Here is a 71592-nt window from a genome sequence, read left to right on the forward strand (position 1 = left end):
TTTTTCCGCAGCGAGTTGTTGTGATCTGGAATGCGCTGCCTGAAAGGGCGGTGGGAGCAGATTCAATAGTAACTTTCAAAAGGGAATTGGAGAAATACTTGAAGGGGAAAAATTCACAGGGCTGTGGGGAAAGAGTGGGGGGGGGGGGGAGGGGTGGTGGGGGGAGGCGGTAGGAATAATTGGAGAGCTTGTTCAAAGAACCGGCACAGGCACAATGGGCCGAATGGCCTCCTTCTGTGATGCATCGTTCTATCATTCTATGATTCTATGATGGAGAGTTGAGCATATCTAATTTAGCACTTTTAACCTGCACTGGGATTACGGAATCTGAGCTCCGTTCTCACAGTGAGAAATTGGGAGTTATGTTGTGATTGCTTTAAATGTGGGGAATACAGGGCTTTGTGTACGTCTATCTACTCGCGGCTCTCTCCATTCGATGCAGGTCCCTGTGTATCAGACGGGGCCTCTATAATCCCCTCTTCCTTCACCCAATACAGAGACAGCATAAAATCTCACCCAGAAGCCATTTTAAAGTTGTTATGCCATCAGAGGCAGCTATAAGTTCCTTTCTAAAATATGTATGTTTAACGATTCGGATAATCCTAAACAGAATGGATCCCCTCGCCCCATCACACTGGCTCAGAACTGGAAACCGCACTCCATGATTGGGCTGACATTGACAGTCAAGGCCTGTTCGATTTAACCTGCACATTAATGCTGTGTAATTAATGCAGTTCCAATTCTGTAGATGGTGCGCGATGAATAATTGATGTCACGTAATATATTTACAGAGGGTTTGTGCCTAAGCTTTGCATTTTTCATCGCACATCCTCTTAACTCGTGGCTGTCAACACAGACACAATCAAGCCAGTAACCAGCAGATTGTGAAGTAGTGCGACCCTCACCACATCAGCTGTAAAATAATGGCTGACCAGGGTGCAGAATGCGGTCAATCAATTTACATAAAGGTAGAGAAACATTACTGTCAGCTGTGCCTGAACAGATTGGAAATAAAACACAGAGGGGGCTAAGAGGGCAAATCAACGAGTGCCTGGGCGCGGCGCCACTAACGCCTCCCGCGATATTCAGCGGGAGGTTAGCAGCGGCGCTAACCGTTAGCGCCAAGCGGCACTGCGCCACCGGCGATGAAGTCATCACCGTGCACAGCGCCCCACTCGTGCCCTGGCTATAATATTGGGTGGCGCCCCCCCCCCCCCGACTTACCGCCGGACGCTATGTCCGCCGGGGTCAGGGGGGCCTACCTGCAGCCGGGGCGGCGCTAGTTAAAGGGGAGGTGGCAGGCGGCCATTTTTCTTGCTAGCCGCCTGCCAGCACCTGTCCCTGTTGCTGTCCCCGGCCCCTGTGAAGCACCCCCCCCCCCCACCCCCGGGTGGCGGCTGCACTCTGTGGTTTGTAGTTTGGTAATTCCAACCCATCCTCGAGTCTGGCTCTGTTCCCCAATCCACAACAGATCCCGAATCCGCACCTTCTTCCAAGAGTAACCCAGGTACAATGGCGCTCAAAGCGCGAGCATTTCAGCCCATCCCACTTCTGCAATCAACAAACATCCCTGAATTTGCCACCTCCCACTCATTAGCCTGGAAACCAGCGAACCATTACATTAATAACAGGAACAGCTTCTTTCCCAGGGCTATCATCCTACTGAACTCCACAAACAAACTCTAAAGCCTGCACATCTGCCAATGCACTTTATTATGGTTATGTTTATGCTAATGTATTACAAGCCAAATGTATGTTGAATGTTTAAATGTCTTAATCTAAATGTACACTCTCGGGAGCCGCAAGCCTACATTTCGTTGTACTGCACTTGTGCACTAACAGTGCCACAACAACAGGGTCTGAGGGCCTGTGCCCAGGGTCTGAGGCTCCGTGTGCCCAGAGTCTGAGGCTCCCAGTGCCCAGGGTCTGAGGCTTCGTGTGCCCAGGGTCTGAGGGTCCGTGTGCCCAGGGTCTGAGGCTCCGAGTGCCCAGGGTCTGAGGCTCCGAGTGCCCAGGGTCTGAGGGCCGTGTGCCCAGGGTCTGAGGGCCGAGTGCCCAGGGTCTGAGGCTCCGTGTGCCCAGAGTCTGAGGCTCCGAGTGCCCAGGGTCTGAGGCTCCGAGTGCCCAGGGTCTGAGGCTCCGTGTGCCCAGGTCTGAGGGCCGAGTGCCCAGGGTCTGAGGGCCGTGTGCCCAGGGTCTGAGGCTCCGTGTGCCCAGGGTCTGAGGCTCCGTGTGCCCAGGGTCTGAGGCTCCGTGTGCCCAGGGTCTGAGGCTCCGAGTGCCCAGGTCTGAGGGCCGAGTGCCCAGGGTCTGAGGATCTGTGCCCAGGGTCTGAGGGTCCGTGTGCCCAGGGTCTGAGGCTCCGTGTGCCCAGGTCTGAGGCTCCGTGTGCCCAGGTCTGAGGCTCCGGGGTCTGAGGGCCCGTGTGCCCGGGGTCTGAGGGCCGTGTGCCTGGGGTCTGAGGGCCGAGTGCCCAGGGTCTGAGGGCCGTGTGCCCAGGGTCTGAGGGCCGTGTGCCCGGGGTCTGAGGGCCGAGTGCCCGGGGTCTGAGGGCCGAGTGCCCAGGGTCTGAGGCTCCGAGTGCCCAGGGTCTGAGGGTCCGTGTGCCCAGGGTCTGAGGGCCGTGTGCCCGGGGTCTGAGGGCCGTGTGCCTGGGGTCTGAGGCTGTTTTGTACAACAATCACCCTTCTACATTGTTCTGTTTTATTGTGTTTAGCTGATTACACCAATACCGGGTGCGTCGAGGTTGAGTCGGACACGGAAGCTGTCAAAAATGGAGAGATGAGAATGCGATGTATCTCGTGCAAGAAACGCATCGAAACCGAGGCCCAGACAATCGCCGAGTGGTTCTTCAAACCTCGCAAGAGCGAGACCTTCTACAAGGTACAATTCGTCTAGTCTTCTGTGCTGTTCCCAATGTTCCTGGTTGAATAATATGCTCTGCCAACCTCTGTAACTTTGCTCCCGGGCAGGAGAGGAGCCAGCTGCAACCTGCTCTCATCCTTGACTATTCGGGGCTTGATGGTCAGATAATCCATGTGACTTTCACTCCTATATTCGCACCATAGGAATCATCCTGAACATGGCTGCAAGGCAGGAGTCACAGGGAGCCATGTACAGAGTTATTCGCACTTAGCCCATGTGTTCATTCAGGTGTTTGTCCTTCAGTCCAGAAGGAATTATGGGCAGAGATTTACTCTAAATGACCGTCGATTTGCAGGCAGTAGATGGATAATGACGGTGTGTGTTGGGGTGTGTTGGGGTGTGATGGGGAGGGCTGGGGAGGGCTGGTGTGAGATGGGATGAGATGGGATGAGATGGGGTGTGTGATGGGGTGTGTGATGGGGTGAGATGGGGTGTGATGGGATGTGATGGGGTGTGATGGGGTGAGATGGGGTGTGATGGGGAGTGATGGGGAGTGATGGGTGTGATGGGGTGTGATGGGGTGAGATGGGATGTGATGGGCTGTGATGGGGTGAGATGGGGTGTGATGGGATGTGATGGGGAGTGATGGGGTGTGATGGGGTGTGATGGGGTATGATGGAGTGAGATGGGGTGAGATGGGGATGTGAGGCGATGGGGTGAGATGGGATGTGATGGGGTGAGATGGGGTGTGATGGGATGTGATAGGGTGTGATGGGATGAGATGGGGTGTGATGGGGTGTGATGCGGGTGTGATGGGATGTGATGGGGTGAGATGGGGTGTGATGGGATGTGTGATGGGATGTGTGATCGGGTGTGTGATGGAGTGTGATGGGGTGAGATGGGATGTGATGGGGTGTGATGGGGTGAGATAGGGTGTGTTGGGGTGAGATGGCGGTGTGATGGGATGTGATGGGGTGAGATGGCGGTGTGATGGGGTGAGATGGGATGTGATGGGGTGAGATGGGGTGTGATGGGATGTGATGGGGTGAGATGGGGTGTGATGGGGTGTGAGGGGATGTGATGGGGTGAGATGGGGGTGTGATGGGGGTGGGATGGGGTGAGATGGGGTGTGATGGGGTGAGATGGGATGTGATGGGGTGTGATGGGGTGTGACGGGATGTGAAGGGGTGTGATGGGGTGAGATGGAGTGAGATGGGGTGTGATGGGATGAGATGGGGTGTGATGGGGTGAGATGTGATGTGATGGGCTGAGATGGGGTGAGATGGGATGTGATGAGATGGGATGGGGGTGTGATGGAATGAGATGGGGTGAGATGGGGGTGTGATGCGGGTGTGATTGGATGAGATGGGGTGTGATGGGATGTGAAGGGATGTGATGGGATGAGATGGGATGTGAAGGGATGTGAAGGGATGTGATGGGGTGTGATGGGATGTGATGGGGTGAGATGGGATGTGATGGGGTGAGATGGGATGTGATGGGGTGAGATGGGATGTGTTGGGGTGAGATGGGATGTGATGGGGTGTGATGGGGTGAGATGGGATGTGATGGGGTGAGATAGGGTGTGATGGGGTGACATGGGGTGAGATGGGGTGTGATTGGGTGTGATGGGATATGATGGGGTGTGATGGGGTGGGTTGGGTGAGGTGGGGTGAGATGGGGTGAGATGGGGTGTGTGATGGGATGTGATGGGGTGTGATGGGGTGTGATGGTGTGAGATGGGGTGTGATGGGCTGAGATAGGGTGTGTGATGGCGTGTGATGGGGTGAGATGGGGTGTGATGGGCTGAGATGGGGGCTGGTGGGGTGAGATGGGATGTGGTGGGGTGAGATGGTGTGTGATGGGGTGAGATGGGGTGTGATGGGCCGTGATGGGGTGAGATGGGGGCTGATGGGGTGTGATGGGGTCTGATGGGGTCTGATGGGGTCTGATGGGATGCGATGGGGTTTGATGGGCTGTGATGGGGTGTGATGGGTTGTGATGGGTTGTGATGGGGTGTGATGGGGTTGTGATGGGGTGAGGTGGGGTGTGATTTTGTGTGTTGGGATGTGATGGGGTGAGATGGGATGTGATGGGGTGTGATGGGATGTGATGGGGTGTGATGGGATGTGGTGGGGTGTGATGGGGTGTGATGGGGTGAGATGGGGTGTGATGGAGTGTGATGGGGTGAGATGTTGGAGTGTCAGTACTGAGGGAGCGCCGCACTGTCGGAGGGGCAATACTGAGGGAGCGCCGCACTGTCAGAGGGCCAGTACTGAGGGAGCGCCGCATTGTCGGAGGGGAAGTACTGAAGGAACGCCACACTGTCGGAGGGGCAGTACTGAGGGAGCTCTGCACTGTCGGAGGGTCAGTACTGAGGGAGTGCCGCACTGTCGGATGGGAAGTATTGAGGGAGCGCCGCACTGTCGGAGGGGCAGTAATGAGGGAGTGCTGCACATTCGGAGGGGCAGTACTGAGGGAGGCCGCACTGTCGGAGAGGCAGTACTAAGGGAGCGCCGCACTGTCGGAGGGGCAGTACTGAGGCAGCGCCGCACTGTCGGAGGGGATATACTGAGGGAGCGCAGTACTGAGGGAGCGCCGCACTGTTGGAGGGTCAGTACTGAGGGAGCGCCGCACTGTCGGAGGGGCAGTACTGATGGAGCGCTGTACTGTCGGAGGGGCAGTACTGAGTGAGTGCCGCACTGTTAAGGGTGGCAGTACTGAGGGAGCGCCGCACTGTCGGAGGGGCAGTACTGAGGGAGGCCGCACTGTCGGAGGGGCGGTACTGAGGGAGGCCGTACTGAGGGAGGCCGCACTGTCGGAGGGTCAGTACTGAGGGAGCGCTGCACTGTCGGAGGGGCGGTACTGAGGGAGGCCGCACTGTCGGAGGGACAGTACTGAGGGAGGCCACACTGTCGCAGGGTCAGTACTGAGGGAGCGCCGTACTGTCGGAGGGGCAGTACTGAGGGAGGCCGCACTGTTGGAGGGGCGGTACTGAGGGAGCGCCGCACTGTCGGAGGGGCCGTACTGAGGGAGCGCCGCACTGTCGGGGGGGCGGTACTGAGGGGGTGCTCTATTGAGACACGTGTTGTTTCCCGTTCTATCATTCCAATCATTCAGGTGAACGGTAATATTTTATGGCACTATTTGAAAAAGAGCAAGGTGTACAGGGGAACATTCCTCCCTCAACTAACACCATCGAAAATTGTTTAGTTGGTCTTTAATTTTATTACTATTTCTAGGATCTTGTGGTGTGCAGGCTCACCTCTCTCCAAAGCAATTCATTGCAGTTGTAGAAGGGTTAACCTTTCTGAGAAATGAGTTAAGAAGTATTTTCACCCAAAAATCACCCAATTTTTCCAACCAATGTAGACTCGGCTGAACTGTAATAACCTTTGACCTCACTCTTTTCAGATATATGAGTATGGTTACCCAGATGTGAACATCGCATTCGGTGCTTTTGTGAATCGGATTCAATGGTTTGGGAGCAACCACACCAGCGACATCCAGGAAGCAACAATAATTCTCCGCAATATCAGCTTTGATGATGCCGGAACCTATAAATGCTACTTCAACAGAACCTTTCTGTTCCAGAATGGAGAATTCATATACTTCACACAAGTAAACAAGACCATAGAACTGAATGTAGCGGCCACAGGTATAATGCTCAGACATGTCAAGATGGACATGCTGCCTAACAGATTGGGGATTGGGTGATGGCGCATAAAGATTCGAAAAGCATGATTCCAATCGCTAAACCTGATAAACTACAAACACACCAATCCCAAAGCCTACGGGCGGAGGAAGAGAGAGGACAGGACGGTGGGGGGAAGAGACGGGACCACCAGAAATACCAGGAACTATCACGGAGGAGATGGGGTCAGACTACAGGACACCCAGAGAGGAGAGACACTGTTAGGGGATGTAGCTGGACTGCAGAACATCAGCATCACCAATCACAGATGAGGGAGTAGAAGGGACAGGACTTGGAAACCGAGAAAACCTGGGCACTGTCCAATAGGTAAACAGGACTGTAGGCCCCGCCAGAATCAGGGACAGTCAGGGGAAGGATGTCACATCCAAAAATACATGTTGGAGGAGAGGAACAAGCTGTGGGACCCCAAGGAATAATGGACACTAGGGAAGGAGAGCTCTCCGGGACACTCAAACTTACCCCTGACCTGTAACCCTACCCCTGCCTGAGCTCTAAACCTACCTCTGACCTCTAACCCTACCCAACCTCTAACCCTACCCCTGAGCTCCAAACCTACCCCTGCCTGACCTCTAAACCTACCTCTGACCTCTAACCCTACCCCTGACCTCTAAACCTACCTCTGCCTGACCTCTAAACCTACCTCTGACCTCTAACCCCCTACCCCTGACCTCTAACCCTACCCCTGACCTCTAACCCTACCCCTGACCTCTAACCCTACCCCTGACCTCTAACCCTACCCCTGACCTCTAACCTTACCCCTGCAGTAGGTTCCTACTCTTCTGTTGCTGATTTCCAAGTTCAGGTTAAAGTGGAATTAATCAATAAAAGAGACTCCTTCGCCAGTCACCTCCCCTGTTTCTGTGACCTTTAACTCCATCCTCAGCCCCAAACCCCCCAACACTCGATTTCCCTCTCAAAAGTCAAAGGGCATTTTATTCATAATTTCATTAAAAATGTTTCCGCCAGTTTTATCAGCGCGATCTGGGTAAAATCGGCCGAACCAGTGAAAAAGGTCGCGTAAATCAAGTTTCTGCGACCTTTAACGTCGGTTTAACAATCATTTCGCCCGAAGCCAGCCCTGCCCACAAAACTGGCCACGATCCCACACCAAAATAGCGAGGATGGCACGTTTCCACCGATCGCTCCCAATGGTGACCATTCAAGGAGACTCTTCAAATTACGCTCATCTGTTTAGGCGCACAACGTTTCTACATATTAAAAAAATAATTTACTAAGAAACTGACGACAAGGCCTTGGACAACGTGGACCACTTTCCATACCTCGGGAGCCTACTGTCAACAAGGGCAGACGTCGACAACGAAGTCCAACACCGCCTTCAGTGTGCCAGTGCAGCCTTCGGTCGCCTGAGGAAGAGAGTGTTTGAAGACCAGGACCTCAAACCCGGCACTAAGCTCATGGTCTACAGGGCAGCAGTGATACCTGCCCTGCTGTATGCCTCAGAGACATGGACCATGTACAGCAGGCACCTCAAAGCACTGGAGAGGTACCACCAACGCTGCCTCCGCAAGATCCTGCAAATCCATTGGCAGGATAGGCGCACCAACGTCAGTGTTCTTGCTCAGGCCAACAACCCCAGCATCGAAGCTCTGACCACACTCAATTAGCTCCGATGGACGGGTCACATTGTCCGCATGCCCGATACGAGACTCCCAAAACAAGCGCTCTACTCGGTGCTCCGGCACGTCAAGAGAGCCCCAGGTGGGCAGTGGAAATGCTTCAAAGACACCCTCAGAGCCTCCTTGAAAAAGTGTAACATCCCCACCGACACCTGGGAATCCCTGGCCCAAGACCGTACAAAGTGGAGGAGAAGCATCCGGGAAGGCGCCGAACACCTCGAGTCTCTTCGCCGGGAGCAAGCGGAAGCCAAGTGCAGGCAGCGCAAGGAGCGCACGTCAACCCAAGCATCCCACCCACCCGCCCCTTCAACCTCCGTCTGCCCCACCTGTGACAGAGACTGTAGGTCCCGCATTGGACTCATCAGTCACCTGAGAACTCATTTTTAGTGTGGAAGTAAGTCATCCTCGGTTCCGAGGGACTGCCTAAGAAGGAGAAGACCACTTCTAATCCTAAACCCAGTCCCAATCCTAAACCCACTCTTAATCCTAAACTCACTACTAATCGTAAACCCACTACTGATCCTAAACCCAGTCCTGATCCTAAACCCAATCCTAATCCTAAACCCACATAAGAACATAAGAAATAGGAGCAGGAGTCGGCCATCCAGCCCTTCGAGCTTGCTCCGCCATTCAATGAGATCATGGCTGATCTTCTGCCTCAACTCCATTCACCGGCCCTATCGCCATATCCCTTGATGCCTTTACTAGTCAGAAATCTATCGACTTCTGTTTTGAATATACCCAATGACTGAGCCTCCACAGCCCTCTGGGGTAGAGAATTCCAAAGATTCACCACCCTCTGTGTGAAGAAATTTCTTCTCATCTCAGTCCTGAATGGCCTACCCTTTATCTTGAGGCTGTGGCCCCTGGTTCTAGACTCCCCAGCTAAGGGAAACATTCTCCCAGCATTCACCCTATCAAGCCCTTTAATAATTGTGTATGCTTCAATGAGATCCCCTCATTCTTTTGAATTCAAGAGAATACAGGCCTAGTTTACTCAGTCTCTTCTCATACGACAGTCCCGCCATCCCAGGAATCAATCTCGTGAACCTTCATTGCACTCCCTCTATGGCAAGTATATCAAAACTGAGATGAGGAGAAACTTCTTTACCCAGAGGGTAGTAAATCTAGGGAATTTGCTACCCCAGAGAGCTGTGGAAGCTGCAACATTAAATAGATTTAAAATGGAGATAGACAGTTTTCTAGCAGATAAGGGAATTAGGGGTTACGGGGAGAGGGCAGGGAAATGGACTAACACTGATGTGGACTGATGTGAGGCTAACAGGTCTGTAGTTCCCCGTTTTCTCTCTCCCTCCTTTCTTAAATAGCGGGGTTACATTTGCTATCCTCCAATCTGCAGGAACTGTTCTAGAATCTATAGAATTTTGGAAGATGACAGCCAATGCGTCCACTATCCCAATGGCCACCTCTTTCAAAACCCTAGGATGTAGGTCATCCAGTCCTTGGGATTTATCAACTTTTAGTCCCATTAATTTTGCTAGTAGTTTTTTTTACTAATAATTTCTTTAAGTTCCTCATTCTCACCACACCCTTGGTTTTCTCGTATTTCTGGGAGGTTTTTTGTGTCTTCCTCCGTGAAGAGAGAAACAAAGTATTTATTTAATTTCCTTACCATTTCCTCATTCCCCATTATAAATTCTCCTGCCTCTGACTGTAAAGGACCTACATTTACCTTCGCCAGTCTTTTCCTTTTCACATACCTATAGAAGCTTTTACAATCTGTTTTTATATTTTTCGTTAGTTTGTGCTCATATTCCATTTTCCCTTTGTCAATTTCTTGGTCCCCCTTTGCTGATTTGCTGACCGCTTTTTCTGGCAACTTTATAAGCTTCCTCCTTTGACTTAATACTAGCTTTAATTTCTTTTGTTAGCCATGGTTGGATCACTTTTCATTTTGGGTTTTTATGCCCTAGAAGAATATATGTTTGTTGCAAATTATGCATTATTTCCTTGAATGTTAGCCATTGTGTGTCCACCTTCATACCTTTTAGTGTAGTCTCCCAATCTACCATGGCCAACTTGTCCCTCATACCCTTGTAGTTTTCTGTGTTTAGATTGAAGACCTTAGTTTCAGATTGGTGTACATCACTCTCAAACTCAATGTGAAATTCAATCATATTATGGTCACTTGTCCCTAAAGGCCCCTTTACCACAAGATTATTGATTAGCCCTTTCTCATTACACAGTACCAGATCCAGAATAGCCTGTTCCCTGTTTGGTTCCTCCACATACTGATCCAGGAAACCATCTCGCATGCATTCCATTAGTGGTAATTTGATTTGCCCAGTCAATATGTAGATTTAAGTCCCCCATGATTACCGTATTGCCCTTGTTCCATGTACTTCTAATTTCTTGATTGAGACTGTGCCCTACATTACCATTACTGTTTGGTGGCCTATACACAACTCCCACCAATATTTTCCTCCCTTTGCTGTTTCTTAGCTCCACCCAAACTTCTAATCCTAAACCCAGTCCTAATCCTAAACTGTTGTGTATGTAATATGTGTGCTACTTTGAACCTATGGACAGGACTGCACTACTTGTTGGGCGTAGTGATACGCAGTACCACTCCTGGCCATAGGGGTATAAATAGTACTGTGGGTACTGATCTCCCCTCAGTTCCCGCCTGTGGGCATGAAGTAAAGACCTATGTATAGTCCCTACCTCCAACCAGTAAAGACCTGTTTGAGTTATACGTTTAAGTCTTTGTGTTAATTGTTCAATACAATACACATACTTAACACTGGCGACGAGTCAGGTTCTTACCCTGCGGCAGTTGAAGAGAGGTTTCAAACATCACCACCCCACTAGAAGCGACAGGCTTTAGGACTCTGAAGCCTCCATCAGCGACTGAGCACTGGAGTGCAGCAAACATCCTGACAGCTTCCAGCGACTGACAGAAGTCTTTCTGCAGTTTCCTTGTTCAACCTAGGTGGTGGGGTAAGCCGTGCAGTGTTGGCTGCAAAGACAGGGCTGGGGAAGTTGGAGAAGATAAGGGCGATCGCAATCCCTGATAAGAGCCGCGGTGAAACGCGCGAGCGGGTAAGCCAGAGCCCGGGAGGGAGCGAGCAAGAGCCGCGCGAGCGGGTGAGCCAGAGGCCGGGAGCCGCTTCAAGTGCGAGGCGCAGCGCGGGCCAACGATCGGAACCAAAGATAAGGGCTGCACTCGGGGGCTGAAGGGAGACGGCGTCGGGGGACGGGTGAAGACCGCCAAGCGCGGGAAAACCGCCATTTTGTGGGCGGTGGACGACGGCAAGAGCGGGAAGCCGCCATCTTTGATAACAAGTAAACAAAATAAAATCTGAGAAATTGCAAATCTACAATGCCTAAACACGGGAATATTAGCACCTTTGATAGTGACCTCGAAGATTGGGCCATATATGTTGAAAGAGTAAAAAATTATTGTAAGGCCAATAAAATTCATGACCAAGATAAAGCTTTAACATTATTAAATTTAATGGGTGCGAAGACATACGGGCAATTGAAACACCTGTTATCACCAGATGAACCGGCGGATAAGACGTTCGATGAGATTGTTACTGTCCTGAAAGATCATCTAAACCCCACGCCGCTGATGCTAGCGGAACGATTTAAATTTTACGACAGAAGGCAGCTACAGCATGAAAGCAATGCTGATTATTTGCTGGAATTGCGTAAATTAGCGAAATATTGCCAGTTTGGAACGGGACTGACAGAGGCACTTCGAGACAAATTTGTGTGTGGTTTATTTAAACAGGATACACAAAAGCGACTGCTCGAGGAGAATGAGCTGACGCTTGAGAAGGCGGTCACTATGGCAGCAGCACACGAAGCCGCAGCGAGAGGCACGGCAGTAATGCAGCTACGGTCACCGGAGCTCAGTGCACACAAATTGGGTGTGAGTTCTGGCAAATGTTATCGTTGTGGAAAGACAACGCATGATCAGAACCAGTGTTGGTTTAAAAACCAAGAATGTAGAACTTGTGGTAGGCTTGGACATATAGCTAGAGTATGCAGGTCAGCGAAGAAGACCAGCAACAAGAAGTCACCGCAAGGGAAATACGCAAAGGTACACAAGGTGGCCGAACAGGAGTCCGATTCAGACGCTAGCAGTAATGAACTGGCTAGCTTAAGCTGTAATGAACTGGCTAGCTTAAGAGTACTCAACGCTGGTAAGGGTGCAGACCTCCAGACAATTTGGGTCACTCTTCAGATAGAAGGAGTCCAAGTAAAACTGGAATTGGACACTGGATCGGCATTGACGGTCATAAATAAGAAAGATTACGGAAAGTTATTCCAACATATTCCCCTACAGGATACGGGGATTATATTGAAAACATACACGGGGCAAAGAGTGTACCCCATCGGGAAAATAGAGGTTGCAGTGGTCCACAAGGGCGAAGACAGTCAAATAATGGACTTATATGTGATATCTGAAGGAGGTTCTCCACTACTAGGACGGGAGTGGATTAGGAAAATGAATATGGACTGGCATTTCCTACAAACAATAACGAGTGAGAACTCGGTGAAGATAGTCGGCCCAGACTCTGGAACGGATGATGGTAAGCCCAACTCAGGTGCAAAAGACAAAGTTTCAGCACAGAATTCCACTGAGCAACAACAACATAGTTTAACTGTGGATTCTGAGTCTGGCAAGTCTACTGATGTGCCCATTTCTGAGGGACACCGGGCTCGAACTCAACTCCATTTCAAACTACAACAGCAATTAGAACAAATGCTTCGCCGTTGTGAGCAAGAGTTGAATGCAACGAAAGAGTTCTTTGATATAGAGTTGGAGAATCTGGAAAGACAACAGAAGCAGCTGATGGAGAAAATGGAGCAGGAGCACACAAAACGTCTGATGTCAGAGGAGTTAACGGTCAGCCAACTCCTGCATATGCTGAAGGACAGGACTCTGAAATGGGAAAAACTTGAACACGAACTTCAATATTCAAACGAAAGGGGTTCGGAGCTCTCAAAGGTTATTGGAAGAGCTGAGGTGGCAACACAGACTGAGATGACTGCAACAGAGCAGCCCTTGGATGCCAAAAGTACGCTGACTCACGTCAACGTAGAACAACAGACCGCTGAAACAGCTGCTCCGGTAGAGGGGTTGAATAGTCCGATCAATCAATCTCCAAAAGAAGTTGAAGTAGTAAAATCTCAAATGAGGTCATTAGTAAACGACTTGCTGAAAGCCCAGAAAAAGCTGGATGAAGAGGTACGCATGAAGAAGTCTCTTCAGGAAAGATGTCTGGACTTGGAACAAAAGCTGGCTAACGCCCAGCTGGGTATGGAGGAAATAGAAGACCCTCTCGCTGGCCTAGATCAGGACGACACCGAATATTACTATGTCCTGTCCTGCCCAACTTGTAACTTCGACTCCCACCATACAGAAATCATGGAGGAGCACCGAAAGTCTACGGAACATCGGGAGAAGGTGGCTCTACTACGGAAAAAGGAGGGAGAGAAGGAGGAACTGCGCATGCAGCTGGCAGCTGACAGTGGAGCCCAGAGAGTCTCCAAGAAGCAGAAAAGGAAAAGTCGAAACAGAAGATGACCCATCTGAACCATTATTACCTCTACCAGATCACACACGTGGTCCCTCCGAACGGAGCCAATTCAGTTCGGAAGTTCAAACTGTTAAATCCATGGAAGGACTATTGAATGAGTCACTCCAGCAACGTGAACCGACTCCACCACAGAGATTGAATCTGTGAACTGTTTTCCGCAGAGACTGAATCTGTGATCTGTTTTGACATGAAGTTATCTATGTATCTATGTTATTCTGTTATGTAAACCTGAAGTTATATATGTATATATGTTATTACGTTATGTTAAATGGGGAGATGACTGTAAAGCTAGGAAGGGAGGAATGTTGTGTATGTAATATGTGTGCTACTTTGAACCTATGGACAGGACTGCACTACTTGTTGGGCGTAGTGATACGCAGTACCACTCCTGGCCATAGGGGTATAAATAGTACTGTGGGTACTGATCTCCCCTCAGTTCCCGCCTGTGGGCATGAAGTAAAGACCTATGTATAGTCCCTACCTCCAACCAGTAAAGACCTGTTTGAGTTATACGTTTAAGTCTTTGTGTTAATTGTTCAATACAATACACATACTTAACATAAACCCAGCCCTAATCCTAAACCCAATCCTAATCCTAAACCCAGCCCTAATCCTAAACCCAGTCCTAATCCTAAACCCAGTCCTAATCCTAAACCCAGCCCTAATCCTAAACCCCTCGCTCGCTCACAGGTCACTTCTAACTCTAAACCTCCGCTAACTTTAAACCAATCACTAAGACCACATCTAACTTCAATCCAGAAGAGAAAGAGATTAAATTTTGAGATCTTGTCTGAAGGTAACAGAAGCAGCACAACTGGTTCCGACTGAGAGAGAAACACACGAGTATTATTCAATGATATCGGCCCATTTTAACTTGGTTGAGATGTGCAGATTCCCAGCTATCCACTCGATGTGGTGGATGTGTTGTCAAAGAATGACGGCGATCCTATGGGCTAATTTCCCAGTATGCTCATCTGATGTAATACATTTCAGAGATTTGGGTGATTTCCTGGCCCTTTAAAGCATAGGTAATCTTTATTTTAATCGAAACACATTCTGTTTTTCTCCAGGTCACCGAAAATTAGCATCCATCATTGGAGAAATCATGATGTACTTTCTGAATGTGGTCCTGACATTGTGGCTGTTTGCTGAGATGCTCTACTGTTATAAGAAGATCGCAGCAGCTGGGGAGGAAGCTATTCAAGAAAACGCGTGAGTACCAAAACAAAGAGCTGGGATTGAGTCTGGGACCATTGATGAGACATCAGGGTCCAGATCCGCCCACTCAGAAATCTTAAATGCTCCGCCAGAATTCCCACCTGACTTTGACATTCGTAGCTGTGGCACACAAGCTTGGCGTTAAATACATTAACTCAAAATACAGGAACATAATGAAAGTGGATTAAGGTCTGGTCACCAACAGTATAAACATGTACAAAACTACTGGGAATGATTCACACCAGAAGCAGATTGCAAAAAAAGTGAAGATACTTTTACCAATACTGGGGCTCAAGTTGCATATTGGGCCTGAGAGTTTCTCTTCTCTGCAAGATTACATATGGAATGAGTTTGTGACAACCCTTGGCATGAATAGGCACTAAGTTGACAAGGTGTCACCATCTGTGAACCAAGCTTCAGTCAATGCAATCATCCACAAGGTCATGTTGGGCAAGAGCCTTGTTTGTGAGTGAAAGGGGAGATCTAATCGAGGTGTTTAAAACGTTTAAAGGATTCAATAAGGTAGATAGAGTGAAACTGTTTCCTCTAGTGGGGATGGTGTGGAGATGCCGGAGTTGGACTGGGGTGGACAAATGTAAGAAGTCACACAACACCAGGTTATAGTCCAACAGCTTTATTTGAAATCACAAGCTTTCGGAGCGCTGCTCCTTCTTCAGGTGAAGTGGAGCAGCGCTCCGAAAGCTTGTGATTTCAAATAAAGCTGTTGGACTATAACCTGGTGTTGTGTGACTTCTTACATTTGTCCTCTAGTGGGGGGTGGGGGTGTCCAGAACAAGGGGGCATAACCTTAAAATTAGAGCTAGGCCGTTCAGGGGTGATGTCACACACAAGGGTAGTGGAAATCTGGAACTCCCCAAAAAAGTCTGTGGATGTTGGGGGTCAATTGGAGCGTTCTAGACTGAGATCAATAGATTTTTGTTGGGTAAGGGGATTAAGGGATATGGAGCTAAGACGGGTAAGTGGAGTGAAGGTGCAAATCAGCCATGATCTAATTGAATCGCGGAGCAGGCTTGAGGGGCTGAAGGGCCTCCTCCTGGTCCGATGTTATGGTCAGGATGCATTCTAATATTCTATCGAACTGGCCAGGAATGCTCGGGTGGCATTCCGTATTACTTGCACTGCGCACTGCAGTGGTACAAGGGTAAATGATCACCCTGAGCGTTAGGACTCGCATTCACCACACGTGTTAAGTTGCAAGTTTCCGCTCATAAAGAACATGCGATTGCGGTGAAGATGATTAAATAGATTTGGGAGACTGCCCAAATTGTAACACTTGTCTTAACGGAAAATCTGTTTGGAGAACAAGTTTTTAAAGCAATGAAGCCAACAGACAAGTCAAATATACAGGTGCATTTATCCTCCTCCAAAACATAGGAGATAGAAAGCACAGGACACTGCTGGAGTAAAGCATCAAGTCACACTTACAAATTCATATCAAGTGTTGCGTTCTTGCCAAATAATTGTAACTCAGTGATAAGTCCGTAAGGGTGACCCCGAGCTTCTGGTCACCTGTCATTTTAATTCACCGCTCCATTCCAACTCGGACCTCACCGTCCTCGGCCTCTTGCATTGTTCCACGGAAGCTCAACGTAAACTCGAGGAACAGCACCTCATCTTCCGATTAGGCACTTTACAGCCTTCCGGACTCAATATCGAGTTCAACAATTTCAGATCATAACCTCGGCCCCTATTACACATTTTTTCTTGTAATTTTTCCACTCCTTTCCCTTCCCCCCCCTTTCCTTTTGTTTCTCTCTCACACCTGGCAGCTATCTCTTGCCCTGCCAGTACATAGAAACATAGAAGATAGGAGCAGGAGTAGGCCATTCAATGAGATCATGGCTGATCATCCAAACCCTAGCACCCGGTCCCTACACCGACAGCCATCCCACCCAAGCCCTATCCCCGTAACCCCGCGTATTTAATCCCCCCTAACACTAAGGGTCAATTTTTATCATGGCCAATCAACCTAACCCGCACATCTTTGGACTGTGGGAGGAAACCGGAGCACCCGGAGAAAACCCACGCAAACACGGGGAGAATGTGCAAACTCCACACAGACAGTCACCCGAGGCCAGATTTGAACCCGGGTCCCTGGCGCTGTGAGGCAACAGTGCTAACCACTATGCCACCGTGCTGCTCTTTTGTTTCTTTCACTTCTTTTGTCCGATTGCAGCCCTGCCTTCGATCTAATTTCTTTTCTTTCCAGTTTTGAAGATGGGTTCGACCCGAAACGTCAACTCAAATTTCTCTCCACGGATGTTGCCTGACCTGCTGAGTTTTTCCAGCATTTTCTGTTGTTGTTTTGGATTTCCAACATCTGCAGTATTTTGCTATCGTATAAGGGTTGTGTGATGTTGTGCTTTTTTTTTTTTGCGTAGGTCGGACTACTTGGCAATCACATCAGAAAGCAAAGAGAACTGTACAGGGGTACAAGTGGAGGAATAGCATCTGTCAAACAGCTTCACACCTGCAGAGAATTTTTAAACATGGGTATGTAGACAAGAACATACTGCATTCTGAAGAGCGTCTCTGTGTAAATAGAATATTTCACTTGTATAGCCCCTTATCACATCTTGGAAGGACACCCCAGTTGCTTCAATTCAAAATAGTTCTTTCAAGTTCCAGTTCCCGCTGTTGTGTTGGCCAATTTGTTCACAGCAATGTCCCACAAACAGTTATGGTACAAATGGCCAGTTAATCTATTTCTCGCTGGTGGCTGAGATGCTGAATGATGGTCAGGACATTACGGCCTTAGTTTTAACACTTCATCTGTAGCATGGCCTCTCTAACAACGCAGCGCTCCCTCACAGCTGCACGGCAACATCTGCTTAAATTATGTGCCCAAGAACTGGAGCTTGAACGACAACTTTCTGATTCAGAGACGAGATTGCGACCAACAGAACCAAGCTGATTATCTTGTTCGTACAACAAACAGTTAGTAGCAAAGCAACAACAGCTGAAGGCCCAGGTGATCTAAAGCCATCTGGTCTCATCACTCAGGTACTGAAGGCCTGGGCTTCATGGCAGCAATCTCCTGCTGACCTGACCAACATTCCTTCAGCCACCAAAAGAAGTGTTAATCGTCTTTATTCCTGTTTGTGGAGCATTGCTCCCTGTCGGTCCTGCCATAAAAACAGTCACGGCAAGTAATTCCGTAAACTGCAAGTACATTCCAACGCACATTGCAAGTACCTCTTTCTCATTCCCAAGCCAGCTCCCGAGCTGAAAGATACACTGCTCCATAGAAGTGCGTTAGAAGACTTGAGTCTCTCTGACATCTCATCCTCCTGCAGTGACGTGAGCCAGTGATGGTCTGCAACAGGCACAAGGCACAGCTCAGATTCCACCTTTGCAGCAATCAGAGACAGCTGTACAATTTTAAACCAGGTCACCGTGTTTGACACCTTCCTTCAGCTGTGGTTCAGTTGGTAGCACCCTCACCTGAGTCTGAAGGTTGTGGGTTCATAGTCCCACTCCAGAGACTTGAACACAAAATCTAAGCTGACACTCCAGCACAGTACTGAAGGAGCGCTGCACTGTCGGAGGGGCAGTACTGAGGGAGAGCCGCACTGTCGGAGGGGCAGTACTGAAGGAGCGCCGCACTGTCGGAGGGGCAGTACTGAGGGAGAGCCGCACTGTCGGAGGGGCAGTACTGAAGGAGCGCTGCACTGTCAGAGGGGGCAGTACCGAGGGAGCGCCGCACTGTCGGAGGGGGCAGTACCGAGGGAGCGCCGCACTGTCGGAGGGGCAGTACTGAGGGAGCGCTGCACTGTCGGTCTGTTTGTTTGGAAGTCCAGGGTCCAGTTGCAGAGGGAAGTGTTCAGGCCAAGAGTTTGGAGTTTGGTGGCCAGCTTGTTGGGGACGATAGTGTTGAATGCTGAGCTGTAGTCTATGAACAGCATTCTGATGTAGGTCTCCTTACCATCTAAGTTACAATTATCACAATTATGTTGAGTATTTACTGATTTTGTTTTGCAGACCTTGGGAATAGTGGGAAAGGATTTGAAAAAGGAAATGGCCATGTGAGTGAACAGCTTCTAGCTTCCTGGAGGAGCTACACGACATCAGTGACTCTTTTATGCAACTCAAGTTTCACTTCCAAGAGAATGTTTCGGACATTAAAACAAGCATGTTCCAATACAAACAGTATCGCACTCGACAAGGTCTTCCTAATTTGACAACCTGGCTGGGCTGTGGCCTAGGAACTGCACTACAGTGCTTAACAGGATAGCAATCTAGCTTCAACCTTGCAATGTATTTTGATTTTTTTTTAAACAAATTGATTCTGCCACAAAAAAAATACTTGCAAAAATTTGGACAAAAAAACCCAACATTTCTTTTTGTGAAGTTGTCAGTTAGTTGACTGCAGGGTTTTAGGGTCTGTGCAATGTCTTGTGTAAAATGCATTCCTTGTTGTGCTGATGAGGTAAAGACCTTCACATCATTCGTTCATCTCTGTCTCTTTCATTGCTAACTCTCCACAGCCACAGGTGGATTGTCTGGAATGGGAAATAAACTCTTGGGAAAAAAATGCAAATGCTATAAATCTTAAATGAAACCAAAGTCCTGTAAATACACGGCTGGTGGGCGAGGGTCTGTAAGAAGACATGCGAGAAGTCTCTCGCCAAACTGGTCGTTTTACCACTGCTGAAACTCGGAATTTTTCAGGATTAGCCGGTTAATCCATCTTTTCTCTGTTGTATATTTCTGGCAATTTGTTTTTATTTCAGCTTATTCCATCCCTCAGAACAGAAAACTATGATGTAAGGAGTTGAACTTTTATGGCAAATCGGATTGTCGGAGAACATTGTCCTGAAGGTGTTTTCAAACCATTGGACTTTTCACACGGTTGACAGAGATACTTCCCCAGGAAATAGGCTGCACTCTAGCCAGCTGACACGCCACACTGAATCCTGCTCCGAACTAGGAGGATTGTAACTGGAATATGATCGGGGCATGACCGCACATTGGACTGGGGCTATTGGGCTGTGGATGTAAACTCCAGCAGGCTGTCCACCACAGCATCTTAATTAATCCTGCACTACCGGATATACTTTGCAGTTATTGCTCGTCGCCCGTCTTCAAAGTACATTAATGCAGCTGTTGTCCCCGAGTACAGGCTCCAGGAGCACAGCCCCACGATACAGAAATGGCTGTGCCTCTCAACACAGCTCATCTATGTCTGGCTGTCCTGGTGACAGGCGCAGTCTGGCTGTCCTGGTTGCCCGGTGACAGGCGCAGTCTGGCTGTCCTGGTCGCCCGGTGACAGGCGCAGTCTGGCTGTCCTGGTCACCCGGTGACAGGCGTAGTCTGGCTGTCCTGGTCACCCGGTGACGGGCGCAGTCTGGCTCGTCTGGTGGCCAGCGCAGTCTGGCTGTCCTGGTGACAGGTGCTGTCTGGCTGTCCTGGTGACAGGCGCAGTCTGGCTGTCCTGGTTGCCTGGTGACAGGCGCAGTCTGGCTGTCCTGGTCACCCGGTGACAGGAGTAGTCTGGCTGTCCTGGTCGCCCGGTGACAGGCGCAGTCTGGCTGTCCTGGTCGCCTGGTGACAGGCGCAGTCTGGCTGTCCTGGTCGCCTGGTGACAGGCGCAGTCTGGCTGTCCTGGTTGCTCGGTGACAGGCGCAGTCTGGCTTTCCTGGTTGCCTGGTGACAGGCGCAGTCTGGCTGTCCTGGTCGCCCGGTGACCGGCGCAGTCTGGCTGTCCTGGTTGCTCGGTGACAGGCGCAGTCTGGCTTTCCTGGTTGCCTGGTGACAGGCGCAGTCTGGCTGTCCTGGTTGCTCGGTGACAGGCGCAGTCTGGCTGTCCTGGTTGTCCGGTGACAGGCGCAGTCTGGCTGTCCTGGTTGTCCGGTGACAGGCGCAGTCTGGCTGTCCTGGTCGCCCGGTGACAGGCGTAGTCTGGCTGCCCTGGTGACAGGCGTAGTCTGGCTGTCCTGGTTGCCTGGTGACAGGCGCAGTCTGGCTGTCCTGGTGACAGGCACAGTCTGGCTGTCCTGGTCACCCGGTGAAGGGCGCAGTCTGGCTCGTCTGGTGGCCAGCGCAGTCTGGCTGTCCTGGTGACAGGTGCTGTCTGGCTGTCCTGGTGACAGGCGCAGTCTGGCTGTCCTGGTGACAGGCGCAGTCTGGCTGTCCTGGTTGCCTGGTGACAGGCGCAGTCTGGCTGCCTGGTGACAGGCGCAGTCTGGCTGTCCTGGTCACCCGGTGACAGGAGTAGTCTGGCTGTCCTGGTCGCCCGGTGACAAGCGCAGTCTGGTTGTCCTGGTTGCCTGGTGACAGGCGCAGTCTGGCTGTCCTGGTCGCCCGGTGACAGGCGCAGTCTGGCTGTCCTGGTTGCCTGGTGACAGGCGCAGTCTGGCTGTCCTGGTCGCCTGGTGACAGGCGCAGTCTGGCTGTCCTGGTTGCTCGGTGACAGGCGCAGTCTGGCTTTCCTGGTTGCCTGGTGACAGGCGCAGTCTGGCTGTCCTGGTTGCTCGGTGACAAACGCAGTCTGGTTGTCCTGGTTGCTCGGTGACAGGCGCAGTCTGGCTGTCCTGGTCGCCCGGTGACCGGCGCAGTCTGGTTGTCCTGGTTGCTCGGTGACAGGCGCAGTCTGGTTGTCCTGGTTGCTCGGTGACAGGCGCAGTCTGGCTGTCCTGGTTGTCCGGTGACAGGCGCAGTCTGGCTGTCCTGGTTGCTCGGTGACAGGCGCAGGTCCATATCACGTTCCTGGAACCTGCCCAGTCAGCTTGTTGTGTTGCAGTGCCCCTTTTAACACAAGTAGATCCTTTCCCCAAGCCCAGTTCACCTACTGTGGTTCAGTATTAGGACAGCACATGATACTTACCCAGGAGTAACGCTGTGAAAAGCTGCCAGTTTCTTCACACCATTATCCAGTGGACACTTGGTGAAAGTTCAAACTCCCTCAATCATGTTCTCCTGCACAAAGCAATGGTTTTAAAGCACTAAACGGCAAATCTAAACTCGACTTCTTGTCCGAGTTGGACAGCGGAACTGTGACTTGCAAAAATCTATATGCAGCTTCTAGGCTTGTGATGTGAATCGTCGGCGCCTCACAGCGTCTGTGAACTGTGTGCAGCTCCCCTGAAACTCAAAGGCATCTGGTAACTGCACCTTCGTGAGTGGTGGTGGCATTGGCCTACACAGGCAGCATGGTTTTATATGACTGTAAGAAACTGTTTCATTAGGATCCTGGGCCAGACAGCTGGTTTCGGATCAAATACATTTACTTTTCATAGCAAAAATAAATGGTGTACGATGCTCCTGTTATATCTTTATTTGAAGCACATGGAAGGGGGCAATGAGAACCGGGTCAGGTTGAGAGATTGCAGAGAGGTGACACAATGGGTAGCATGCAGCGAGGGAGGCACAACACGAGGATTGGAGGCACAACACGAGGATTGGAGGCACAACACGAGGATTGGAGGCACAACACGAGGATTGGATCAGGAGGCAAGACCGGGGCAGGTGTGTGTGTGCGAAAGCAGGTGAAGAAGGGAGTCAAAGCACATGTCGAAGGGGAGAGCAAGGGATAGACAGAGGGTGAAAGAGAGGGTGGAGGAAAAGAAAGGACAATAGAGAGGGGAAGAGAAGGATAGGGCGAGAGAGAGAGAGAGGGCGAGAGAGCAAGGAGAGGGAGAGCCGGGAGAGCGAGAGCGAGGGGCCGAGAGACCGGGTGACAGAGAGCGAGGGGCCGAGAGCGAGGGACCCAGAGAGACAGAGAGCGGGAGAGAGAGAGAGCAAGGAGAAAGAGAGTGAAAGGAGAGTGACAGAGAGAGAGAAAAATAGATAGAGACGCAGAGAGAGAGGATGAGTGCGAGGGCAACAAGGGGAGAGATTTCCATCGCTCCACCATTGGCGGCCGTGCCTTCAGCCGCCTGGGCCCCGAGCTCTGGAATCCCCTCCCTAAACCTCTCCGCCTCTCCCTCCTCCTTTAAGACGCTCTTTAAAACCGACCTCTTTGACCAAGCTTTTGATCACCTGTCCTAATTTGTTATGTGGCTCGGTGTTAAATTTCTTTCTTAAAGCACCTCCTGTGAAGCACCTTGGGACGTTTTACTTCGTTAAAGGCGCTATCTAAATACAAATTTTGTTGTTGTAAGAGGACAAGTGAACGAGAGAGTGGGAGAGAGCGAGAGTGAGAGCGACAAAGGAGGGAGGGAGAGACGGAGGGAGAGAGAGCGATAAAGCTTATGAGAGAACTGCTCGATCTGGGGATTGAGGTCGAAGATCAGCCATGATCTGATTGAATGGCGGAGCAGGCTCGAGGGGCCGAATGGCCGACTCCTGCTCCTAATTTTTCTGTTCTCTTATGTTCCTCTCATCTCTTATAACTAAAGCCTCTCATCATCGGCCCCCATGACCCCCCACCCACCCACCGACCGACCCAGACACCCGTTCCCCCTCCAGATCAGTTCTCCCACTGGACACCTACAATCTGTCTGTCATTTTAGCGCGGTGAATCTGGTGCAGGAATCTGTGGTCAAGGCGTAAGCTGAACTAGAATCTGGCAGTTCAGAGGCTGCTCACTGAATCAGTGCAATTTCAGGACAATCACAGAGTAAGGGTTTACGATTCTGTATTGACAAACACACAAGAAGCAAAGGACACCATTATACAAATCAACCATACATTACAAATACACACTTGTGCATACAGATTCCGCCTTCAGTTTGTTCTGTCATGGTGCTGGTCGGGGTCCTCCCAGCAGCGATAGGGTCCTCCCAGCAGCAGTCGGGGTCCCTCTCCCAGCAGCAGTCAGGGGTCCCTCCCAGCAGCAGCGGTCGGGGTCCCTCCTAGCAGCAGCGGTCGGGGTCCCTCCCAGCAGCAATAGGGTCCTCCCAGCAGCGGTCGGGGTCCCTCTCCCAGCAGCGGTCGGGGTCCCTCTCCCAGCAGCGGTCGGGGTCCCTCTCCCAGCAGCGGTCGGGGTCCCTCTCCCAGCAGCGGTCGGGGTCCCTCTCCCAGCAGCGGTCGGGGTCCCTCTCCCAGCAGCGGTCGGGGTCCCTCTCCCAGCAGCGGTCGGGGTCCTCCCAGCAGCGGTCGGGGTCCCTCTCCCAGCAGCGGTCGGGGTCCCTCCCAGCAGCAGCAGTCGGGGTCCCTCCCAGCAGCAATAGGGTCCTCCCAGCAGCGGTCGGGGTCCCTCTCCCAGCAGCGGTCGGGGTCCCTCTCCCAGCAGCGGTCGGGGTCCCTCTCCCAGCAGCGGTCGGGGTCCCTCTCCCAGCAGCGGTCGGGGTCCCTCTCCCAGCAGCGGTCGGGGTCCCTCTCCCAGCAGCGGTCGGGGTCCCTCTCCCAGCAGCGGTCGGGGTCCCTCTCCCAGCAGCGGTCGGGGTCCCTCTCCCAGCAGCGGTCGGGGTCCCTCTCCCAGCAGCGGTCGGGGTCCCTCTCCCAGCAGCGGTCGGGGTCCCTCTCCCAGCAGCGGTCGGGGTCCCTCTCCCAGCAGCGGTCGGGGTCCCTCTCCCAGCAGCGGTCGGGGTCCCTCTCCCAGCAGCGGTCGGGGTCCCTCTCCCAGCAGCGGTCGGGGTCCCTCTCCCAGCAGCGGTCGGGGTCCCTCTCCCAGCAGCGGTCGGGGTCCCTCTCCCAGCAGCGGTCGGGGTCCCTCTCCCAGCAGCGGTCGGGGTCCCTCTCCCAGCAGCGGTCAGGGTCCCTCCCAGCAGCGGTCGGGGGTCCCTCTCCCAGCAGCGGTCGGGGTTCCTCCCAGCAGCGGTCGGGGTCCCTCTCCCAGCAGCAGCGGTCGGGGTCCCTCCCAGCAGCAGCGGTCGGGGTCCCTCCCAGCAGCAGCGGTCGGGGTCCCTCCCAGCAGCGGTCGGGGGTCCCTCTCCCAGCAGCGGTCGGGGTCCCTCCCAGCAGCGGTCGGGGGTCCCTCCCAGCAGCAATAGGGTCCTCCCAGCAGCGGTCGGGGTCCCTCTCCCAGCAGCGGTCGGGGTCCCTCCCAGCAGCAGCGGTCGGGGTCCCTCCCAGCAGCAGCGGTCGGGGTCCCTCCCAGCAGCAGCGGTCGGGGTCCCTCCCAGCAGCAGCGGTCGGGGTCCCTCCCAGCAGCAGCGGTCGGGGTCCCTCTCCCAGCAGCGGTCGGGGTCCCTCTCCCAGCAGCAATAGGATCCTCACAGCAGCGGTCGGGGTCTCTCTCCCAGCAGCGGTCGGGGTCCCTCTCCCAGCAGCGGTCGGGGTCCGTCTCCCAGCAGCGGTCGGGGTCCGTCTCTCAGCAGCGGTCGGGGGTCCCTCCCAGCAGCGGTCGGGGGTCCCCCCCAGCAGCGGTCGGGGGTCCCCCCCAGCAGCGGTCGGGGGTCCCTCCCAGCAGCGGGTCTTGCGAAGGGAAATCTAATTCTGGTGCAACACTAATCCCAATCAAAGTTCCGTTATAATTCCTGTCTCTTTTTATAAATAAAACACAACATCTTGTCAGAACAGTTAGTGCGGAATACTAGCGATCTACAACACTGTCCTTTCTAACACTGCCTGAGCGGCTGATACTGACATGGTCGGATATTCTACAGGAGGAGCATCAGAAATAATAAATATGCAAACTTTTAGACCAAAATGGCCGGGAAAATACTCAGATTTCAGCAAATCATTGGCTGTGACAAAGGCTGCAGAAACGTCAGCGTCATTCACCAGACACCAGCTTAGAACGGGAGAAGAATTGTCAGACAGGGATCGGGAATCTCTCCGTTTGTCCAGAAGCAGGTTTTATCTCACAGGCTTACACTTCGCCCTTGGTCTCTATCGGAACAATCCTCCCAAACACAACCTGCCCACAGTGCAGGTTCTATATCTCGCATCAACCCCCCCCCACTGACCCCCTGACTACCCCCTCTCACCTTCCCCTAACTCCTACCCCACCCCCAGTCTCTCTCCCCCACCCCCAGTCTCTCTCTCCCCCACCCCCAGTCTCTCTCCCCCCCCACCCCCAGTCTCTCTCCCCCCCCCACCCCCAGTCTCTCCCCCCCCACCCCCAGTCTCTCTCCCCCCCCACCCCCAGTCTCTCTCTCCCCACCCCCAGTCTCTCTCTCTCCCCCCCCAACAGTCTCTCTCTCCCCCCCCGTCTCTCTCTCTCCCCCCCACCCCCAGTCTCTCTCTCTCCCCCCAACAGTCTCTCTCTCCCCCCCCGTCTCTCTCTCCCCCGTCTCTCTCTCTCTCCCCCAGTCTCTCTCTCCCCCCCAGTCTCTCTCTCCCCCCCAGTCTCTCTCTCCCCCTCCCCCAGTCTCTCTCTCCCCCAGTCTCTCTCTCCCCCCTCCCCCAGTCTCTCTCTCTCTCCCCCCCCGTCTCTCTCTCCCCCCCCCGTCTCTCTCTCACCCCCAGTCTCTCTCTCCCCCCCAAGTCTCTCTCTCCCCCCCGTCTCTCTCCCCCCGTCTCTCTCCCCCACCCCCCAGTCTCTCTCTCCCCACCCCCCAGTCTCTCTCTCCCCCCCCAGTCTCTCTCTCCCCACCCCCCAGTCTCTCTCTCCCCACCCCCCAGTCTCTCTCTCCCCACCCCCCAGTCTCTCTCTCCCCCACCCCCAGTCTCTCTCTCCCCCACCCCCAGTCTCTCTCTCCCCACCCCCGTCTCTCTCCCCCCCCACCCCCAGTCTCTCTCTCCCCACCCCCCAGTCTCTCTCTCCCCACCCCCCCAGTCTCTCTCCCCCACCCCCCAGTCTCTCCCACCCCCAGTCTCTCTCCCCCCCGTCTCTCTCTCCCCACCCCCCAGTCTCTCTCCCCCCCGTCTCTCTCCCCCCCACCCCGTCTCTCTCTCCCCCCCCGTCTCTCGCTCCCCCCCCCAGTCTCTCTCCCCCACCCCCCAGTCTCTCCCACCCCCAGTCTCTCTCTCTCCCCCCCGTCTCTCTCCCCCCACCCCGTCTCTCTCTCCCCACCCCCCAGTCTCTCTCCCCCCGTCTCTCTCCCCCCCACCCCGTCTCTCTCTCCCCCCCCCGTCTCTCGCTCCCCCCCCCAGTCTCTCTCCCCCACCCCCCAGTCTCTCTCTCTCCCCCCCAGTCTCTCTCTCCCCCCCCCAGTCTCTCTCCCCCCCAGTCTCTCTCCCCCACCAGTCTCTCTCTCTCCCCCACCCCCAGTCTCTCTCTCCCCACCCCTCAGTCTCTCTCCCCCACCCCCCAGTCTCTCTCCCCACCCCCCAGTCTCTCCCCCCCCAGTCTCTCTCCCCCCCCGTCTGTCTCTCTCTCTCCCCCAGTCTCTCTCTCCCCCCCGTCTCTCTCTCCCCCCCCAGTCTCTCTCTCCCCCCCCCCCCGAGTCTCTCTCTCTCCCCCCCCAAGTCTCTCTCTCTCCCCCCCGTCTCTCTCTCCCCCACCAGTCTCTCTCTCCCCACCAGTCTCTCTCCCCCACCAGTCTCTCTCTCCCCCCCCAGTCTCTCTCTCTCTCCCCCCAGTCTCTCTCTCCCCCCGTCTCTCTCCCCCCGTCTCTCTCTCCCCCCCCAGTCTCTCTCTCCCCCCCAGTCTCTCTCCCCCACCCCCCAGTCTCTCTCTCTCCCCCCCCCAGTCTCTCTCTCTCCCCCCCCAGTCTCTCTCTCTCCCCCCCCAGTCTCTCTCTCTCCCCCCCCAGTCTCTCTCTCCCCCCCCAGTCTCTCTCTCTCCCCCCCCAGTCTCTCTCTCTCTCCCCCAGTCTCTCTCTCCCCCCCCAGTCTCTCTCTCCCCCCCCAGTCTCTCTCTCCCCCCCACCCCGTCTCTCTCTCCCCCCCACCCCGTCTCTCTCCCCCCCCACCCCGTCTCTCTCCCACCCCCAGTCTCTCTCTCTCCCCCCCCAGTCTCTCTCTCTCCCCCCCCAGTCTCTCTCTCTCCCCCCCAGTCTCTCTCTCCCCCCCCCCGTGTCTCTCTCTCTCCCCCCCAGTCTCTCTCTCTCCCACCCCCAGTCTCTCTCCCCACCCCCGTCTCTCTCCCCACCCCCCAGTCTCTCTCCCCACCCCCCAGTCTCTCTCCCCACCCCCCAGTCTCTCTCTCCCCCCCGTCTCTCTCTCCCCCCCCAGTCTCTCTCTCTCCCACCCCCCCGTCTCTCTCCCCCACCCCCAGTCTCTCTCCCCCACCCCCAGTCTCTCTCTCTCCCCCCCAGTCTCTCTCTCCCCCACCCCGTCTCTCTCCCCCACCCCCAGTCTCTCTCCCCCACCCCCAGTCTCTCTCTCCCCCCGCCTCTCTCTCTCCCCCCCAGTCTCTCTCTCCCCCACCCCGTCTCTCTCTCCCCCCACCCCGTCTCTCTCTCCCCCACCCCGTCTCTCTCTCCCCCACCCCCAGTCTCTCTCCCCACCCCCCAGTCTCTCTCTCCCCCCCGTCTCTCTCTCCCCCCCCAGTCTCTCTCTCCCCCCCCAGTCTCTCTCTCCCCCCCCAGTCTCTCTCTCTCCCACCCCCCCCGTCTCTCTCCCCCACCCCCAGTCTCTCTCTCCCCCCCAGTCTCTCTCTCCCCCCACCCCGTCTCTCTCCCCCACCCCCAGTCTCTCTCCCCCACCCCGTCTCTCTCCCCCACCCCCAGTCTCTCTCTCCCCCCGTCTCTCTCTCCCCCCCCAGTCTCTCTCTCCCCCCCCCAGTCTCTCTCTCCCCCACCCCGTCTCTCTCTCCCCCACCCCGTCTCTCTCTCCCCCACCCCGTCTCTCTCTCCCCCCACCCCGTCTCTCTCCCCCCACCCCCAGTCTCTCTCCCCCACCCCCAGTCTCTCTCCCCACCCCCCAGTCTCTCTCTCCCCCCCGTCTCTCTCTCCCCCCCCAGTCTCTCTCTCCCCCCCCAGTCTCTCTCTCCCCCCCCAGTCTCTCTCTCCCCCCCCCAGTCTCTCTCTCTCCCCCCCAGTCTCTCTCTCTCCCCCCCCGTCTCTCTCCCCCACCCCCAGTCTCTCTCTCCCCCCCAGTCTCTCTCTCCCCCACCCCGTCTCTCTCCCCCACCCCCAGTCTCTCTCCCCCACCCCGTCTCTCTCCCCCACCCCCAGTCTCTCTCTCTCCCCCAGTCTCTCTCTCCCCCCCCAGTCTCTCTCTCCCCCCCCCAGTCTCTCTCTCCCCCACCCCGTCTCTCTCTCCCCCACCCCGTCTCTCTCTCCCCCACCCCGTCTCTCTCTCCCCCACCCCGTCTCTCTCTCCCCCACCCCCAGTCTCTCTCCCCCACCCCCAGTCTCTCTCCCCCACCCCCAGTCTCTCTCTCCCCCACCCCCAGTCTCTCTCTCCCCCCCCAGTCTCTCTCTCCCCCACCCCCCAGTCTCTCTCTCCTCCCCTGGGGGTGGGAATTGGGTGCAGTGATACCAAACACGTCGAACTGTTTTGCTGTCGAGAATGCTCCGAGGACATCCAGCAGCAAGTGATCACGGTGACAACAAACATCTGCACATTTGCCAATTGTCAAGGTTTGGTAAGGCCAGAATCTGACCAATTGTGATTTATTGTTCCCCTTTAATTAGCGTTCCTAGGAAGTTGGAGTCTGGAATGAGAAGGATAGCACTGGGAAAGTGCTTCAGGAAGCTGCCTCCTGCCGTGATTCTGCGGTGCGATATCGGTTGTCACTGTTCCGCAGCGCGGGTGAATTGCGATAAATCACTGCACTGTGCTTCAGTGTTACTCCCAGGTCAAAAAGGGTCTTCAGTACTTTGTTCAGATTCTGCGGGCAGATCCACCAACGCAATGCCTCTGTGCAATCTCCCCAACGAAAACTTCATCTGCAACACAACAAATGCAATCAGGAATCGCAAACGACAGCAGGAACAGGCCTCAGTGCGCAGAGGCGCTCGTGTGGAACATGAACTCCGGCACGGACCTCTTGGGTCGAATGGCCCGTTTCTGTGCTGTACATACCGTGTAAGATCACACATCTAACCAACAGAATCTGTTACATTAGCAGCATTGGTCAAGGGACAGAAAAGAGTGTTGTGACGACTGGCTGTTTTTCGGACTGGAGGGAGGTATGCAATGGCGTTCCCCAAGGATCAGTACTAGGAACACTGCTGATTTTGATATATATTGGCCCAGTAATTCCGTTCCAAACGCGCGAGTACGGTCGGGGTACTCACGCGTCTGGCCGGAGGAAATGCCGGTTTTCAGCATGCACAGCGCATGCGGGGAAAACCGGCATTTCCTGTCCTCTGAATGAAGGGGTTCAGAGGCAGAACGCGCGCGACTGCACAGGCAGCGCGTGCGCAGTAAAACTCCTTTTTTTTCCCCCCCAGAGTTGCGCGCGTGTAAAGGCCTCCGGTCTTTACGTGTGGAAAAACAACACGCAAGTATTTAGTTTTTCAGGTAAGTGGGCTTTTAGTACAATGTAGAATTTTTTTTTGCACAGGTTTGTTATTTTTAAAGAATTTACAGGATGGTAAGTTTAGTTTTAGACCCTATTTAAATTTTTTTTATTTTTTTCAAAAAATTGATTAATTGTTTAAAACATTAAAAAAAACTTATTTATAGTTATTATAATCAGTGGGATGTTTTTTAAAATTTTATTTAAAGTTAAAGTAGTGTTTTGGCAGCCCATACTTTTCATGAGTTTGACAGCTCTTACTGTCAAACTCATGAATGAGTTTCCCCTCCCCTGATTGGCTGCACAGTGCTCACCTGATCCCAGCCGGCACATCGCACTAACTACACCGCTGGATCAGGTTAGCACATCGCGCCGACAGCTGAACCGGGCCTGTGACAGGAAATGCAAGCAGGCCCGGGCTTCAGATGTCTGCGCGCAGGGTGAGTGCAGATCGGGGGCCTGCACACGCGGCAAGCACCCGATCCTAATTTCAGGGCCATTAATGACTTGGACGTGGGGATACAGGGCATAATTTCAAATTTAAGGCAGATGACACGAAACTTGGAAGTGTAGTAAACAGTGAGGAAGATAGTAATAGACTTCAAGAGGATATTGCCTGTCTACTGCCCTTATTTAAAAAGGGCAGTAGGCAGAAGGCTGGAAACTATAGACCGGTTAGCCTAACATCTGTGGTAGGTAAAATTTTGGAGTCCATTATTAAGGAGACAGTAACAGGACATTTGGATAATCATAATTTAATAAGACAAAGTCAGCATGGTTTTATGAAGGGGAAGTCATGTTTGACAAATTTGCTGGAGTTCTTTGAGGAAGTAACGTATAGGGTGGATAAAGGGGAACCAGTGGACGTAGTGTATTTAGACTTCCAAAAGGCATTTGACAAGGTGCCACACAAAAGATTATTGCTTAAGATCAAAAATCACGGGATTGGGGGTAATATTCTGGCATGGATAGAGGATTGGCTATCTAACAGAAGGCAGAGAGTTGGGATAAATGGTTCATTCTCAGACTGGCAATCAGTAACTAGTGGTGTTCCGCAGGGGTCAGTGCTGGGTCCCCAACTCTTTACAATCTATATTAACGATTTGTAGGAGGGGACCGAGTGTAACATATCAAAGTTTGCAGATGATACTAAGATGGGAGGGAAAGTAGTGAGTGAGGAGGACATAAAAAACCTGCAAGGGGACATCGACAGGCTAAGTGAGTGGGCAGAGATTTGGCAGATGGATTACAATACTGGAAAGTGTGAGGTTATGCACTTTGGCAGGAAAAATCGTAGAGCAAGTTATTATCTTAATGGCAAGAAACTGGAAAGTACTGAAGTACAAAGGGATCCGGGGGTCCTGGTGCACGAAACTCAAAAGGTTAGTATGCAGGTGCAGCAAGTGATTAAGAAGGCCAATGGAATGTTGGCTTTCATTGCTAGGGGGATAGAATATAAAAATAGGGAGGTATTGCTTCAGTTGTACAAGGTATTGGTGAGACCGCACCTGGAATACTGCGTACAGTTTTGGTGTCCATACTTAAGAAAGGACATACTTGCTCTCGAGTCAGTACAAAGAAGGTTGACTCGGTTAATCCCGGGGATGAGGGGATGGACATATGAGGAGAGGTTGAGTAGATTGGGACTCTACTCATTGGAGTTCAGAAGAATGAGAGGCGATCTTATTGAAACATATAAGATTGTGAAGGGGTTGGATCGGGTGGATGCGGGGAAGATGTTCCCGATGATGGGTGAAACTAGAACTAGGGGGCATAGTCTTAGAATAAGGGGCTGCTCTTTCAAAACTGCGATGAGGAGGACCTACTTCACTCAGAGGGTGGTAGGTCCATGGAATATGCTGCCCCAAAAAGCTGTAGAAGCTACATCATTACATAAATTTAAAACAGAAATAGACAGTTTCCTAGAAGTAAAGGGAATTAAGGGTTACGGGGAGCGGGCAGGAATTTGGACATGAGTCTAGGTTCGGATCGGTCATGGCCCTGTGGGTAGCGGAGCGGGCCCAGGGGCCGTGTAGCCTGATCCTGCTCCTATTTCGTGTGTCTAATTCTGTTAGATTCAGGAGATGGTTCTGTGATAGTGGATTGGCGGTTAGGATCAGATCAGCCATGATCTTATTGAATGGCGGAGCAGGCTCGAGGGGCCGATTGGCCTACTCCTGCTCCTATTTCTTATGTTCTTATATAGACAGGCTGGTGGAATGGGCGGACACGTGGCAAATAAAATTCAACGCAGCGAAGGTTAAGAGGATATTTCATAGAGGTTTTTTTAAATCATGAAGGTTTTAGATAGAGTAAAGAGAGAGAAACTGCTTCCAATGGCTGAAGAGTTGATAACCAGAGGACACAGGTTTAAGGTGATTGGCAAAAGAACCAGAGGGGACATCAGAAAAAACTTTTTTACGCAGCGAGTGGTTAGGATTTGGAACGCGCGGCCAAGCAGATTCAATAATAGCCTTCAAAAGGGAATTGTATAAATGCTTGAAGGAGAAAACATAGAAACATAGAAGATAGGAGTAGGCCATTCGGCCCTTCGAGCCTGCTCCGCCATTCAACGAGATCATGGCTGATCATCCAAACCCTAGCACCCGGTCCCTACACTGACAGCCATCCCACCCAAGCTCTATCCCTGTAACCCCATAACCCCACATATTTAATCCCCCCTAACACTAAGGGCCAATTTTTATCATGGCCAATCAACCTAACCCGCACATCTTTGGACTGTGGGAGGAAACCGGAGCACCCGGAGGAAACCCACGCAAACACGGGGAGAATGTGCAAACTCCACACAGACAGTCGCCCGAGGCCGGATTCGAACCCGGGTCCCTGGCGCTGTGAGGCAACAGTGCTAACCACTATGCCACCGTGTTTGCAAGGATACGGGGAAAGAGCGGGGGAGTGGGACTGACTGGATTCCATATTTAAGAAAAGATATACTTGCTCTCGAGACGGTTCAGAGAAGGTTCACTTGGTTGATTTCAGAGATGAGGGGGTTGACGTATGAGGAAAGGTTGAGTAGGTTGGGACTCTACTCATTGGAGTTCAGAAGAATGAGAGGTGATCTTATCGAAACACATAAGATTGTGAGGGGGCTTGATCGGGTGGATGCGGGGAGGATGTTTCCACTGATGGGTGAGACTAGAACTAGGGGGCATAATCTAAGAATAAGGGGCTGCCCTTTCAAAACTGAGATGAGGAGAAACTTCTTCACTCAGAGGGTAGTAAATCTATGGAATTTGCTACCTCAGAGAGCTGTGGAAGCTGCGACATTAAATAAATTTAAAATGGAGATAGACATTGTCCTAGCAGATAAGGGAATTAGGGATTACGGGGAGCGGGCAGGGAAGTGGACGTGAGTCTAGATTCGGATCAGCCATGATCCTATTGAATGGCGGAGCAGGCCCGAGGGGCCGCATGGCCTAATCCTGCTTCTATTTCTTATGTTCTTATTGCTCTACAGAGAGCCGGCACAGACTCGATGGGCCGAATGGCCTCCTTCTGTGTTGTATTATTCTATGATCCCACGATCACGTAGCTCCACAACGTGATACCAAAAGCCAAAACACCAACGTGATATCCGAATCCGATCCATACACAGTGTGAAGGCGGAGGGTGCAATAGGCAGACTCTGTAGCGACAATAATGTACTATTGAGTATCACATGGTGCAAGATAAGTAATTGATCCCAACTTCTCCTCACCTCATCCAGGAGCTCAACGCAAGCCTTGAGGATGTGCTTCCACTTCTGCAATTCTGCATTGTGGAGGTTCGTCTGCAGCTGCAGAATATGAGCCCATTCCACAGCTGTCTGAGGGATCTTTCTAACAGAACAAGAATAAAAACAAGTTCACAAGTCAGTCTTCAGAGAGATGACCCACACCCAATGACATGAATCGGTCATTCATGAAAGAAAGACGTATGAAATAATACTGAACAGCCTACGGGTGGCACTGTCCAGGGAGAGTATAAATACTCGGGCATGGGCCCAGCTTGCGCAGGACATTCTTAACAGGAACTAGTGAAGGACACAACTAGACCAACATGTTGTAAAACAGTTGATTAAAGCTTTGTTTAACGCTTAGACCGAGTGCCTAGTAGTTTTCTTACGTCACCCAGCACACGAGTGCAATAGAGTCATAGAGTCATAGCCGCACAGAAGGAGGCCATTCGGCCCATCGAGTCCGTGCCGGCTCTCTGTAGAGCAATCCAGTCAGTCCCATTCCCCCGCTCTATCCCCGGAGCCCTGCAAGTTTATTTCCCTCAAGTGCCTATCCAGTCTCCCCTTGAAAACATCGAGTGTCTCCGCTTCCACCACTTCCGTCGGCAGCTCGTTCCAGGTCCTCACCACTCGCTGCGTAAAAAAGTTTTTCCTCACACCACCCACCCACCCCCATGTATCTCTTGCCCAAAACCTTAAATCTGTGACCCCTAGTCCTTGTACCATCAACTACTGGGAACAGCCTTTCCCCGTCTAGCCTGTCCAAACCCGTCATAATCTTGTACACCTCGATCAAATCACCCCTCAACCTCCTTTGCTCTAATGGAAACAAATCCAGCTTCTCCAACCTGTCCTTGTAGCTAAGATCCCCCAATCCCCGGAACCATTCTGGTAAATCTCCTCTGCACCCTTTCAAGGGCCCTCACATCCTTCCTAAAGTGTGGTGACCAGAACTGGATTCAATACTCCAGTTGTGGCCTAACCAGCGCTTTATAAAGGTTCAGCGTAACTTCTCTACTTTTGTACTCAATACCTCTATTTATAAAACCCAAGATCCCATATGCTTTGCTAACCACTCTCTCAATATGTCCCGCCACACCCACAACCCAGCACCTCGCCGCCCAGCGCCTCGCCGTACTCATCTCACCGACCCACGCCTGTGACCAGCGCCTCGCCGTACTCACCTCGCCGCCCAGCGCCTCGCCGTACTCATCTCACCGACCCACGCCTGTGACCAGCGCCTCGCCGTACTCACCTCGTCGACCAGCGCCTCGCCGTACTCACCTCGCCGCCCAGCGCCTCGCCGTACTCATCTCACCGACCCACGCCTGTGACCAGCGCCTCGCCGTACTCACCTCACCGACCAGCGCCTCACCAACCAGCGCCTCGCCGACTAACGCCTCGCCGACCAGCGCCTCGCCGACTAACGCCTCGCCGACCAGCGCCTCGCCGACCAGCGCCTCGCCTTACTCACCCGTCTGACAGTGCGTGGACACGCCAGGCTTCCAGTGTTTGAGCAGCTTGTTCTAAAGCCCACAACTTGTAAAACAGCATCACGTTTAGAACAATCAGCACCACGAGGCTGTAGAGAGAGAGAGAGAGAGAGAGAGAGACAGTGTGAGAGCGAGTGTGAGGGCGTGCGCGGGGGAGGGGGAGAGGGCGTGCGCAAGGGGGAGAGTGTGCGAACGAGAGTGCGAAAGAGTATGTGCACGAGAGAGAGTGCACAATGTGCAAATGAGAGAGAGTGCACGAGAGTGTGGGAGACAGAGAATGAGCGAGTGTGCGAGAGCAAGTGTGAGGGACACAGAGTGAGAGAGAGCGCGAGAGACACAGAGCGAGAGAGAGTGCGAGAGAGATTGAGAGTCAGTGAGTGAGAATGAGGAGAGGAGAAGGAGAGGAGGAGATGGGGAGAGAGAAAGAGACGGAGTGAGACAGAGAACAAACGACAGCAGGAAAACATTAACAAAGAAAGGGCAGAAGCGAGATTCATTTGCAGATCAGGCGTCTAGTTCTGTGTGTGGATAATACTTTACCTCAGAATAATCCTGGAGAGAGGCAGAATGCAAAGAAACGAGATAAATTATTGAGGGGGCAAAAACTCGTCAAGTGGCAGAGCATGAATCTCGAGACAGAGGGAGGGGGAGAGGGAGAGGCGGGGAGAGGGAGAGGCGGGGGGAGGGGGAGGGGGCGAGGGAGGGGGAGTGAGGGGGAGGGGGTGGGAGGGGGAGGGGAGAGGGGAGGGGGAGAGGGGAGGGGGAGAGGGGAGGGGGAGGGGGAGAGGGAGAGGCGGGGAGAGGGAGAGGCGGGGGGAGGGGGAGGGGGCGAGGGAGGGGGTGGGAGGGGGAGAGGGGAGGGGGAGGGGGAGAGGGGAGGGGGAGAGGGAGAGGGGAGGGGGAGAGGGAGAGGGGAGGGGGAGAGGGGAGGGGGAGAGGGGAGGGGGAGAGGGGAGGGGAGGGGAGGGGGAGAGGGGGGGGGAGAGGGGAGGGGGAGAGGGGAGGGACGGATGGGGGGAGGGACGGAGATAGAGGGAGAGAGACAGAGAGAGAGGGAGAGAGAGGGATGGAGGGAGGGACGTAGGGAGGGAGGGAGGGAGAGGAGAGAATACATGGAATATCTGTGCTTGACACCGAGTAGTGACACTGCCCGGGGAATATACACTGCTGAGAAAATACGGTTTGTTTAAGCTTCCAACAGGTCCAAATATTGAAACATCACTCACGGTCTTTTAAGACTGTCAGCCAGTAACTGATCGGCACCCCATGCACCACCTTAAACATTCACTCCCTCCACCACCGGCACACCGTGGCTGCAGTGTGGACCATCTACAAGATGCTCTGCAGCAACTCGCCAAGGCTTCTTCGGCAGCACCTCCCAAACCCGTGACCTCTTCCACCTAGAAGGACAAGGGCAGCAGGCGCATGGGAACACCACCACCTCCAAGTTCCCCTCCAAGTCACACACCATCCCGACTTAGAAATATATCGGCCGTTCCTTCATCGTCGCTGGGTCAAAATCCTGGACCTCCCTCCCTAACAGCACTGTGGGAGCACCTTCACCACACGGACTGCAGCGGTTCAAGAAGGCGGCTCACCACCACCTTCGCAAGGGCAGCTAGGAATGGGCAATAAATGCCGGCCTTGCCAGCGACGCCCACGTCCCATGAATGAATAAAAAGAAAAATTCAACTGACACTGTAGGTCTCGATGAAAAACCCATCGCACACTTGCTGAGTAAACCACAACACGAGAGCCCAGGAGAAGTTACAGAGCAGGATACCAGAGTGCGTTGTCTGTAACCTAATGATTACTTCATGGCCTCGCTCTTACATGAAGCTGATGATCAGCAGCAAGTTGGAGACACTGCGGTCCACAGCGCCTCCTCTTACTTGTTCTCTGTACTTGGACTGTAGGGAACCTGCGACACACAAAATGTACAAATCAGTCAGTGCTCTTTGGCCTTGCCCAGTGCCCCCCCAAATAACAAATCACCCACTCCCACATGGGGAGCGGGCTGGGAAGTGGCTTTGAGCCCTAGCTCAGCCATGATCTTATTGAATGGCGGAGCAGGCTCGAGGGGCCAAGTGGCCTATTCCTGCTCCTAGTTCTTATGTTCTTCTGATCCCCAGGAGCACAAATACAGCCTCTCCCCTACTCGTGCCCAGGCACGCACACACACCCGCCCAGCACTCGTGCACACACACACATACTGCCCACGCGCGCTGCCCGCGCTCTGCCCTCGCGCATGCACACGCTGCCCTCGCGCACGCACACACACACACTGCCCTCGTGCACGCACACACACTGCCCTCGTGCACGCACATACACTGCCCTCGTGCGCACACACACACACACACACACTGCCTTCGTGCACACACACACACACTGCCCTCGTGCACACACGCACACTGCCCTCGTGCGCGCGCGCACACTGCCCTCGTGCACACACACTGCCCTCGTGCACGCACACACTGCCCTCGCGCACGCACACACTGCCCTCGCGCACGCACACACTGCCCTCGCGCACGCACACTGCCCTCGCGCACGCACACTGCCCTCGCGCACGCACACTGCCCTCGCGCACGCACTGCCCTCGCGCACGCACACAGCCCTCGCGCACGCACACAGCCCTCGCACACCCACACACACTGCCCTCGCACACCCACACACACTGCCCTCGCGCACGCACGCTGCCCTCGCGCACGCACACACGCTGCCCTCGCGCACGCACACGCTGCCCTCGCGCACGCACACACACGCTGCCCTCGCGCACGCACACACGCTGCCCTCGTGCACGCACACACACGCTGCCCTCGTGCACACACACACTGCCCTCGTGCACACACTCAAATACTGCCCTCGTGCACACACACACTGCACTCGTGCACACTCAAATACTGCCCTCGTGCACACACGCACACTGCCCTCGTGCACACACGCACACTGCCCTCGTGCACACACACACTGCCCTCGTGCACACACACACACTGCCCTCGTGCACACACACTGCCCTCGTGCACACACAGCCCTCGTGCACACACACTGCCCTCGTGCACACACTGCCCTCGTGCACACACACTCTGCCCTCGTGCACACACACTGCCCTCGTGCACACACACTGCCCTCGTGTACACACACACACTCACACTGTCCTCGTGCACACACACACACTGCCCTCTTGCACACACACACACTCACTGCCCTCGTGCACACAAACTCACTGCCCTCGTGCACACACACTCACTGCCCTCGTGCACACACACTGCCCTCGTGCACACACACACAGCCCTCGTGCGCACACACACACACACACACACTGCCCTCGTGCACACACACACACACACTGCCCTCGTGCACAAACTCACTGCCCTCGTGCACAAACTCACTGCCCTCGTGCACAAACTCACTGCCCTCGTGCACAGTCACTGCCCTCGTGCACAGTCACTGCCCTCGTGCACACACAGCCCTCGTGCACACACACACTGCCCTCGTGCACACACACCCATACTGCCCTCGTGCACACACACACACACACACACACACTGCCCTCGTGCACACACACACACAGCCCTCGTGCACACACACACACTGCCCTCGTGCACACACACACATGCTGCCCTCGTGCACACACACACACCCATACTGCCCTCGTGCACACACACACACTGCCCTCGTGCACACACACACACACACTGCCCTCGCGCACACACACACTGCACTCGCGCACACACTCAAACACTGCACTCATGCACACACACACTGCCCTCGTGCGCACACACACACTGCCCTCGTGCGCACACACACACTGCCCTCGTGCGCACACACACACTGCCCTCGTGCGCACACACACATTGCCCTCGTGCGCACACACACACTGCCCTCGTGCGCACACACACACTGCCCTCGTGCGCACACACACTGCCCTCGTGCGCACACACACACTGCCCTCGTGCGCACACACACACTGCCCTCGTGCGCACACACACTGCCCTCGTGCGCACACACACACTGCCCTCGTGCGCACACACACACTGCCCTCGTGCGCACACACACTGCCCTCGTGCGCACACACACACTGCCCTCGTGCGCACACACACACTGCCCTCGTGCGCACACACACACTGCCCTCGTGCGCACACACACACTGCCCTCGTGCGCGCACACACACACTGCCCTCGTGCGCACACACACACTGCCCTCGTGCGCACACACACACTGCCCTCGTGCGCACACACACACTGCCCTCGTGCGCACACACACACTGCCCTCGTGCGCACACACACACTGCCCTCGTGCGCACACACACACTGCCCTCGTGCGCACACACACACTGCCCTCGTGCGCACACACACACATGCACTGCCCTCGTGCACACACACACACAGCCCTCGTGCACACACACACACTGCCCTCGTGCACACAGACTGCACTCGTGCACACACACACACACACTGCCCTCGTGCACACACACACTCACTGCCCTCGTGCACACACACACCCATACTGCCCTCGTGCACACACACCCATACTGCCCTCGTGCACACACACACCCATACTGCCCTCGTGCACACACACACACACACACACACTGCCCCGTGCACACACACACACCCATACTGCCCTCGTGCACACACACACACTGCCCTCGTGCACACAGACTGCACTTGTGCACACACACACACACACACACACACACACACTGCCCTCGTGCGCACACACACACTGCCCTCGTGCGCACACACACACTGCCCTCGTGCGCACACACACACTGCCCTCGTGCGCACACACACACTGCCCTCGTGCGCACACACACACTGCCCTCGTGCGCACACACACACTGCCCTCGTGCGCACACACACACTGCCCTCGTGCGCACACACACACTGCCCTCGTGCGCACACACACACTGCCCTCGTGCGCACACACACACTGCCCTCGTGCGCACACACACACTGCCCTCGTGCGCACACACACACTGCCCTCGTGCGCACACACACACTGCCCTCGTGCGCACACACACACTGCCCTCGTGCGCACACACACACTGCCCTCGTGCGCACACACACACTGCCCTCGTGCGCACACACACACTGCCCTCGTGCGCACACACACACTGCCCTCGTGCGCACACACACACATTGCCCTCGTGCGCACACACACACATGCACTGCCCTCGTGCACACACACACACACTGCCCTCGTGCACACACACACACTGCCCTCGTGCACACAGACTGCACTCGTGCACACACACACACACACACTGCCCTCGTGCACACACACACTGCCCTCGTGCACACACACTCACTGCCCTCGTGCACACACACACCCATACTGCCCTCGTGCACACACACACCCATACTGCCCTCGTGCACACACACACACACACCCATACTGCCCTCGTACACACACACACACACTGCCCTCGTGCACACACACACACTGCCCTCGTGCACACACACACACTGCCCTCGTGCACACAGACTGCACTCGTGCACACACACACACACACACACACATTGCCCTCGTGCACACACACACTGCCCTCGTGCACACACACACTGCCCTCGTGCACACACACACTCACTGCCCTCGTGCACACACACACCCATACTGCCCTCGTGCACACACACACCCATACTGCCCTCGTGCACACACACACCCATACTGCCCTCGTGCACACACACACACACACACACTGCCCCGTGCACACACACACACCCATACTGCCCTCGTACACACACACACACACACACACACACACACACACAGCCCTCGTGCACACACACACACACTGCCCTCATGCACACATACACTGCCCTCGTGCACACACACACACACTCACACTGCCCTCGTGCACACACACACACTGCCCTCGTGCACACACACACACACTGCCCTCGTGCACACACACACACTGCCCTCGTGCACACACACACACTGCCCTCGTGCACACACACACTGCCCTCGTGCACGCACACACACTGCCCTCGTGCACACACACACCCATACTGCCCTCGTGCACACACACCCACACTGCCCTCGTGCACGCACACACACTGCCCTCGTGCACGCACACACACACTGCCCTCGTGCACGCGCACACACACACTGCCCTCGTGCACGCGCACACACACACTGCCCTCGTGCACACACACACCCATACTGCCCTCGTGCACACACACACTGCCCTCGTGCACACACACACACTGCCCTCGTGCACACACACACTCACTGCCCTCGTGCACACACACACCCATACTGCCCTCGTGCACACACACACCCATACTGCCCTCGTGCACACACACACTGCCCTCGTGCACACACACACACACTGCCCTTGTGCACACACACACACTGCCCTCGTGCACACATACACTGCCCTCGTACACACACTCACACTGCCCCTCGTGCACACACACACACTGCCCTCGTGCACACACACTCACTGCCCTCGTGCACACACTGCCCTCGTGCACACACTGCCCTCGTGCACGCACACACACTGCCCTCGTGCACGCACACACACTGCCCTCGTGCACGCACACACACTGCCCTCGTGCACGCACACACACTGCCTTCGTGCACGCACACACTGCCCTCGTGCACGCACACACACTGCCCTCGTGCACGCACACACTGCCCTCGTGCACGCACACACACTGCCCTCGTGCACGCACACACTGCCCTCGTGCACGCACACACTGCCCTCGTGCACGCACACACTGCCCTCGTGCACGCACACACTGCCCTCGTGCACGCACACACACTGCCCTCGTGCACGCACACACACTGCCCTCGTGCACGCACACACACTGCCCTCGTGCACGCACACACACTGCCCTCGTGCACGCACACACACTGCCCTCGTGCACGCACACACACTGCCCTCGTGCACGCACACACACTGCCCTCGTGCACGCACACACACTGCCCTCGTGCACGCACACACGCTGCCCTCGTGCACGCACACACATGCTGCCCTCGTGCACGCACACACATGCTGCCCTCGTGCACGCACACACATGCTGCCCTCGTGCACGCACACACACACACACACTGCCCTCGTGCACACACACACTGCCCTCGTGCACACACACACACTGCCCTCGTGCACACACACACACTGCCCCCGTGCACACACACACACACACACTGCCCTCGTGCACACACACACATACTGCCCTCGTGCACACACACACTGCCCTCGTGCACACACACATACTGCCCCCGTGCACACACACATACTGCCCCCGTGCACACACACACACACACTGCCCTCGTGCACACACACACATACTGCCCTCGTGCACACACACACACACACACACACACACACTGCCCTCGTGCACACACACACACACACACACATACTGCCCTCGTGCACACACACACACACACTGCCCTCGTGCACACACACACTGCCCTCGTGCACACACACACACACACACACACACACACACACTGCCCTCGTGCACACACACATACTGCCCCCATGCACACACACCTGAGCTGTGAATACATATGCTCATGTTTCCCTACAATTAGTGCACATGGTCCCTGTGCTTTTGTCCAGCTGTGCACAGGGACACCTAGACGTCCCCTCACAGAAACAGGCCATACGGCCCAACCAGTCCATCTTGGCACTTACTCCCCGTGTGAACAAATAGTTCCAAACATACCCCCCCGCCCTGTTTGCAAATTCTTTCAACCCCTTCCTCCACCTCTCTGTTCTAATCCTGAATGTTGACAGTTTCTGCTGATCCACTGACCCTGGGAGTGACTCCCACAGCCTCACAACTGTGTGTGAAGGAGTCTCTCTTGCCCTCTGTTCTAAATCTCTCACATTTAATCGTGTATCTCTGGCCCCTCATTCTAGGTCTTCAATCACTGGACACAGTCTCCTTCTATCTGCGCTGTACATCTTTTCATCATTATAACCACTTTGATCATATCGCCTGGTAATCTGCTTTGTTATGTTGAGAAGAGTTTTTGTGCACACACACTTTATTCACACGCACCCCCCTGGGCACTCGCAGCCCCCTCCTGCGCCCCCGCACCCACCTCCTGCGCCCCCGCACCCCCCCTCCTGCGCCCCCGCACCCCCCCTCCTGCGCCCCCGCACCCCCCCTCCTGCGCCCCCGCACCCCCCCTCCTGCGCCCCCGCACCCCCCCTCCTGCGCCCCCGCACCCCCCCTCCTGCGCCCCCGCACCCCCCCTCCTGCGCCCCCGCACCCCCCCTCCTGCGCCCCCGCACCCCCCCTCCTGCGCCCCCGCACCCCCCTCCTGGGCACCCGCACCCCCCTCCTGGGCCCCCGCACCCCCCCTCCTGGGCCCCCGCACCCCCCCTCCTGGGCCCCCGCAACCCCCCTCCTGGGCCCCCGCAACCCCCCTCCTGGGCCCCCGCACCCCCCTCCTGGGCCCCCGCACCCCCCTCCTGCGCACCCGCACCCCCCTCCTGCGCACCCGCACCCCCCCTCCTGCGCCCCCGCACCCCCCTCCTGGGCACCCGCACCCCCCTCCTGGGCCCCCGCACCCCCCCTCCTGGGCCCCCGCAACCCCCCTCCTGGGCCCCCGCACCCCCCTCCTGGGCACCCGCACCCCTCTCCTGGGCACCCGCACCCCCCTCCTGCGCACCCCGCACCCCCCTCCTGCGCCCCCGCACCCCCCCTCCTGGGCACCCGCACCCCCCTCCTGGGCACCCGCACCCCCCTCCTGCGCCCCCGCACCCCCCCTCCTGGGCACCCGCACCCCCCCTCCTGCGCCCCCGCACCCCCCCTCCTGGGCCCCCGCACCCCCCCTCCTGCGCCCCCGCACCCCCCCCTCCTGGGCACCCGCACCCCCCTCCTGGGCACCCGCACCCCCCTCCTGGGCACCCGCACCCCCCTCCTGCGCCCCCGCACCCCCCTCCTGCGCCCCCGCACCCCCCTCCTGCGCACCCGCATCCCCCTCCTGCGCACTCGCACCCCCCTCCTGGGCACCCGCACCCCCCTCCTGCGCACCCGCACCCCCCTCCTGGGCCCCCGCACCCCCCTCCTGGGCACCCGCACCCCCCTCCTGGGCACCCGCACCCCCCTCCTGGGCACCCGCACCCCCCCTCCTGGGCACCCGCACCCCCCCTCCTGGGCACCCGCACCCCCCCTCCTGGGCACCCGCACCCCCCCTCCTGGGCACCCGCACCCCCCCTCCTGGGCACCCGCACCCCCCCTCCTGGGCACCCGCACCCCCCCTCCTGGGCACCCGCACCCCCCCTCCTGGGCACCCGCACCCCCCCTCCTGGGCACCCGCACCCCCCCTCCTGGGCACCCGCACCCCCCCTCCTGGGCACCCGCACCCCCCCTCCTGGGCACCCGCACCCCCCCTCCTGGGCACCCGCACCCCCCCTCCTGGGCACCCGCACCCCCCCTCCTGGGCACTCGCACCCCCCTCCTGGGCACCCGCACCCCCCTCCTGCGCACTCGCACCCCCTCCTGTACTGAAGTACATACTTTACCTGATAGGCGTTTATTTCTGGGAGATGTTTCCATGTCTGACGGCGATATTACAGGGTTCAGGATTTCATCCAGCTCTGATTTGCGACTATGGGTTTTCTTCCTGCGCCGCAGTGTCCCTGATTTACTGAGCTTCTCCGTCAGAGACTGTCGACAGTAATTCGTTTTCAGCAAATTCTCCACCTTCATCAACTCTAACTCTGAGGAAACAAAGTCGTCAGAGAACTCGGCAAGAGAAACAAGGCCAGGAGCACCCGGGAGAGCGTTCAGGGAGCGCCCGGGAGAGCGAGGCCGGGGCCGCCCGGGAGAGCGAGGCCGGGAACACTCGCAGCCCCGGGAGAGCGAGGCCGGGAACACTCGCAGCTCCGGGAGAGCGAGGCCGGGAACACTCGCAGCTCCGGGAGAGCGAGGCCGGCACTCGCAGCCCCAGGAGAGCGAGGCCGGGAACGCCCGGGAGAGCGAGGCCGGGAACGCCCGGGAGAGCGAGGCCGGGAACGCCCGGGAGAGCGAGGCCGGGAACGCCCGGGAGAGCGAGGCCGGGAACGCCCGGGAGAGCGAGGCCGGGAACGCCCGGGAGAGCGAGGCCAGGAACGCCCGGGAGAGCGAGGCCAGGAACGCCCGGGAGAGCGAGGCTGGGAACACTCGCTCCCCCGGGAGGAGGATGACTGGGCAAAGCAAGGCGCCCAAATGCAGAGGGACAATCTGGCAATACTATCCCGAATTAGTTTGCTCCACTTCTTCACTCCATGAGGAACTCGCTGTTCCATCTCTGGTGTCCAGCTCTCCTGGAAAAAACAAACTGACAACATACAATGGGAGCGTGGAGTGACGGCTCAAGTGCCGAGCCCCCAGCTGCCTCACTGCACGTCCCCCAGCTCCCTCCCGCTGCCTCACTGCACGTCCCCCAGCTCCCTCCCGCTGCCCGTACCTAAGTGGTGAAAGTGCTCCGCCAGTCCACTCGCAGTGTTCCTCTCGATGAAAGCCTTCACCAGGTTCCAGGGCTGCTTCCTGTATCGAATCTCCGAGGAGACTCTATTCAATCAATTACAAACAGGCGATCAGACCTCTTAGTGATAGTGGTTACAGTCAAAACAGATAGACAGCTTGGAGGGGGCGGGAGGGGGCATGAAAGTGGGAGAGCGAGCACCAGAGTGGGAAGAGACCAGTTGTCTCACATGGGGAAATAAATCATAGAATGGTTACAGTACGGAAGGCGGCCATTCGGCCCGTCGAGCCCGTGCCGGCTCACTGCAAGAGCACTTCAGCTAGTCCCACTCCCCCGCCCTTTCACACTTCAGGTATTTATCCAACTCCCTTTTGAAAGCAGCGATTGAATCTGCCTCCACCACCCTTTCAGGCAGTGCATTCCAGATCCTAACCACTCGCTGAGTAAAAACGTTTTCCCTCATATCGCCTTTGGTTTTTCTACCAATCACCTTGAATCTGTGTCCTCTGGTTCTCGACCCTTGCGCCAATGGGAACAGTTTCTCTCTATCTGCTCTGTCCCGACACCTCGTGATTTTGAACACCTCGATCAAATCTCCTCTCAATCTTCTCTGCTCCAAGGCTCCATGTTCAATGCTGAGACTCTGCGCTGCAACATTCTATCCCCTTGGCAACATTTCAACCTAATTCCAACTCCCTCGAACCCAGTAAGAACAAAACACAACCTCGGATCTCTTAACCCCAGGCTCGGATCGGGATTTAACCCCCGGCTCGGATCGGGATTTAACCCCAGGCTCTGCTGCCTGACATGGGCGAGTCGTACCTCAGTCTGCATTTGTTCCTGGCCACACACATGAGGCAATAGCGGTTGACAGTGTAGAAGTAATCCTGGTATGGAATCCCCTGCGTTATCACCTCCGAATCCACAATATAGCACTCGCTCTTCTGGCTGCTCTTGTACAGTGTCTGAGGAGAGAGCACAGCAATATTAGGATGGTTCTGGTAATATGTTGCACCATTGAGACAGCCAGTGCTCCGCGCGAGATGCCCAGGGCCTCGCGTGAGATGCCCAGGGCCCCTCTGGCCACAATAGAATCACAGAAAGTTACAGCACGGAAGGAGGCCATTTCGGCCCATCGTGTCCGCGCCGGCCAACAAGGAGCTATCCAGCCTAATCCCACTTCCCAGCTCTTGGTCCGTAGCCCTGCAGGTTACAGCATCCCAAGTGCACATCCAAGTACGCTTTAAATGTGGTTAGGGTTCCTGCCTCTACCACCCTTTCAGGCAGTGAGTTCCAGACCCCCACAACCCTCTGGGTGAAGAAATTTCATCTCAAATCCCCTCTAAACCTTCCCCCAATTACTTTAAATCTGTGCCCCCTGGTTTTTGACCCCTCTGCTAAGGGAAATAGGTCCTTTTTATCCACTTTATCTAGGCCCCTCATAATTTTATACACCTCAATAAGGTCTCCCCTCAGCCTCCTCTGTTCCAAGGAAAACAGACCCAGCCTATCCAGTCTTTCCTCAGAGCTAAGATTCTCAACTCCCGGGAACATCCTTGTAAATCTCCTCTGTACCCTCTCTAGTGCAATCACATCTTTCCTGTAATGTGGTGACCAGAACTGCACGCAGTACTCTAGCTGAGGCCTAACTAGTGTTTTATACAGTTGAAGCATAACCCCCCTGCTCTTGTATTCTATGCCACGGCTAATAAAGGCAAGCATTCTGTATGCCTTCTTAACCACCTTATCTACCTGGCCTGCCACCTTCAGGGATCTGTGGACATGCACTCCAAGGTCTCTTTGTTCCTCTACACTACTCAGTGTCCTACCATTTAATGTGTATTCCCTTTCCTTGTTAGCCCTCCCCAAATGCATTACCTCACACTTCTCCGGATTGAATTCCATTTGCCTCTGTTCTGCCCACCTGACCAATTTATTGATATCTTCCTGCAATCTACAGCTTCCTTCTTCAGTATCAACCACACGGCCGATTTTAGTATCATCTGCAAACTCCTTAATCATACCCCCTATATTTAAGTCTAGATCATTGATATATACCACAAAAAGCAAGGGACCGAGTACTGAGCCCTGCAGAACCCCACTGGAAACGGCCTTCCAGTCACAAAAACACCCATCAACCATTACCCTCTGCTTCCTGTCTCCGAGCCAGTTTTGAATCCAACTTGACACTTTGCCCTGGATACGATGGGCTTTTAACTTCGTGACCAGTCTGCCATATGGAACCTTATCAAAAGCCTTGCTAAAGTCCATATATAAAAGTTCATAGACACTACATCAAACAATCTTACACTCAGTGCGGAATAGAAGTGACTGCATAGAATGTGCCTTTTCAAAGCATGTCAGGTGTCTCCCCAGCCACCGGACCCGCGCCACCCCCCTCCACACCTCGCTCCAAGTGCCGCACACCTGAGTTTCAATCCCTGGTGCTGTTTTTGGTCCCAGTGGGTTGCTGATAGCGATGGTGTAAGTCAGTACCCGGCTCTGATTCCCATTACTATCTCTCCTCCACGGTGCCACGGTCAGATCTAAAAGAAACAGAGATACGGCAAGCTGTTAGAGTGCGGCTGGGGGAGGTGCTCATGGACTCGTTGCATAGAAACATAGAAGATAGGAGCAGGAGTAGGCCATTCGGCCCCTCAAGCCTGCTCTGCCATTCAATGAGATCATGGCTGATCATCCAAATTCAGTACCCTGTCCCTGCTTTCTCCCCATATCCCTTGATCCCTTTAGCCTTAAGAAATATATCCAACTCCTTCTTGAATATATTTAATGAATTGGCCTCCACTGCCTTCTGTGGTAGAGAATTCCACGGGTTCGCCACTCTCTGGGTGAAGAAATTCCTCCTCATCTCAGTCCTAAATGGCTTACCCCTTATCCTTAGACTATGACCCCTGGTTCTGGACTCCCCAACCATCAGGAACATCCTTCCAGCATCTAGTCTGTCTAGTCCTGTTAGAATTTTATAAGTTTCGATGAGATCCCCTCTCATTCTTCTAAACTCCAGCGAGTATAAGCCCAATCGACCCAATCTCTCCTCATACGTCATTCCTGCCATCCCAGGTATCAGTCTGGTGAATCTTCGCTGCACTCCTTCCATGGCAAGAACATCCTTCCTCAGATAAGGCGACCAAAACTGCACACAATACTCAAGGTGCGGCCTCACCAAGGCCCTGTACAACTGCAACAAGACATCCTTGTTCCTGTACTCGAACCCTCTCGCTATGAAGGCCAACATACCATTCGCCTTCGTAGCGAGAGGGTTTGAGTACAGGAACACGTTCTACTGTTGCGGCAAGCACAGGTGGTGGGAAACAGGTCTGAGCCTCGGACCAGGGGAGCCCGACCCAGCACTGTCCCAGAACGAGATCTGGGCAGGAGCTTGAATGTTAAAATGGCTCAGATTTCACAACACTTCGCTCTTCACAGCTGCTCCCGATTACCTGGATGCTTGTGACACAATACGTGGATCGGACTGTGAGAAGCTCGGCACGTGAATCCAATCTCTGCTGCTTTACCGAGCAGTCAGAAAAACTCGGGGAAGTTGCTTACTGATTACATCTGCGACAAGTGTTTGCTGCTAGAGGAACTCAAGTTCCATGTTATGGAGCTTGAGACCAAGCTTCAGACACTGCGACACATCAGGGAGGGGGAGAAGTTCCTGGACTCTATGTTTCAGGAGATGGTCACACCTATGAAGTTAATTACTGCAGATGTAGTCCGTGGTCAGGGACAGGATGGTGTGACTACGAGTGAGGGAGGTACAGGGATCCAGGATGTAGTGTTGAAGGAGACGCAGCCCTTGCTCTTGTCCAGCAGGATCGAGGTTCTTACTCCCTGTGAGGGCGGGAGCGGGGACTGCAGGGAGGATGAGCAACCTGGCCACAGTACCGTGGTACAGGGGGCCATTCAAATGGAGGGAGTAAAAAGAAATGTTCTAGTGGTAGGGGATAGTATCATTAGGGGGATAGATAGGGTTCTCTGCAGTCAAGAGCGGGAGTCCCGAAGGCTGTGTTGCCTGCCCGGTGCCAGGGTTAAGGACATCTCTTCTGGGCTGGAAAGAAACTTGGTGTGGGAGGGGGAGGATCCAGTTGTCGTGGTCCATGTTGGTACAAACGACGTAGGTAGGACAAGGAAGACGGTTCTGTTAAAGGAGTATGAGCAGCTAGGGGTCAAATTAAAAAACAGAACCTCAAGGGTAATAATCTCTGGGTTATTACCTGAGCCACGAGCGAATATGGCTAGGATAAATAAAATTAAAGAGTTAAATGCGTGGCTCAAAGACTGGTGTGGGAGAAATGGGTTTTGCTTCTTGGGACACTGGCACCAGTACTGGGACAGGAGGGAGCTGTTCTGTTGGGACGGACTCCACTTGGCCAGTGCTGGGACTAGAGTCCTGGCGAATCATATAACTAGGGCTGTAGAGAGGGCTTTAAACTAATTAGTGGGGGGGAGGTTTCTAGAGAGCAAATAATAGAAATGGCAACAGAGAAGGTCATAGATTTAGGTAGCAGTGGGGGAATTAAAAAACAGAATGTGTCAGGAAGGGACAGAAGGTATGGAGTAAAAAGTAAAGTACTAAAAGGGGAAAAAACAGGAACTAAGTGTTACAAAACATATTTGAAAGTTCTTTATCTGAATGCACGTAGCATTCGTAACAAAATGAATGAGTTAACGGCACAAATAACGACATATGGGTATGATCTTGTGGCCATTACAGAAACATGGCTGCAGGGTGACCATGACTGGGAATTAAACATACCAGGTTATTTAACAATCAGGAAGGACAGGCAGGAAGGGAGAGGAGGTGGGGTGGCTATGTTAATAAAGGAAGGAATCACTATAATACAGAGAAATGATATTGGGTCAAAGGAGCAGGATAGTGAAACAGTTTGGGTGGAGATAAGGAATAATAAGGGGAAAAAAACACTAGTGGGTGTAGTCTATAGGCCTCCGAACAGTTGCAACTCTGTTGGACGGAGTATTAATCAGGAAATAGTTGAGGCTTGTAATAAGGGAACAGCTATAATTATGGGGGATTTTAATTATCATATTAACTGGGCAAATCAAATTGGGCAGAGCAGCCTTGAGGATGAGTTCATTGAGTGTATTAGGGATGGGTTTCTTGAGCAGTATGTAACTGAACCGACCAGGGGGCAAGCAACCTTAGATTTGGTCCTGTGTAATGAGACAGGATTAATTAAAAATGTCCTAGTAAAAAATCCCCTTGGAATGAGTGACCATAACATGGTTGAGTTCCATATTCAATTAGAGGGTGAGAAGGTTGGATCTCAAACAAGCGTACTGAGCTTGAATAAAGGAGACTATGAAGGTATGAGAGCGGAATTGAGTAGAGTGAACTGGGAAAATAGATTAAAGGGTGAGACGGTACATGATCAGTGGTGTACATTTAAGGAGTTCTTTTACAACTTCCAAAAGAAATATATTCCACTGAGGAAAAAAGGGTGTAAAAGAAAAGATAGCCATCCGTGGCTAAGTAAAGTAATTAAGGATAGTATCCGACTAAAAACAAGGGCAAATAAGGTAGCCAAATCTAGTGGGAGGATGGAAGATTGGGAAGTCTTTAAAAGACAGCAAAAAATAACTAAAAGATTGATTAAGAAAGGGAAGATAGATTATGAAAGTAAATTAGCAAAAAATATAAAAACAGACAGTAAAAGTTTCTATAGTTATATAAAAAGAAAAAGGGTGGCTAAAGTAAATGTTGGTCCCTTAGAGGATGAGACCGGGAAATTAATGGTGGGAAACATGGAGATGGCAAAAACACTGAACAATTATTTTGTATCAGTCTTTACAGTAGAGGACACTAAGAATATCCCAACACTGGACAAACAGGGGGCTCTAGGGGGGGAGGAACTAAATACGATTAAAATCACTAAGGAAGTGGTACTTGGTAAAATAATGGGACTCAAGGCGGATAAATCCCCTGGACCTGATGGCTTGCATCCTAGGGTCTTGAGGGAAGTGGCGGTAGGGATTGTGGATGCATTGGTAATAATTTTCCAAAACTCCCTGGACTCAGCAAAGGTCCCGGCAGATTGGAAAACTGCTAATGTAACACCATTATTTAAAAAGGGTAGTAGGCAGAAGGCTGGAAACTATAGACCTGTTAGCCTAACATCTGTGGTTGGTAAAATGTTAGAGTCCATTATTAAGGAGACAGTAACGGGACATTTGGATAAACATAATTTAATAGGACAAACTCAGCATGGTTTCATGAAGGGGAAGTCATGTTTGACAAATTTGCTGGAGTTTTTTGAGGAAGTAACATACAGGGTGGATAAAGGGGAACCAGTGGGCGTAGTGTATTTAGACTTCCAAAAGGCATTTGACAAGGTGCCACACAACAGATTATTGCTCAAGATAAAAAATCACGGGATTGGGGGTAATATTCTGGCGTGGGTGGAGGATTGGCTCTCTAACAGAAAGCAGAGAGTTGGGATAAATGGTTCGTTCTCAGATTGGCAACCAGTAACTAGTGGTGTTCCGCAGGGGTCAGTGCTGGGTCCCCAACTCTTTACAATCTATATTAACGATTTGGAGGAGGGGACCGAGTGTAACATATCAAAGTTTGCAGATGATACTAAGATGGGAGGGAAAGTAGTGAGTGAGGAGGACATAAAAAACCTGTAAAGGGACATAGACAGGCTAAGTAAGTGGGCAGAGATTTGGCAGATGGAATACAATACTGGAAAGTGTGAGGTTATGCACTTTGGCAGGAAAAATCATAGAGCAACTTATTGTCTTAATGGCAAGAAACTGGAAAGTACTGTAGTACAAAGGGATCCGGGGGTCCTGGTACACAAAACTCAAAAAGTTAGTATGCAGGTGCAGCAAGTGATCAAGAAGGCCAATGGAATGTTGGCTTTTATTGCTAGGGGGATGGAATATAAAAACAGGGAGGTATTGCTGCAGTTGTACAAGGTATTGGTGAGACTGCACCTGGAATACTGCATACAGTTTTGGTGTCCATACTTAAGAAAAGACATACTTGCTCTCGAGTCAGTACAAAGAAGGTTCACTTGGTTAATCCCGGGGATGAGGGGGTGGTCATATGAGGAGAGGTTGAGTAAACATAGAAACATAGAGATAGGAACAGGAGTAGGCCATTCGGCCCTTCGAGCCTGCTCCGCCATTCAATGAGATCATGGCTGATCTTCGTCTGAGATCATAGCTGATCTTACCAGTTCAGTACCCCGTCCCCGCCTTTTCTCCGTAACCCTTAATCCCCTTAGCCTTCAGAAATATATCCAATTCTCTCTTGAAAATATTTATTGAATTAGCCTTCACAGCCCTCTGTGGCAGGGAATTCCACAGGCTCGCCACTCTTTGAGTGAAGAAATTCTTCCTCATCTCTGTTTTAAATGATTTGCCCGCTATTTTTAGACTGTGGCCCCTGGTTCTGTGCTCCCCTGCCATTGGAAACATTCTCTCTGAATTCAGCCTGTCCAGGCCTGCCATAATTTTATATGTTTCGATGAGATCCCCTCTCAATCTTCTAAACTCCAGTGAGTACAAGCCCAAACTATTCAATCTCTCCTCGTAGGTCATTCCCGCCATTCCAGGTATCAGCCTGGTGAATCGCCGCTGCACTCTTTCCATGGCAAGAACATCCTTCCGCAGATGGGGCGACCAAAACTGTACACAATACTCCAGATGCGGTCTCACCAGCACCTTGTACAGCTGTAGTAAGGTATCCCTATTCCTATACTCGAACCCCCTTGATATGAAGGCCAACATACCATTTGCCTTCTTAATCGCCTGTTGCACCTGCATGCTCTCCTTCAGTGACTGGTGCACAAGAACACCCAGGTCCCTCTGCACTTCCCCATCTCCCAATCTATTGCCATTTAGATAATAATCCACCCTCCTGTTTTTACCCCCAAAGTGGATAACCTCGCATTTATCCACATTATAGTGCATCTGCCACGTATCCGCCCATTCCCCCAACCTGTCCAAATCGCACTGTAGCCTCCTGACATCCTCATCAGAGCCCACCCCTCCTCCTAGTTTAGTGTCGTCAGCGAATTTGGAAATATTGCATCCAATTCCCTGATCCAGATCATTTATATATATTGTGAACAGCTGGGGTCCCAGGACAGATCCTTGCGGCACCCCGCTGGTCACTGCCTGCCACTCCGAAAACGAGCCGTTTATTCCAACTCTCTGTTTTCTATCCGCCAGCCAGTTCTCTATCCACGTTAATACTTTGCCCCCAATCCCATGAGCCTTAATTTTGCATGATAATCTTTTGTGTGGAACCTTATCGAAGGCTTTCTGGAAGTCAAGGTACACCACATCCACTGGCTCTCCCCCATCTATTTTACCAGTTACTTCCTCAAAAAATTCCAGCAGATTAGTCAAACACGATTTACCCTTTGTAAATCCATGTTGACTCCACTCATTGGAGTTCAGAAGAATGAGAGGCGATCTTATTGAAACATATAAGATTGTGAAGGGGCTTGATCGGGTGGATGCAGTGAGGATGTTCCCAATGATGGGTGAAACTAGAACTAGGGGGCATAATCTTAAAATATGGGGCTGCTCTTTCAAAACTGAGATGAGGAGAAACTTCTTCACTCAGAGGGTGGTAGGTTTGTGGAATTTGCTGCCCCAGAAAGCTGTGGAAGCTACATCATTAAATAAATTTAAAACAGAAATAGATAGTTTCCTAGAAGTAAAGGGAATTAAGGGTTACGGGGAGCGGGCAGGAAATTGGAAATGAGTCGAGGTTTGGAATGGTCATGGCCCTGTGGGTAGTGGAGTGGGCCCAGGGGCCGTGTAGCCTGGTTCTGCTCCTACTGTGTTCTAATTCTGTGTTAGATTTCAGGAGATGGTTTTATTCCTGTTCCTGGCTGGGGTGGAGATCGCCTTTACAGAAGGTAAGTACTGTAGGAAATATAGGGACAGAGTGATCTCCTGGAAGAATTTCGATCGCCCAGATGGGTCGGAGAGGAATTTCCCAGATTTTTTTCTCCCAAATTGGCCATTGGGTCTTTATCTGGTTTTTCGCCTCTCCCGGGAGATCACATGGGTTCGGGTGGATGCAGAGTGATAGAAGATTTGAGGTTAGGATCAGATCAGCCATGATCTTATTGAATGGCGGAGCAGGCTCGAGGGGCCGCTTGGCCTACTCCTGCTCCTATTTCTTATGTTGTTAAGTCCTAGCAAGGCTCAGCGCCTCCATTGTAAGCAGACGCACAGAGTCAGGTGTGGGAATACAAGACCGGGGTGCCCAAGGTAAAGGCAGCTGGACTGGTTATTTACTCGGGTCATGGAGGAAGACTCACTTTGTAACGCTACACGTTACTCACTAACTATACAGAGCTGGTGTCAATTTAACAGGGAAAGAGTCACTCTCTGTGACTGTACAGAGTCACTGTTTATTCAAGGTAAGGGTCACTCACTGTGTAACTGTACAGAGTCACTGTTTATTCAGGGTAAGGGTCACTCACTAACTGTACAGAGTCACTGTTTATTCAGGGTAAGGGTCACTCACTGTGTAACTGTACAGAGTCACTGTTTATTCAGGGTAAGGGTCACTCACTGTGTAACTGCACAGAGTCACTGTTTATTCAGGGTAAGGGTCACTCACTGTGTAACTGTACAGAGTCACTGTTTATTCAGGGTAAGGGTCACTCACTGTAACTGTACAGAGTCACTGTTTATTCAGGGTAAGGGTCACTCACTGTGTAACTGTACAGAGTCACAGTTTATTCAGGGTAAGGGTCACTCACTAATTATACAGAGTCACTGTTTATTCAGGGTAAGGGTCACTCACTGTAACTGTACAGAGTCACTGTTTATTCAGGGTAAGGGTCACTCACTGTGTAACTGCACAGAGTCACTGTTTATTCAGGGTAAGGGTCACTCACTGTGTAGTTTATTCAGGGTAAGGGTCACTCACTATAACTGTACAGAGTCACTGTTTATTCAGGGTAAGGGTCACTCACTGTGTAGTTTATTCAGGGTAAGGGTCACTCACTAACTGTACAGAGTCACTGTTTATTCAGGGTAAGGGTCACTCACTATAACTGCACAGAGTCACTGTTTATTCAGGGTAAGGGTCACTCACTGTAGTTTATTCAGGGTAAGGGTCACTCACTAACTGTACAGAGTCACTGTTTATTCAGGGTAAGCGTCACTCACTAACTGTACAGAGTCACTGTTTATTCAGGGTAAGGGTCACTCACTAATTATACAGAGTCACTGTTTATTCAGGGTAAGAGTCACTCACTGTAACTGTACAGTCACTGTTTATTCAGGGTAAGGGTCACTCACTGTGTAACTGTAGAGAGTCACTGTTTATTCAGGGTAAGGGTCACTCACTGTAACTGTACAGAGTCACTGTTTATTCAGGGTAAGGGTCACTCACTGTGTAACTGTACAGAGTCACTGTTTATTCAGGGTAAGGGTCACTCACTGTAACTGTACAGAGTCACTGTTTATTCAGGGTAAGGGTCACTCACTGTGTAACTGTACAGAGTCACAGTTTATTCAGGGTAAGGGTCACTCACTAATTATACAGAGTCACTGTTTATTCAGGGTAAGGGTCACTCACTGTAACTGTACAGAGTCACTGTTTATTCAGGGTAAGGGTCACTCACTGTGTAACTGCACAGAGTCACTGTTTATTCAGGGTAAGGGTCACTCACTGTGTAGTTTATTCAGGGTAAGGGTCACTCACTATAACTGTACAGAGTCACTGTTTATTCAGGGTAAGGGTCACTCACTGTGTAGTTTATTCAGGGTAAGGGTCACTCACTAACTGTACAGAGTCACTGTTTATTCAGGGTAAGGGTCACTCACTATAACTGCACAGAGTCACTGTTTATTCAGGGTAAGGGTCACTCACTGTAGTTTATTCAGGGTAAGGGTCACTCACTAACTGTACAGAGTCACTGTTTATTCAGGGTAAGCGTCACTCACTAACTGTACAGAGTCACTGTTTATTCAGGGTAAGGGTCACTCACTAATTATACAGAGTCACTGTTTATTCAGGGTAAGAGTCACTCACTGTAACTGTACAGTCACTGTTTATTCAGGGTAAGGGTCACTCACTGTGTAACTGTAGAGAGTCACTGTTTATTCAGGGTAAGGGTCACTCACTGTAACTGTACAGAGTCACTGTTTATTCAGGGTAAGGGTCACTCACTGTAACTGTACAGAGTCACTGTTTATTCAGGGTAAGGGTCACTCACTGTGTAACTGTACAGAGTCACTGTTTATTCAGGGTAAGGGTCACTCACTGTGTAACTGTACAGAGTCACTGTTTATTCAGGGTAAGGGTCACTCACTGTAACTGTACAGAGTCACTGTTTATTCAGGGTAAGGGTCACTCACTAACTGTACAGAGTCACTGTTTATTCAGGGTAAGGGTCACTCACTAACTGTACAGAGTCACTGTTTATTCAGGGTAAGGGTCACTCACTAACTGGACAGAGTCACTGTTTATTCAGGGTAAGGGTCACTCACTATAACTGTACAGAGTCACTGTTTATTCAGGGTAAGGGTCACTCACTGTGTCACTGTACAGAGTCACTGTTTATTCAGGGTAAGAGTCACTCACTGTAACTGTACAGAGTCACTGTTTATTCAGGGTAAGAGTCACTCACTGTAACTGTACAGATTCACTGTTTATTCAGGGTAAGGGTCACTCACTGTGTAACTGTACAGAGTCACTGTTTATTCAGGGTAAGGGTCACTCACTGTAACTGTACAGAGTCACTGTTTATTCAGGGTAAGGGTCACTCACTGTGTAACTGTACAGAGTCACTGTTTATTCAGGGTAAGGGTCACTCACTGTGTAACTGTACAGAGTCACTGTTTATTCAGGGTAAGGGTCACTCGCTGTGTAACTGTACAGAGTCACTGTTTATTCAGGGTAAGGGTCACTCACTGTAACTGTACAGAGTCACTGTTTATTCAGGGTAAGGGTCACTCACTGTGTAACTGTACAGAGTCACTGTTTATTCAGGGTAAGGGTCACTCACTGTAACTGTACAGAGTCACTGTTTATTCAGGGTAAGGGTCACTCACTGTAACTGTACAGAGTCACTGTTTATTCAGGGTAAGAGTCACTCACTGTAACTGTACAGAGTCGCTGTTTATTCAGGGTAAGGGTCACTCACTAACTGTATAGAGTCGCTGTTTATTCAGGGTAAGGGTCACTCACTGTAACTGTACACAGTCACTGTTTATTCAGGGTAAGGGTCACTCACTAACTGTACAGAGTCGCTGGTAATTCAGGGTAAGGGTCACTCACTGTGTAACTGTACAGAGTCACTGTTTATTCAGGGTAAGGGTCACTCACTGTAACTGTACACAGTCACTGTTTATTCAGGGTAAGGGTCACTCACTAACTGTACAGAGTGACTGTTTATTCAGGGTAAGGGTCACTCACTGTAACTGTACAGGGTCACTGTTTATTCAGGGTAAGGGTCACTCACTAACTGTACAGAGTCACTGTTTATTCAGGGTAAGGGTCACTCACTGTAACTGTATTCACTCTCCCAAAACAAAGAAACCGGATGGTCACTGTACACACGTACAACCCGCACATCCCTGTTGTCGATGTGCTGATGTTCCTCGGCAGATACGTCGACAGCGTCGGGAACAGCGTTGACATCAATGACCTGTTTGGGATCTGGGCCAGCAAACGCCAGATCAAAGTAACCCTGAAAGTGGATGCCAAAGGAGCCATCCAGCACCTCCCCTCCAGCTTCGCCATCGGTGGAAGCCGGGGCTACATGGTGTACGCGGGACAACCCAGGGTGTGTCAAACCTGCGGGAGATCCGGGCACGTGGCGGCGACCTGCACTGTCACCATCTGTCGCAACTGCAAGCAGGAAGGCCACCAGACGAAGGACTGCAAGGAGAGCAAGTGCTGCAACTTGTGCGGGGAGACAGGCCATCTCTACGAGGCCTGCCCAAAGCGCAGCAGCAGCTATGCGCAGGCAATTAAAGGACCTGTCAATAAGGCCGCCTCAAAGGAGACCAACACCGCTCCCACCGTAGAGGCACTCACTGGAAACGACCAAACCCAGGCAACCAGCACGCAGCCTCCTCCCCAACAGCCAGAGCCCATGGAAGAGGAGGCAGCAGGAGAACAACAAACGGGAGAATGGCAGGAGGTCAAACGAAAGAACAAGAAAAAAAGCCTCCCCCAAAGAGAGAGGCCGCCAAAGTCCAGGCTTGTGGAAAAAAGGCGGCACCCGCCCCAAACGGGCAACACCAGCAGCTGCTCATCTGATGAGGAAGGGCAAGAAAAGAACAGTCACCAACAACAGAAAAAGTGGCTGAGCGCAAAGAAACAAACAGGAGTGATCACCGTGCCCCAGAACACCGGAGGCAACGAAGGGCACAACGCAGCCCAGCTCCAGACCGCCGGGAGCGGCCAAGAGCCCGACAACTCCAGCTCCAGACCGCCGGGAGCGGCCAAGAGCCCGACTCTCTCCAGCTCCAGACCGCCGGGAGCGGCCAAGTGCCCGGCGCTCCCCAGCTCCAGACCGCCGGGAGCGGCCAAGTGCCCGACGCTCCCCAGCTCCAGACCGCCGGGAGCGGCCAAGTGCCCGACGCTCCCCAGCTCCAGACCGCCGGGAGCGGCCAAGAGCCCGACTCTCTCCAGCTCCAGACCGCCGGGAGCGGCCAAGTGTCCGACTCTCTCCAGCTCCAGACCGCCGGGAGCAGCCAAGTGCCCGACGCTCCCCAGCTCCAGACCGCCGGGAGCGGCCAAGTGCCCGACGCTCCCCAGCTCCAGACCGCCGGGAGCGGCCAAGTGCCCGACGCTCCCCAGCTCCAGACCGCCGGGAGCGGTAAGAGCCCGACTCTCTCCAGCTCCAGACCGCCGGGAGCGGCCAAGTGTCCGACTCTCTCCAGCTCCAGACCGCCGGGAGCAGCCAAGTGCCCGACGCTCCCCAGCTCCAGACCGCCGGGAGCGGCCAAGTGCCCGACGCTCCCCAGCTCCAGACCGCCGGGAGCGGCCAAGTGCCCGACGCTCCCCAGCTCCAGACCGCCGGGAGCGGCCAAGAGCCCGACTCTCTCCAGCTCCAGACCGCCGGGAGCGGCCAAGTGTCCGACTCTCTCCAGCTCCAGACCGCCGGGAGCAGCCAAGTGCCCGACGCTCCCCAGCTCCAGACCGCCGGGAGCGGCCAAGTGCCCGACGCTCCCCAGCTCCAGACCGCCGGGAGCGGCCAAGTGCCCGACGCTCCCCAGCTCCAGACCGCCGGGAGCGGTAAGAGCCCGACTCTCTCCAGCTCCAGACCGCCAGTAGCGGCCAAGTGCCCGACGCTCCCCAGCTCCAGACCACCGGGAGCAGTGGAGCATCCACCATACCCCAGCTCCGGGAAACCGGGAGCAACGAAGCGACCGATGCACACCTGCTCCGGGAAACCGGGAGCCACGACACCACAGGCGACAGGCTGAGGGAAGAACCACCCACGAATGAGGAAAACTTCTTCTCACCGCCGTCATCCCCCTGCCGGTACAGCAACCCCTCAAGAGACCAGGGCGGGTTCCTCAGCCCAGGGCAAGTACAGTTTTTCTCTAACACTGTGTGTATGCAGGTCCAGCCCCAAGGGATGGAAACAGCATAAAGGACTGCTTATTAAAATGGGACCTGAACTCTATTTAAAATTTAAAATGGGTTTAAAAATTGCAAGCATAAACGTGCGTAGCATCAAAAGCACAACGCGATGTGTTTCCACCTTGGGGTACCTTGCCAAGGTCAAGGCCGACCTACTGTTCCTGCAGGAGTGCGGCCTACCGCACTTCAGCAACTACAGGCAGTGGTCGCGATGGTGGCCCCACGGCCAATCGATCTGGTCAGGAGGTAACGATTGCCGTGCCTCCGGCCTGGGTATTCTGCTGCGGGGAGGTGACTTCACCATCACCGAAGTTAAGGAGGTGGTGGGTGGCCGCCTCCTCGTAGCAGACGTACTGTACAAGAACGCCCTGCTCAGGCTGATTAATGTGTACGCCCCGGCTCTCAAGAACGAGCGGCTGGCCGTTTTCCAGCAGCTGCCGCTGCTGCTGGCGACGTCCAGGCCGGTTATTCTGGGCGGTGACTTCAACTGCATCATCGATGCGGCTGGGCGATCCGGCAGAGCCGACAGCAAACTGGACGCCACGTCCAGACTCCTGATGGAAGCGGTAAAAGACGCCAAGCTGCACGACGTCTTCAGCAACCCTGCAGATGGAGCGCCGCGCAGATACACCTGGTCCAGGCCAGACGGGTCTGTCCGTTCCAGGATAGACTTCCTGTTTGTGTCCCAAACTCTCTCGGTCAGATCCACCGACGTCAAGCCGGTGTTCTTCTCTGACCACTGCCTCTTACTAGCCGACTGTCACCCACAGGAAGACCAGAAAGTGGGCAGAGGGATATGGAAGCTGAACGTGAAACTGTTGACCCCAGAAAACATTGAGGAACTCAAAAGGGATTACAAAGTTTGGAGAACTGTGAAACCCCTCTTTGATTCCCCGGCGCACTGGTGGGAAACGATCAAGACGAACATCAAGAGGTTCTTCATCCTCAAAGGTGTTCAGAAGGCGAGAGAGGGACAGAGGGAAATGTCCCGACTCCAGAAAAGCATGCAGAATCTGCTCCTGCTGCAGTCGATGGGAGTCAATGTCGGGGAGGAACTCCAAGAGGTGAAGGGCCAGCAAGCCTCGCTCTATGCCTCAGAGTCCTCCAAGATCATCTTCCGCTCCAGAGTCCGCTCTGTGGAGCAGGACGAGACGTGCTCGCGTTTCTTCTTCCGAAAGGTACACAGAGGGAGCTCTGTGATCCACAGCCTGAAGGAGGAAGACGGCTCTGTGACGTCCTCGCAGCCTGACATGCAAAGGATCAGCAAATCCTTTTATGCCGGGCTGTACGACACGAAGCCCACAGACAGCGCGGCCTCCCAGTCTTTCCTGTCGTCTATCTCGGAGGTGCTAGACGACAGCAAGCGGGAGAGTCTGGATCACCCGCTAACTCTGGACGAGCTGACAAAGGCCGTCCGGTCCTTCGAGACGAGTAAAACTCCCGGAAGCGACGGCCTACCGGTCGAGTTGTATTCGGCTCTGTGGGACTGGATGGGCCCAGACCTGCTGGAAGTGTACGGGGGTATGCTTCTGGCTGGCAGCATGTCAGAATCGATGAGGAAAGGCATCATCACCCTCATCTACAAGCAGAAGGGGGAGAGGGAAGAAATCAGAAACTGGCGGCCCATTTCGCTGCTTAATGTGGACTACAAGATTCTGTCCAAGGTCATCGCCAACAGGGTCAAGTCTGCTCTGGAGCTGGTGATCCACCCGGATCAGACCTGTGCCGTACCCGGCAGGAAGATCTCTGATAGCCCCGCGCTACTCAGAGATACGATCGCCTACGTGCGGGACAGGGGGGTGCACACCTGCTTAATCAGCTTGGACCAGGAGAAGGCTTTCGACAGAATATCGCACACGTACATGATGGACGTGCTCTCCAAAATGGGGTTTGGGGAGGGAATCTGCAATTGGATCCAACTGCTCTACACAGACATCAGTAGCGCAGTTCTAATCAACGGGTGGGAATCAGAAAGCTTCCCGATCAAATCTGGAGTCAGGCAGGGCTGTCCTCTCTCCTCCGTCTTGTTTGTGTGTTGTATCGAACCCTTTGCCTAGTCCATCAGAAGGGATTCGAGCATAGGAGGGGTGACGATCCCAGGCAGCGGAGGCACTCAGGTTAAGACCTCCCTGTACATGGACGACGTCGCCGTCTTTTGCTCGGACCCGCTGTCGGTCCGCAGACTGCTGAGCATCTGCGACCAATTTGAACTGGCCTCGGGAGCAAAAGTAAATCGCAGCAAAAGCGAGGCCATGTTCTTTGGGAACTGGGCCGACCGATCCTTTGTCCCCTTCACCGTCAGGTCAGATTACCTGAAGGTGCTGGGAATATGGTTCGGAGCGGCCGGGGCGTGCACCAAAAACTGGGAGGAGCGTATCTCCAAGGCACGCCAGAAACTGGGAATGTGGGAGCAGCGCTCCGTCGATCGTGGGCAAGAACCTGGTCATCAGGTGCGAAGTGCTGTCGGTGCTGCTGTACGTGGCGCAGGTGTGGCCCATACCCCGACCCTGCGCCGCCGCAGTCACCCGAGCCGTCTTCCACTTCATCTGGTGATCGAAAATGGACCGTGTCCGGAGGGACACGATGTACAAATCTCCAGAGAAAGGGGGAAAGAACGTACCAAACGTCGCCCTCATCCTGATGGCCACCTTTGTGTGCGGCTGCATCAAACTGTGCATGGACCCTCGGTACGCAAACACCAAGTGTCACTACGTGCTGAGGTTCTACCTGTCCCCGGTGTTGCGAAGGATGGGCCTGGCGACGCTGCCGCGGAACACTCCATCCAGTTGGACCGTGCCAGACCACCTGTCCTTCGTGGAAAAGTTTTTCACCGCAAACACCTTTGACCACAAGGCTGTCAAGCAGTGGTCAGCACGTAACGTCCTCGAGACCCTACGGGAAAAGGAGATGGTAGATCCTCTCGGATGGTTCCCCGAGCAGACTGTCGAAGTCATTTGGCAGAATGCCTCATCGCCAGAACTCACAAACAAGCACCAAGACGTAGCTTGGCTGGTGGTGAGAAGGGCCCTCCCTGTCAGATCCTTCATGCACTCCCGACGTCTCTGCTCCACCGCACGCTGTCCGCGAGGAGGCTGCGCTTGGGACGAGACCGTCATCCATCTCCTTCTGGAATGTGCCTTTGCAAAGAAGGTCTGGAAAGAGATGCAGTGGTCTTTGTCGAGGTTCATCCCGAGCAGCTCGGTAACACAGGACTCTGTGCTCTACGGACTGTTCCCAGGGACGCACACCGAGACAAACATCAACTGCTGCTGGAAGATCATCAACTCGGTGAAAGACGCCCTTTGGTCTGCCCGAAACTTGCTGGTCTTCCAGAGCAAGGAGTTGTCCACGGCCGAGTGTTGCAGATTGGCACATTCCAAGGTCCGGGAGTACGTGCTGAGGGACGCACTAAAGGTTGGTGCTGCCGCCAAGGCACGATGGGGAAGGCCCACAGTTTAAGGCCCTCCCGCCAGTGTACACTGAGGGGCTGAAACCAGTGGAAAACCCCCCCTCGGGCCACATGACGTACAAGTGTGTAAATTGCACAGCACTTGTAATCTGTGAATGTAAATAGAGTACCATACACTGCATTCATGTGTATTATTAAGCCATATATAATACGATTGGTGGATTGTAGTGTAATGTATTTTGACAAGTGTTGGAATGTACCTCGGCCCCCATCGGGCTGTATCACTTATAAAACATGTAATGAAAATGTACCTGTTTGTGTAAAGCGAGTACCATATACTGCTTTCATCTGTAATATGATTTGCGGAGTGCATTGTAATACATTGAAACATGCTTTGATATATGTAATGAAAAATGTAATGTAATTTGTAAATTGAGTGCCAAGTGCTGAAGTTAATTTGCACTGTACTAGATGTGGACTGCATTGTCATGTACATGAACAAAGATTTTTATGAATAAAGTATATATTTTGAAATTTAAAAAAAACTGTACAGAGTCACTGTTTATTCAGGGTAAGAGTCACTCACTGTGTAACTGTACAGAGTCACTGTTTATTCAGGGTAAGGGTCACTCACTGTGTAACTGTACAGAGTCACTGTTTATTCAGGGTAAGGGTCACTCACTGTGTAACTGTACAGAGTCACTGTTTATTCAGGGTAAGGGTCACTCACTGTAACTGTACAGAGTCACTGTTTATTCAGGGTAAGGGTCACTCACTAACTGTACAGAGTCACTGTTTATTCAGGGTAAGGGTCACTCACTGTAACTGTACAGAGTCACTGTTTATTCAGGGTAAGGGTCACTCACTGTGTAACTGTACAGTCACTGTTTATTCAGGGTAAGGGTCACTCACTGTGTAACTGTACAGAGTCACTGTTTATTCAGGGTAAGGGTCACTCACTGTAACTGTACAGAGTCACTGTTTATTCAGGGTAAGGGTCACTCACTGTAACTGTACAGAGTCACTGTTTATTCAGGGTAAGGGTCACTCACTGTGTAACTGTACAGAGTCACTGTTTATTCAGGGTAAGGGTCACTCACTGTAACTGTACAGAGTCACTGTTTATTCAGGGTAAGGGTCACTCACTAACTGTACAGAGTCACTGTTAATTCAGAGTAAGGGTCACTCACTGTGTAACTGTACAGTCACTGTTTATTCAGAGTAAGGGTCACTCTCTGTGTAACTGTACAGAGTCACTGTTTATTCAGAGTAAGGGTCACTCACTGTGTAACTGTACAGAGTCACTGTTTATTCAGGGTAAGGGTCACTCACTGTGTAACTGTACAGAGTCACTGTTTATTCAGGGTGAGGGTCACTCACTGTAACTGTACAGAGTCACTGTTTATTCAGGGTAAGGGTCACTCACTGTGTAACTGTACAGAGTCACTGTTTAGTCACTCACTGTGTAACTGTACAGAGTCACTGTTTATTCAGGGTAAGGGTCACTCACTGTAACTGTACAGAGTCACTGTTTATTCAGGGTAAGGGTCACTCACTGTAACTGTACAGAGTCACTGTTTATTCAGGGTAAGGGTCACTCACTGTGTAACTGTACAGAGTCACTGTTTATTCAGGGTAAGGGTCACTCACTAACTGTACAGAGTCACTGTTTATTCAGGGTAAGGGTCACTCACTGTGTAACTGTACAGAGTCACTGTTTATTCAGGGTAAGAGTCACTCACTGTGTAACTGTACAGAGTCACTGTTTATTCAGGGTAAGGGTCACTCACTAACTGTACAGAGTCACTGTTTATTCAGGGTAAGGGTCACTCACTGTAACTGTACAGAGTCACTGTTTATTCAGGGTAAGGGTCACTCACTGTAACTGTACAGAGTCACTGTTTATTCAGGGTAAGGGTCACTCACTGTAACTGTACAGAGTCACTGTTTATTCAGGGTAAGGGTCACTCACTGTGTAACTGTACAGAGTCACGGTTTATTCAGGGTAAGGGTCACTCACTGTGTAACTGTACAGAGTCACTGTTTATTCAGGGTAAGGGTCACTCACTGTAACTGTACAGAGTCACTGTTTATTCAGGGTAAGGGTCACTCACTGTAACTGTACAGAGTCACTGTTTATTCAGGGTAAGGGTCACTCACTGTAACTGTACAGAGTCACTGTTTATTCAGGGTAAGGGTCACTCACTGTGTAACTGTACAGAGTCACTGTTTATTCAGGGTAAGGGTCACTCACTGTAACTGTACAGAGTCACTGTTTATTCAGGGTAAGGGTCACTCACTAACTGTACAGAGTCACTGTTAATTCAGAGTAAGGGTCACTCACTGTGTAACTGTACAGAGTCACTGTTTATTCAGAGTAAGGGTCACTCACTGAGTAACTGCACAGAGTCACTGTTTATTCAGGGTAAGGGTCACTCACTGTGTAACTGTACAGAGTCACTGTTTATTCAGAGTAAGGGTCACTCTCTGTGTAACTGTACAGTCACTGTTTATTCAGGGTAAGGGTCACTCACTGTAACTGTACAGAGTCACTGTTTATTCAGGGTAAGGGTCACTCACTGTAACTGTACAGAGTCACTGTTTATTCAGGGTAAGGGTCACTCACTGTGTAACTGTACAGAGTCACTGTTTATTCAGGGTAAGGGTCACTCACTGTGTAACTGTCCAGAGTCACTGTTTATTCAGGGTAAGGGTCACTCACTGTAACTGTACAGAGTCACTGTTTATTCAGGGTAAGGGTCACTCACTGTAACTGTACAGAGTCACTGTTTATTCAGGGTAAGAGTCACTCACTGTAACTGTACAGAGTCACTGTTTATTCAGGGTAAGGGTCACTCACTGTGTAACTGTACAGAGTCACTGTTTATTCAGGGTAAGGGTCACTCACTGTAACTGTACAGAGTCACTGTTTATTCAGGGTAAGTGTCACTCACTGTGTAACTGTACAGAGTCACTGTTTATTCAGGGTAAGGGTCACTCACTGTGTAACTGTACAGAGTCACTGTTTATTCAGGGTAAGGGTCACTCGCTGTGTAACTGTACAGAGTCACTGTTTATTCAGGGTAAGGGTCACTCACTGTGTAACTGTACAGTCACTGTTTATTCAGAGTAAGGGTCACTCTCTGTGTAACTGTACAGAGTCACTGTTTATTCAGAGTAAGGGTCACTCACTGTGTAACTGTACAGAGTCACTGTTTATTCAGGGTAAGGGTCACTCACTGTGTAACTGTACAGAGTCACTGTTTATTCAGGGTAAGGGTCACTCACTGTAACTGTACAGAGTCACTGTTTATTCAGGGTAAGGGTCACTCACTGTGTAACTGTACAGAGTCACTGTTTATTCAGGGTAAGGGTCACTCACTGTAACTGTACAGAGTCACTGTTTATTCAGGGTAAGGGTCACTCACTGTAACTGTACAGAGTCACTGTTTATTCAGGGTAAGGGTCACTCACTGTGTAACTGTACAGAGTCACTGTTTATTCAGGGTAAGGGTCACTCACTGTGTAACTGTACAGAGTCACTGTTTATTCAGGGTAAGAGTCACTCACTGTGTAACTGTACAGAGTCACTGTTTATTCAGGGTAAGGGTCACTCACTGTAACTGTACAGAGTCACTGTTTATTCAGGGTAAGGGTCACTCACTGTGTAACTGTACAGAGTCACTGTTTATTCAGGGTAAGGGTCACTCACTGTAACTGTACAGAGTCACTGTTTATTCAGGGTAAGGGTCACTCACTGTAACTGTACAGAGTCACTGTTTATTCAGGGTAAGGGTCACTCACTGTGTAACTGTACAGAGTCACTGTTTATTCAGGGTAAGGGTCACTCACTGTGTAACTGTACAGAGTCACTGTTTATTCAGGGTAAGGGTCACTCACTGTAACTGTACAGAGTCACTGTTTATTCAGGGTAAGGGTCACTCACTGTAACTGTACAGAGTCACTGTTTATTCAGGGTAAGGGTCACTCACTGTGTAACTGTACAGAGTCACTGTTTATTCAGGGTAAGGGTCACTCACTGTAACTGTACAGAGTCACTGTTTATTCAGGGTAAGGTCACTCACTGTGTAACTGTACAGAGTCACTGTTTATTCAGGGTAAGGGTCACTCACTGTAACTGTACAGAGTCACTGTTTATTCAGGGTAAGGGTCACTCACTGTGTAACTGTACAGAGTCACTGTTTATTCAGGGTAAGGGTCACTCACTGTGTAACTGTACAGAGTCACTGTTTATTCAGGGTAAGGGTCACTCACTGTAACTGTACAGAGTCACTGTTTATTCAGGGTAAGGGTCACTCACTGTAACTGTACAGAGTCACTGTTTATTCAGGGTAAGGGTCACTCACTGTAACTGTACAGAGTCACTGTTTATTCAGGGTAAGGGTCACTCACTGTGTAACTGTACAGAGTCACTGTTTATTCAGGGTAAGGGTCACTCACTAACTGTAGAGTCACTGTTTATTCAGGGTAAGGGTCACTCACTGTAACTGTACAGAGTCACTGTTTATTCAGGGTAAGGGTCACTCACTGTAACTGTACAGAGTCACTGTTTATTCAGGGTAAGGGTCACTCACTGTGTAACTGTACAGAGTCACTGTTTATTCAGGGTAAGGGTCACTCACTGTAACTGTACAGAGTCACTGTTTATTCAGGGTAAGGGTCACTCACTAACTGTACAGAGTCACTGTTAATTCAGAGTAAGGGTCACTCACTGTGTAACTGTACAGAGTCACTGTTTATTCAGAGTAAGGGTCACTCACTGAGTAACTGCACAGAGTCACTGTTTATTCAGGGTAAGGGTCACTCACTGTGTAACTGTACAGAGTCACTGTTTATTCAGAGTAAGGGTCACTCTCTGTGTAACTGTACAGTCACTGTTTATTCAGGGTAAGGGTCACTCACTGTAACTGTACAGAGTCACTGTTTATTCAGGGTAAGGGTCACTCACTGTAACTGTACAGAGTCACTGTTTATTCAGGGTAAGGGTCACTCACTGTGTAACTGTCCAGAGTCACTGTTTATTCAGGGTAAGGGTCACTCACTGTAACTGTACAGAGTCACTGTTTATTCAGGGTAAGGGTCACTCACTGTAACTGTACAGAGTCACTGTTTATTCAGGGTAAGAGTCACTCACTGTAACTGTACAGAGTCACTGTTTATTCAGGGTAAGGGTCACTCACTGTGTAACTGTACAGAGTCACTGTTTATTCAGGGTAAGGGTCACTCACTGTAACTGTACAGAGTCACTGTTTATTCAGGGTAAGTGTCACTCACTGTGTAACTGTACAGAGTCACTGTTTATTCAGGGTAAGGGTCACTCACTGTGTAACTGTACAGAGTCACTGTTTATTCAGGGTAAGGGTCACTCGCTGTGTAACTGTACAGAGTCACTGTTTATTCAGGGTAAGGGTCACTCACTGTGTAACTGTACAGAGTCACTGTTTATTCAGGGTAAGGGTCACTCACTGTGTAACTGTACAGAGTCACTGTTTATTCAGAGTAAGGGTCACTCACTGTAACTGTACAGAGTCACTGTTTATTCAGGGTAAGGGTCACTCACTGTGTAACTGTACAGAGTCACTGTTTATTCAGGGTAAGGGTCACTCACTGTAACTGTACAGAGTCACTGTTTATTCAGGGTAAGTGTCACTCACTGTGTAACTGTACAGAGTCACTGTTTATTCAGGGTAAGGGTCACTCACTGTGTAACTGTACAGAGTCACTGTTTATTCAGGGTAAGGGTCACTCGCTGTGTAACTGTACAGAGTCACTGTTTATTCAGGGTAAGGGTCACTCACTGTGTAACTGTACAGAGTCACTGTTTATTCAGGGTAAGGGTCACTCACTGTGTAACTGTACAGAGTCACTGTTTATTCAGAGTAAGGGTCACTCACTGTAACTGTACAGAGTCACTGTTTATTCAGGGTAAGGGTCACTCACTGCAACTGTACAGAGTCACTGTTTATTCAGGGTAAGGGTCACTCACTGTGTAACTGTACAGAGTCACTGTTTATTCAGGGTAAGGGTCACTCACTGTAACTGTACAGAGTCACTGTTTATTCAGGGTAAGGGTCACTCACTGTGTAACTGTACAGAGTCACTGTTTATTCAGGGTAAGGGTCACTCACTGTGTAACTGTACAGAGTCACTGTTTATTCAGGGTAAGGGTCACTCACTGTGTAACTGTACAGAGTCACTGTTTATTCAGGGTAAGGGTCACTCACTGTAACTGTACAGAGTCACTGTTTATTCAGGGTAAGGGTCACTCACTGTGTAACTGTACAGAGTCACTGTTTATTCAGGGTAAGGGTCACTCACTGTAACTGTACAGAGTCACTGTATATTCAGGGTAAGGGTCACTCACTGTAACTGTACAGAGTCACTGTTTATTCAGGGTAAGGGTCACTCACTGTAACTGTACAGAGTCACTGTTTATTCAGGGTAAGGGTCACTCACTGTGTAACTGTACAGAGTCACTGTTTATTCAGGGTAAGGGTCACTCACTGTAACTGTACAGAGTCACTGTTTATTCAGGGTAAGGGTCACTCACTGTGTAACTGTACAGAGTCACTGTTTATTCAGGGTAAGAGTCACTCACTGTGTAACTGTACAGAGTCACTGTTTATTCAGGGTAAGGGTCACTCACTGTAACTGTACAGAGTCACTGTTTATTCAGGGTAAGGGTCACTCACTGTGTAACTGTACAGAGTCACTGTTTATTCAGGGTAAGGGTCACTCACTGAGTAACTGTACAGAGTCACTGTTTATTCAGGGTAAGGGTCACTCACTGTAACTGTACAGAGTCACTGTTTATTCAGGGTAAGAGTCACTCACTGTAACTGTACAGAGTCACTGTTTATTCAGGGTAAGGGTCACTCACTGTGTAACTGTACAGAGTCACTGTTTATTCAGGGTAAGGGTCACTCACTGTAACTGTACAGAGTCACTGTTTATTCAGGGTAAGGGTCACTCACTGTGTAACTGTACAGAGTCACTGTTTATTCAGGGTAAGGGTCACTCACTGTGTAACTGTACAGAGTCACTGTTTATTCAGGTTAAGGGTCACTCACTGTGTAACTGTACAGAGTCACTGTTTATTCAGGGTAAGGGTCACTCACTGTGTAACTGTACAGAGTCACTGTTTATTCAGGGTAAGGGTCACTCACTGTAACTGTACAGAGTCACTGTTTATTCAGGGTAAGGGTCACTCACTTAACTGTACAGAGTCACTGTTTATTCAGGGTAAGGGTCACTCACTGTAACTGTACAGAGTCACTGTTTATTCAGGGTAAGGGTCACTCACTAACTGTACAGAGTCACTGTTTATTCAGGGTAAGGGTCACTCACTGTAACTGTACAGAGTCACTGTTTATTCAGGGTAAGGGTCACTCACTGTAACTGTACAGAGTCACTGTTTATTCAGGGTAAGGGTCACTCACTGTGTAACTGTACAGAGTCACTGTTTATTCAGGGTAAGGGTCACTCACTGTGTAACTGTACAGAGTCACTGTTTATTCAGGGTAAGGGTCACTCACTGTGTAACTGTACAGAGTCACTGTTTATTCAGGGAAAGGGTCACTCACTGTGTAACTGTACAGAATCACTGTTTATTCAGGGTAAGGGTCACTCACTGTAACTGTACAGAGTCACTGTTTATTCAGGG

The 71592-nt window shown here is 52.5% G+C and overlaps 2 protein-coding genes across 3 annotated transcripts in view; one reads left to right on the forward strand and one right to left on the reverse strand.

The window, feature by feature from the left end:
- Window positions 1-22286, forward strand: part of LOC147110177 (sodium channel regulatory subunit beta-1-like) — a 50786-nt gene extending 28500 nt beyond the window's left edge. Inside the window, exons 2-6 of one of the 2 annotated variants that reach the window (XM_086004110.1) lie at window positions 2717-2883; window positions 6277-6520; window positions 14858-14999; window positions 17408-17519; window positions 19760-22286. In XM_086004110.1, coding sequence (XP_085860236.1) covers window positions 2717-2883; window positions 6277-6520; window positions 14858-14999; window positions 17408-17474 — 620 coding nt within the window. In that variant the 3' untranslated portion in view covers window positions 17475-17519; window positions 19760-22286. Of the gene's footprint in view, window positions 1-2716; window positions 2884-6276; window positions 6521-14857; window positions 15000-17407; window positions 17520-19007; window positions 19476-19759 lie in introns of those variants that run through there. The other variant, XM_086004109.1, reaches the window with a different exon arrangement.
- Window positions 22287-29138: 6852 nt separating this feature from the next.
- Window positions 29139-55191, reverse strand: LOC147110178 (protein Aster-B-like). The gene is made up of 9 exons (XM_086002485.1): window positions 55183-55191; window positions 48304-48447; window positions 46699-46841; window positions 45859-45962; window positions 44933-45130; window positions 37270-37357; window positions 35418-35525; window positions 33926-34046; window positions 29139-29632 (listed from the first exon to the last, which is right to left on the reverse strand). The coding sequence occupies exons 1-9, from the start codon at window positions 55189-55191 to the stop codon at window positions 29543-29545; spliced, it is 1005 nt and encodes a 334-aa protein (XP_085858611.1). The 3' UTR covers window positions 29139-29542.
- Window positions 55192-71592: the final 16401 nt, after the last annotated feature.

This window comes from Somniosus microcephalus, chromosome 12 (assembly GCF_052327205.1).
Source record: "Somniosus microcephalus isolate GS21.2 chromosome 12, FLI_Smic_1.0, whole genome shotgun sequence".
NCBI classification, from domain to species: domain Eukaryota; kingdom Metazoa; phylum Chordata; class Chondrichthyes; order Squaliformes; family Somniosidae; genus Somniosus; species Somniosus microcephalus.

Coding starts and splice junctions, on each gene's coding strand:
- LOC147110178 (XM_086002485.1), bottom strand. Junction 45,131..45,858: donor GGAGCACTTTCACCACTTAG/GTACGGGCAGCG, acceptor TTGTTTCCTCAG/AGTTAGAGTTGATGAAGGTG. Junction 37,358..44,932: donor CAGAAATAAACGCCTATCAG/GTAAAGTATGTA, acceptor TGTGTGTCGCAG/GTTCCCTACAGTCCAAGTAC.